The sequence below is a fragment of the Rattus rattus genome, chromosome 4 (genome assembly GCF_011064425.1).
Source record: "Rattus rattus isolate New Zealand chromosome 4, Rrattus_CSIRO_v1, whole genome shotgun sequence".
Taxonomy (NCBI): domain Eukaryota; kingdom Metazoa; phylum Chordata; class Mammalia; order Rodentia; family Muridae; genus Rattus; species Rattus rattus.
This window is the reverse complement of record NC_046157.1, coordinates 79,372,071-79,444,159: the sequence shown is the minus strand read 5'-3', so window position 1 is coordinate 79,444,159 and position 72,089 is coordinate 79,372,071. Positions and strand designations below refer to the sequence as shown.

The window sequence follows — 72,089 nt, the reverse complement described above, 5'->3', positions numbered from 1 at the left end:
CAGATTATTGAATTATGTGCTGTAGCCGCTGCTTTTTAAATGTTAAAAAATCAAGCTTTCAATTCATATACTGATAGCGAATGTGTGGCTTGTGGTTTACAATTGATTTCAATTACTTAATGCTTTACTAGAGGCAAGTTTTCTACATGAAATCGGTGAGTGATGATTTCAGTATAAATTGTCTGACAACTCACTGTCCTTTCAGTGCTCTGGCTCAGACAACTAAACAAAACCATAGACCCAGCTCTTTGAAAATGGTAATGGAGTTGATAACACACCCTCATGAAAAGAGGAAGACTCCATTTGCTTACTTTCAATTCCCAGCCTCGCCCTGCCAGCTCAGGGGTTTCTAGTAAGACTAAATCTGGACAATATTTACAGGATTTGACATTTCTAATTAATGCTTATGTTTAGGTAAATAAAGTTTGTGAGGTGCTGGAGAGATGGCTTAGTGGTTAAGAACACTAAGTACTGTTCCTTTATAGGCCATTTAAGAACTCAAACTGGATTGCCTGGACCCCTTAACGAGGGAGGACAATGATATTAGACAGTTTATATCTTAATAAATAAAAAGGGGGAGTTATATCCCTGTATGCTATGTATGCTATACAATTATTTAATAATACTCCTTTTATTTCAATTTTAAAATTTGTATGCCAAGGAACACTCTGAGTGTTTATGGCACCCTACAACTAGGCATACTTCTACATTGGCATGATCCTGTCCAGGTATTTTATATGGAGAAGAGGGAATCTTTGTGTTTTTTCTACAGGATGCTACAGGAGTATGCCAGCTGCCAGAGGTGGTTGCTGAGACTTGCTGATCCTGGTTACATGAAGATTCAGCTCTCGTGGTTCGGGTCCCTAGAGTCATTCCTCTGCCCTGAGAGAAAGATGGAAGATTCCCCCCTCATTTTTTGTCATCACAGAAATTCTGGCGTTGCTGCAGTCATTGTGTACCATCCCACCGCGGCCTGCACTCCAACCCTCTGTGCACTGCTGCTTGTTGGAGAAGACTGGACTCCAGCTGTTACCCCTGCCCCCCTCATTCCCCTGGCGACTCTTGCTGCCTTAGTCATTTTACAGTCTGTAGCTTCACAGGAATGCCATCTGCTGAAGCTGCTGTGGACTGGGGAACTCTGCCCTGGTTGTGCAGATCTCAGACATGGTTCCATTGCCTGCTGGTTGTTCCAGAGAAGAATGACCGATCCTAAACTGTCCTGGGAAAGACCTTGTTACTTTCGCTGCTATTGTAGCAGCCATTACTGCTGCAGCCATTGTGTCTGCAGTGTCTAGAGTTACCCTCCCCCAATCTATTGTTAGGCAAGCACAGTGGGTGAACTTTCTGGAGTAGTTGCTAACAACAATTGGGAATTCTAAATTTTATTATAGGAGCGGCTTGACTACAGCCCTTGGTGGTAGCAGCTGAGGAGAACCAGATGAGGTGCCCACTACTTATCGGGAGTGGCTCTGTTTGGTGCAGCCCTATGCTGTGGATTAGTGTTCATGCTATGGTTGGTTTGCAAACTCAGATCTCAACAGAAACGTGACAAGGTCGTTGTCACTCAAGCATTTGTGGCCATTGAACAAGGGGCTTCCCCTGGAATTTGGTTATCTATGCTCAGGAATTAGTCGGCATCTGAGTTCTCTGCTCTTGCACCCCATGAATTTGTGGATCCATTGCACTGGGATGAGAGAGACTCAATGATTCTTTGATCAGCCCTTCTACATCGCTGAGGTTTCCTCATTGCACGCGATAGGGTGATCATGATTTCCCCACTAACTCATTTTCTGGCTGGCCTCTTTTGTAGAGTTTGCCCTAGGTCGTTTAGCAGTTACACGGCACTGCGGTATCCAGAGACGGGCAACTTTCCTCATGCACAGACCAATCTAAGACATGGGGCCCGGTGGCGATAGGGTTACCCTACGACGGATAAGGCTGTGACATTAGAGGAACGACCTAAGACAGGAGCCACAGCAGATGGACGTAACTGCAGAGGCCTAGATCAGCCTCATTCTAGTAAAACAAAAAGGGGGAAATGTGGAAAGCCGTGATAGCATTCGCCATTACAAGATGGCGCCGGCTTCCGCTGTGCCCCATGTGGAAAGCCGCGATAGCATTCGCCATTACAAGATGGCGCTGGCTTCCGCTGCGCCAGCCCGGCTTCCTTTCAGGAAACTAGCTGTGCGCATGTGCAAGAGTGTGTTCGCACCAAGTCTTTGCCCACCCCGGGGCGTGCCAGTGAGATCATGGGTAAGCGACCAACCAGGCGTGGATGCGCCGTGCTAGGGTTTTATAAGCAGCGCCTTTCTGGGCCCCGGCTCTCTCCTCTTCAAGATGCAATAAATGCTTTGCTGCAGAAGGATCCTGGTGTCCGCGCATCGTTCTTGCTGGTGAGACGTTGGGCTCGTGACATATGATCTGTCCATTGATGAGAGTGGGGTGGTGAAATCTACTACTATTATTGTGTGAGGTGCAATGTGTGCTTTGAGCTTTAGTAAGGTTTCTTTTATGAATGTAGGTGTCATTACATTTGGAGCATAGATATTTAGGATTGAGAGTTCATCTTGGTGGATATTTCCTTTGATGAATATTTTTCCTTATCTTTTTTAATGACTTTTGGTTGAAAGTCAATTTTATTTGATATTAGAATGGCAACTCCAGCTTGTTTTTTTTGGGGGGCCATTTGCTTCAAAAGTTGTTTTCCAGCCATTTACTCTGAGGTAGTGTCTGTCTTTGTCTCTTGGGCATGTATCCTGTATTCAGCAAAATGCTGGGTCCTCTTTACATATCCAGTGTGTTAGTCTATGTCATTTTATTGGGGAATTGAGTCCATTGATGTTGAGAGATATTAAGGAATAGTGATCGTCACTTCCTGTTATTTTCATTGTTATCAGTGGAATTATGTTTTTTTGTCTCTCTTTAGCTTTCACTGCAAAGAAATTATATTCTTGCTTTCTGTATGGTGTAGTTTCTCTCCTTGTGTTGGAGTTTTCCATCTATTATCCTTTTAGGGCTGGATTTGTAGAAAGATATTGTGTAAATTTGGTTTTTGCATGGAATATCTTGGTTTCTCCATCTATGTTAATTGAGAGTTTTGCAGGACACAGTAACCTGGGCTGGCATTTGTGTTCTCTTAGGGTCTGTATGACATCTGTCCAGGATCTTCTGGCTTTCATAGTCTCTGGTGAGAAGTCTGGTGTAATTCTTATAGGTCTGCCTTTACATGTTACTCAATCTTCTTCCCTTACTGCTTTTAGTATTCTTTCTTTGTTTTGCGCATTTTGGTGTTTTAATTATTGTATGATGGGAGGAATTTCTCTTCTTGTCCAATCTATTTGGAGTTCTGTAGGTTTTCTGTATGTTTATGGGCATCTCTTTCTTTAGGTTAGGCAAGTTTTCTTCTATAATTTTGTTGAATATATTTATTGGCCCTTTAAGTTGGTAGTTTTCACTTTCTTCTATACCTATTATCCTTAGGCTTGATGTTCTCATTGTATCCTGGATTTCCTGTATGTTTTGGGCTAGGAGCTTTTTGCATTTTACATTATCTTTGACAGTTGTGTCAATGTTTTCTATGGTATCCTCTGCCCCTGAGATTCTCTCTTTTATCTCTTGTAATCTTTTAGTGATTCGTGTATCTATGGCTTTGTGTTTCTTCCTTAGGTTTTCTATATCCAGAGTTGTCTCCCTTTGTGCCTTCTTTATTACTTCTATTTCCATTTTCAATTCTTTCAATTGTTTGGTTGTGTTTTCCTGTAATTCTTTCAGGCAGTTTTGTGTTTCCTCTCTAAGGGCTTCTACTTGTTTACTTGTGTTTTCCTGCATTTCTTTGAGGGAGTTCTTTACGTCTTTCTTAAAGTCCTCCATCCTTGTCAAAATTGTGATTTTTAAATCTAAATTTTGCTTTTCTGGTGTGTTTGGATATCCAGTATTTGCTTTGTTGGGAGAACTGGGCTCTGATTATGCCAAGTAGTCTTGGTTTCTGTTGCTTAGGTTCCTGTGCTTGCCTCTAGCTATTGGGTTGTCTCTGTTGTTTGCTTGTCATGCCGTTTCTGGAAGTGACTTTACCCTATTGTAGGCCTCTGTGTCAGTACTCTTGTAGAACTGTTTTCCTGTTTTCTTTCAGGCTTTCTGAGAACAGGTGCTCTGGTTTAGGGTGTGTCGGAGCTCCTGGAGACTCTCTTTCAGCTCTAGGTATGGGCAGGAATCAAAGATCCTGCCCCTGATTGCTCCTAGGTCCTTTGACCCAGGGAGCACAGTTGGCACTAGGCGATTCCCTCTTGGGTCTGGACTGTGGGCAGACTGTCATCTCTTCTGACTTCTCAGGAGTGTCCACACTTCTGAGGGTTCAGGTCTCTCCCAAACAGGATTTGTTGTTGGGAGCTTTTTGACTGGTCCAGTACAGTCCTGGTGCAGAGCATAACCGCAGGTACCAGCGGTTGACTTTTCCAGTGTTCCTGTGTCCAGATGCACTATGCAGTTTCCCCTTGGACCAGGGATTTGGGCAGAGGTGTGCAGAAGTGGCAGTCTGTCCTGCGGTCTCAGGATATCTGCACTTCTGGATGTTCAGCTCTCTTCCCCATGGGACTTGGCTGCAAGGAACTGTAGGACGGTATCAGTTCGGTTCCCGGCAGAGCTAGAAACAGGAAGTGCCCTGACCCAGAGGACTTCTGCGTCTTTGTGTCCTGAATCCAACAGGCAGGTTACTTGTAGCAGAAAAGTGGGTCTTAACTCTGCTCTCAGCTGTGTAGGTGCACCTGGTGACTATCTTTCAGCTCCAGGCATGGGCAGGAATCAAAAGGGTCCTGCCCTGATTGCTCCTATGTCCTTGTGCCCAGGGGACACAGTTGGCACTAGGCGATTCCCTCTTGGTTCTGAAATGTGGGCAGAGGGTAGTGTCCTCAGATTTCTCAGGAGTGTCCACACTTCTGAGGGTTCAGATCTCTTCCCCACGGGATTTGGGTGAAGGGAGCTCTTTGGTTGCTCCGGTTCCCAGTTCTCCATTTCATCATCCATTTTATAGATAAACACCAGAAACGATTGTTATTCTTCTTTTGTTATGTTTTGTCATTATTTATTTGTTTTAAATTTTTATTTATTCATTTATTTTTTACACTCCAGATTTTATTCCCCTCCTGGATCCCTCCACCACAGTTCCACATCCCATACCACCCCTCTCCCCATGTGTCCATAAGGATGTCCCCACTCCACCCACCCCACTAAAGCTATAATCTTACTGAGAGTTAGGTGCATCTTCTCTGACTGAACCCAGATTCTTATTCTTTAGCAATGTCTCACACCAAAATTTATCCCTGGATTATTCTGTAGTTTGAAACAAAGAAAAATACTGACTCAGTGTTGTAAGGAAACTTTCAATGATCACAAATTAGTATTCCAATATAATTTCCACATAGATTTTATTATATTTATAAGAACAGTTGAATCTCTGATTAAAAATATTGAAACAGGTGGGCACTCCAGAGACTGCAGAGCAGAAAAGACCACCAACACTGCCTACCACTGCTCACATCCCTGGCCCAAAAGGAAACTGTTTACGGCCTCTGGGTTCCTGGAGATAAGGGCACAGGAGCAGCAAGTCCCCTGCATCTGAGACACCGCCAGAACCTGAAGGGACCGACCAGATAAACAGTTCTCTGCACCCAAATCCCGTGGGAGGGAGAGCTAAACCTTCAGAGAGGCAGACACGCCTGGGAAACCAGAAGAGACTACACTCTGCCCACATTACTGATTCCAGAGGAAAACACCAAATGCCATCTGGAACCCTGATGCACGGAAGCTCCTGGAAAGGGCAGCACAGATCTTCCTGTTTGCTGCCGCCACGGAGAGCTCATAAGCAACATCCCACGAGCAAACTTGAGCCTCGGGACCAGAGGTAAGACAAACCTTCCTGCTCCAAGCGACCTGCCTGGTGAACTGAAGACACAGGCCCACAGGAACAGCTGAAGACCTGTAGATAGGAAAAAAACTACATGCCAAAGCAGAACACTCTGTCCCCCATAACTGGCTGAAGGAAAACAGGAAAAACAGGTCTACAGCACTCCTGACACACAGGCTTATAGGACAGTCTAGCCACTGTCAAAATAGCAGAACAAAGTAACACTAGAGATAATCTGATGGCGAGAGGCAAGCACAGGAAACCAAGCAACAGAAACCAAGACGACATGGCATCACTGGAGCCCAATTCTCCCACCAAAGCAAACATGGAATATCCAAACACACCAGAAAAGCAAGATCTAGTTTCAAAATCATATTTGATCATGATGCTGGGGGACATCAAGAAAGACATGAAGAACTCCCTTAGAGAAACACAGGAAAACATAAATAAACAAGTAGAAGCCTATAGAGAGGAATCACAGAAATCCCTGAAAGAATTCCAGGAAAACACAAGCAAACAGTTGAAAGAATTAAAAATGGAAATAGAAGCAATCAAGAAAGAACACATGGAAATAACCCTGGATATAGAAAACCAAAAGAAGAGACAAGGAGCTGTAGATACAAGCTTCACCAACGGAATACAAGAGATAGAAGAGAGAATCTCAGGAGCAGAAGATTCCATAGAAATCATTGACTCAACTGTCAAAGATAATGTAAAACGGAAAAAGCTACTGGTTTAAAACATACAGGAAATCCAGGACTCAATGAGAAGATCAAACCTAAGGATAATAGATATAGAAGAGAGTGAAGACTCCCAGCTCAAAGGACCAGTAAATATCTTCAACAAAATCATAGAAGAAAACTTCCCTAAGCTAAAGAAAGAGATACCCGTAAGCATACAAGAAGCCTACAGAACTCCAAATAGATTGGACCAGAAAAGAAACTCCTTCCATCACATAATAGTCAAAACACCAAATGCACAAAATAAAAAAAGAATATTAAAAGCAGTAAGGGAAAAAGGTCAAGTAACATATAAAGGCAGACCTATCAGAATCACACCAGACTGTTCGCCAGAGACTATGAAAGCCAGAAGATCCTGGACAGATGTCATACAGACCCTAAGAGAAGACAAATGCCAGCCCAGGTTACTGTATCCTACAAAACTCTCAATTAACATAGATGGAGAAACCAAGATATTCCATGACAAAACCAAATTTACACAATATCTTTCTACAAATCCAGCGCTACAAAGGATAATAAATGGTAAAGCCCAACATAAGGAGTCAAGCTACAACCTAGAAGAAGCAAGAAACTAATTGTCTTGGCAACAAAAAAAAAAGAAAAGAAAAGCACACAAACATAACCTCACATCCAAATATGAATATAACAGGAAGCAATAATTACTATTCCTTAATATCTCTCAACATCAATGGTCTCAACTCCCCAATAAAAAGACATAGATTAACAAACTGGATACACAACGAGGACCCTGCATTCTGCTGCCTACAGGAAACACACCTCAGAGACAAAGACAGACACTACCTCAGAGTGAAAGGCTGGAAAACAACTTTCCAAGCAAATGGTCAGAAGAAGCAAGCTGGAGTAGCCATTCTAATATCATATAAAATCAATTTTCAACTAAAAGGCATCAAAAAAGATAAGGAAGGACACTTTATATTCATCAAAGGAAAAATCCACCAAGATGAACTCTCAATCCTAAATATCTATGCCCCAAATACAATGGCACCTACATACGTAAAAGAAACCTTACTAAAGCTCAAAACACACATTGCACCTCACACAATAATAGTGGGAGATTTCAACACCCCACTCTCATCAATGGACAGATCATGGAAACAGAAATTAAACAGAGATGTAGACAGACTAAGAGAAGTCATGAAACAAATGGACTTAACAGATATTTATAGAACATTCTATCCTAAAGCAAAAGGATATACCTTCTTCTCAGCTCCTCATGGTACTTTCTCCAAAATTGACCATATAATTGGTCAAAAAAATGGGCCTCAACAGGTACAGAAAGATAGAAATAATCCCATGCGTGCTATCAGACCACCACGGCCTAAAACTGGTCTTCAATAACAATAAGGGAAGAACGCCCATATATACCTGGAAGTTGAACAATGCTCTACTCAACGATAACCTGGTCAAGGAAGAAATAAGGAAAGAAATTAAAGACTTCTTAGAATTCAATGAAAATGAAGGTACAACATACCCAAACTTATGGGACACAATGAAAGCTGTGCTAAGAGGAAAACTCATAGCTATGAGTGCCTGCAGAAAGAATCAAAAAAGAGCATATGTCAGCAGCTTGACAGCACACCTAAAAGCTCTAGAACAAAAAGAAGCAAATACACCCAGGAGGAGTAGAAGGCAGGAAATAATCAAACTCAGAGCTGAAATCAACCAAGTAGAAACAAAAAGGACCATAGAAAGAATCAACTGAAACAAAAGTTGGTTCTTTGAGAAAATCAACAAGATAGATAAACCCTTAGCCAGACTAATGAGAGGACACAGAGAGTGTGTCCAAATTAACAAAATCAGAAATGAAAAGGGAGACATAACTACAGATTCAGAGGAAATTCAAAAAAATCATCAGATCTTCTATGAAAGCCTATATTCAACAAAACTTGAAAATCTGCAGGAAATGGACAATTTCCTACACAGATACCAGGTACTGAAGTTGAATCAGGAACAGATAAACCAGTTAAACAACCCCATAACTCCTAAGGAAATAGAAGCAGTCATTAAAGGTCTTCCAACCATAAAGAGCCCAGGTCCAGACGGGTTTAGTGCAGAATTCTATCAGATCTTCATAGAAGACCTCATACCAATACTATCCAAACTATTCCACAAAATTGAAACAGATGGAGCACTACCGAATTCCTTCTATGAAGCTACAATTACTCTTATACCTAAACCACACAAAGACCAACTAAGAAAGAGAACTTCAGACCAATTTCCCTTATGAATATCGACGCAAAAATACTCAATAAAATTCTGGCAAACCGAATCCAAGAGCACATCAAAACAATCATCCACCATGATCAAGTAGGCTTCATTCCAGGCATGCAGGGATGCTTTAATATACAGAAAATCATCAACGTGATCCATTATATAAACAAACTGAAAGAACAAAACCACATGATCATTTCATTAGATGCTGAGAAAGCATTTGACAAAATTCAACATCCCTTCATGATAAAAGTCCTGGAAAGAATAGGAATTCAAGGCCCATACCTAAACATAGTAAAAAGCCATATACAGCAAACCAGATGCTAACATTAAACTAAATGGAGAGAAACTTGAAGCAATCCCACTAAAATCAGGGACTAGACAAGGCTGCCCATTCTCTCTCTACTTATTCAATATAGTTCTTGAAGTTCTAGCCAGAGCAATCAGACAACAAAATGAGATCAAGGGGATACAGATCGGAAAAGAAGAAGTCAAAATATCACTATTTGCAGATGATATGATAGTATATTTAAGTGAACCCAAAAGTTCCACCAGAGAATTACTAAAGCTGGTAAACAAATTCAGCAAAGTGGCTGGGTATAAAATTAACTGAAATAAATCAGTAGCCTTCCTCTACACAAAAGAGAAACAAGCCAAGAAAGAAATTAGGGAAACGACACCCTTCATGATAGACCCAAATAATATAAAGTACCTCGGTGTTACTTTAACCAAGCAAGTAAAAGACTTGTACCATAAGAACTTCAAGACACTGAAGAAAGAAATTGAAGAAGACCTCAGAAGATGGAAAGATCTCCCATGCTCATGGATTGGCAGGATTAATATAGTAAAAATGGCCATTTTGCCAAAAGAGATCTACAGATTCAATGAAATCCCCATCAAAATACCAATCCATTTCTTCAAAGAGTTAGACAGAACAATTTGCAAATTCATCTGGAATAACAAAAAACCCAGAATAGCTAAAACTATCCTCAACAATAAAAGGACTTCAGGGGGAATCACTATCCCTGAACTCAAGCAGTATTGCTGAGCAATAGTGATAAAAACTGCATGGTATTGGTACAGAGACAGACAGATAGACCAATGGAACAGAACTGAAGACCCAGAAATGAACCCACACACCTATGGGCACTTGATTTTTGACAAAGGACCCAAAACCATCCAATGGAAAAAAGATAACATTTTCAACAAATGGTGCTGTTTCAAGTGGAGGTCAACATGTAGAAGAATGCCCACTGATCCATGCTTATCATCCTGTACAAAGCTTAAGTCCAAGGACCTCCACATCAAACCAGATACACTCAAACTAATAGAAGAAAAACTAGGGCAGCATCTCGAACACATGGGCACTGGAAAAAATTTCCTGAACAAAACACCAAGGGCTTATGCTCTAAGATCAAGAATCGACAAATGGGGGGTTGGGGATTTAGCTCAGTGGTAGAGCGCTTGCCTAGGAAGCGCAAGGCCCTGGGTTCGGTCCCCAGCTCTGAGAAAAAAAAAGAACAAAAAAAAAAAAAAAAAAAAGAATCGACAAATGGGATCTCACAAAACTGCAAAGCTTCTGTAAGGCAAAGGACACTGTGGTTAGGACAAAACAGCAACCAACAGATTGGAAAAGATCTTTACCAATCCTACAACAGATAGAGGCCTTATATCCAAAATATACAAAGAACTCAAGAAGTTAGACCACAGGGAAACAAATAACCCTATTAAAAAATGGGGTTCAGAGCTAAACAAAGAATTCACAGCTAAGGAATGCCAAATGGCTGAGAAACATCTAAAGAAATGTTCAACATCTTTAGTCATAAGGGAAATGTAAATCAAAACAACCCTGAGATTTCACCTCACACCAGTGAGAATGGCTAAGATCAAAAACTCAGGTGACAGCAAATGCTGGCCAGGATGTGGAGAAAGAGGAACACTCCTCCATTGTTGGTGGGATGTCATACTGGTACAACTACTCTGGAAATCAGTCTGGAGGTTCCTCAGATAATTGGACATTCCACTACCTTAGGACCCAGCTATATCTCTCCTGGGCATATACCCAAAAGGTGCTCCAACATACAACAAAGACTCATGCTCCACTATGTTCATAGCAGCCTTATTTCTAATAGCCAGAACCTGGGAATAACCCAGATGCCCTTCAACAGAGGAATGGATTAAAAAATGTGGTACATTTACACAATGGAGTATTACTCGGCTATCAAAAACAATGACTTCGCAAAATTCATAGGCAAATAAATGAACTAGAAAATATCATCCTGTGTGAGGTAACCCATTCACAGAAAAATACACTTGGTATCACTCATAGATAAGTGGATATTAGCTGAAAAGATTGAATTACACAAGTTGCAATCCACAGACCACAGGAAGCTCAAGAAGAAGGATGACCAAAATGGGGATGCTCCCACTCATTCTTAAAAAAGAAAAAGATAATATCCATAGGAGGGGATATGGAAGCAAAGTTTAGAGCAGCGACTGAAGGTACAGCCATTCAGAACCTGCCGCAGCCACCAAAACTAGATAAGATTAATGAAGCTAAAAAATGCATGTTGAAAGTGACTGGATACAGACCTTTCCTGAGAGACACAGCCAGTGCATGTCCAATACAGCGGTCAGTGCTAGCATCAAACCATTGAACTGAGAACAGGACCACCTTGGGTGGAATTAGAGGAAGGATTGAAAGAGTTGAAGGAGCTTACAACCCCATAAGAACAATAATGCTAACCAACCAGAACTTCCAGGGACTAAACCACTACCAATAGACTATACATGGACTGACCCAGGGCTCCCACTACATATATAGCAGAGAATAGCCTTGTTGGAGAAGCAGTGGAAGGGGAAGCCCTTGGTTCTGCAAAGGTTGGACCCCCGGTACAGAGGAATATAGGGGGAATGGATGGAAGGAATACCGGTATGGAGGAAGAAGAGGGTATGGGGATTGTTATGGACAGGAAACCGGGAGAGGGAATAACATTTGATGTAAGTAAAGGAATATATCTAATAAAAAAAGATAAAATCAATAAATCAGAACATTTCTGAGAAAAATACAATAAGTCTAATAATAGTATCTCTAAGAGATTAGATAGCAGACAGAATATCAGGCTGGAAGACAAGGTAGAGGAGCTGGATGGCTCAGTCAAAGAAAATGATGAGTGAGAATAATTTTGTTATATTCAGATTTTTCATATTATGAATTCTAACTAGAATAAATTGCTTCATGCAAGTATCACTTGAATGTAAAAGTGAAATTTTAGCTGTGCTCTCTACACTTACATAAAATATTTCACATTTTGACACTGTAACTATCCTAGAGAACTTTCTTTGTAAGCTTGATAATCATATCTGTCACTGTGCAAATGGAGTTACACTAAAAATCTATCTTTTTCCTTCCCTAGGAGATGTTCACTACTGCCGACCAAATAATCTGAAATTACACTGTCAGAAATATTGACTTGGGGAAGTCATTTCAGGAACTCAGAATTTTGAAAGGAAATCAATGTTTCATAAAGTCAGTGGTCAGTCCACTAACTGGCAAGGGCAATTATCATTCCTAACTGAATGTTGACATGAGGTGTCAGTTGTCCCGTCACATAGCCAGGCTCACCTTTACTCTCATACTAGCAAGGACACTTCTATGTTCGTTCCGGCACTGCCTCTGTGTTCTTTCCTGTACTATTATCCTGAATCCATGTGCAATACCTCCAGATCATTTATACTGGTGTTTTAAAATAAGTGTTTTTAATTTTAATTTTATTAGGAGTGGTATCTTTGCTTATATGTTGGTCTGTGCATTCTATGTATGCAGATCCTACACACATGCAGATTTTATAGCAGATTCAATAAAAGGCAAAAAAAGATCCTCTGAATCCTGAGTTCTGGGAGGATGTAAAGTCCCAAGGCATGTATAGGAAATTGAATCCGGAAATTCAAGAACAGTGAGTCCCCTTAAGAGCTAAGCCACATGTCCTGACCTTTAATTGTTCCTTAACCAATTACTGTGGACACTTAAATCAATGATCAGTGAGACAGAATTCATGGAGCACCAAGGACACTTTCTTACAGTGTCAGGGTGAGTGCCCGATCAGGAGAGACAATCACACAGAAGTGGAGTGACAACATTTGGAAGCAGGAGACACTGGACTTGAAAGACAGTTGTTAACTGACTGCTTACTGCAGTGCCTTAAGTGGCAAATCAATATCACCACATCTGTTATTCTCAGGGAAATTTTCCAGAATCATCATTGAAAGAGAGCCTGGCAAAACCAATTCCTTGTCCTCTTCCTACTCTCACTTGAGTGCCTCCTCATCCCTTGCTCAATCCCTTGAACAACATATCTAAGTCATTTGTTACAGTCTCCTGTCTTCATCATCTAGGGCTCTTGAAATGAGAAAATTGGCCTGAAAATGGCTGACTCCATGACTGGCTGCAAATTAGCAGTTCAGGATACCAGGCCTGGGGTTCTACTTTCCAGAAATGGGCAAGTTGGTCCAAACTGCAGGATTATGTAAGACAGACACCTCCTCAGCTTGTTAGCCAAACTTATCACCAGTTTGCAAAAGAACAGATAGCCAAGCTTCCTACCAAGATGTCAAGAGCTACCACTCCTTGATACAAAGCAAGAATACTTAATCTGAATCATGGTATCTCACCCACCCTCCCTCAAGATAGCTCACCTACACCTCTCTAATGTTCCTCTTTTTGGCTTTAAAACAGAATCAGTGAATTCAGTTGGGGACTTTTCATCTTTTTGTAATTGGGCCTCTACATGCAGGAATTTGTTCAATAAACGCTCCTTGCTTTTGTATATTGTTTGAATCTGGGGTTCCATTCTTCAGCAACTCATGGACCCTAAGACTTTTAGTTCTAATTTACAAGTGAGCAGATCTGGTGACCAGTAGCAGACTTGCATGTGGGAAGAAGATTCTTCACAGAACACCTGGAACACTTCAAGGGATAAAAATGAATGATGCTCTCACAATTGTCAAAAGGATAAATATGAAGGAAAGAGAAAATATCATGCCAAATATCTCTGAAGATTTCACTTTTCTCTAGGGGATGTGAAATTCATTCAAATGGAGTTCAAACAAACATGCAGAGTTGTTTTCCCAGGACCCCTAAGGAGGAGCAAGGAAGACTGCAAGAAAATTATTTTGACCCACATAATCCATACTTCTCCAGCATGAGGTCTCTAAACAATAAAATCCCTGACTGCATTCCCACACCTGCAAGAAGTCTACAGTTACAGAAACTACCAACAACAAACTACCAAACAAAAACCAACAGACCCAGTGCTTTTCTTGAACAATGGAGACATTTTTCTGGTGTAAGTCAGCAATCATAATTATTCCAAAGGTGATTTCCTATTTTGTTTTAATCTATACTGAGATTTCTATCTATGAAATAGTGTGGCCTGCTATCTTCCTCTCACAGGATGCATACTGGGTTGGCCTATACATTGTTAAGTCTCAGAGAAACTCAAGAAGAATGGCAGAGGTGCCTATTAACATAAAAACTTGACATCTTTGGCTAGGTGCTTCCCTGGCTCCTGCTTCCTCTCTTGGCCCCTTGGCTCTCCTCCCTTTTCTTCCTTTCTCCACACTCACACCTCCTCAAATAGCACAGTTCAGTCCTACTCTTTCCAGATGTCTCTGGCTGTATTTTCACTCATAGCCTAAAGTCCCAAATTACACTATAAGCAATCACCGCCAGCCCAAGAACCAGGTGACTTCCTGGAATGCTGACAGGTCTAGTGCTAGGGAAAATAGCAATGCTTCATGAGGAAATATAGTGGTCTATAGGTTTGTCTTTATAAACTCCTGTAGCATGGGACCAGAGTCCATCTCTTGGTCAGTATTTACCATTTAATAACCCTCACTCAAATGGTGTAATTGACTTTTCTCCAGGAAACCTGAGCATTATCATGACCTGCAATAAGCCTTTTCCTCAGCCACACCTTAGCACAGTCATCTTTTCATTTTCACTCATCCCTAACGTGTAACCTTAATAATTAAGCATATGAAGACACATGTCTGAATGCTGTGTTTACATCAAAGAGAACATGAATCGAAGATGGAATTCTAATCAAGAGTAAAACTTTGCTCTGTAAAAGCTAATGTTTACAGCCACAACTATGGTGCTTTATAATGTTTATCTTGTGATTCAGCCAAATGTTCACTGGTTCCTCATACAACTAGTATCTACAAAGCTATCTGGGGATGCCTATGTCTCAGGCCATTGGCCACTCTCTTGAATAGGCAAATGGTGGGACAGGGGAGTTAAGAGAGCATGGATGCATTAAGTTTCAGGATCTTTGTCACTCCTGTAGCGAAGAGAACCTCATGTACAAACTACACATCCTGCAGATGTGCTACATCGTCATTTTAGGAAAATATGTTGGTAACCATAAATGGAAAAAAAGCACATTAAATCATAGGATCTTGCTACAATACTAGATATCCAAAACAGAACTGTGAGAGTAGCATCCTTAAGACCAGCTGAGGAATACACTCCCCTGCTCCACTCCAACCCATTTCCCAGCTCTGTGACTCTTCTGACTTGGGAGGTTCTAGGGTCAAAAGGCTGGGGTTCTGATCACTGAGCAGGTTATCCAAGCCTCAGCCAGAAACCACCTCTTAAAATAGTTTTCAAAGTCCTAGAGAACCAGGCCTTGATTGTTGGGGTTTAAATCTTGACCCGTGTCCAGACAGAAAGCACCAAGTTAACATGGTTCCACGTGGAGACGTTTAATGAGAGAAGAAGAGTAGAAGAGAAGAGGAAAGGCCAGCCATGAGCATGTGGAGGGAAGGGCAGAGGAGAATGGGAAATAAGGGACAAAGGGGAAGAGCAGGGAAGAGAAGAGAGCAAAGAGCAAGAGAGAGGAGCTGGGGACAAGCAGCCCTGTTTATAGTCAGGCATACCTGCCTGTTGCCAGGCAACTGTGGGGTGGAGCAGACCTGGCTGTTGCCAGGTAGCTGTGAGAGTGAATCTTAGACAGAATTCCAACATTCCCCTGTTTTAGTTTAGTTTAAAAAAGAAAATTAGAAAGGCAATGGTGGAGCAGGAATAGGGTCATTATGATCTCTGACTACTTCCCGTTTGCTTTGGGGTGGTGTGTCTCTAGGGAACCAAGAAAAATGGGTATGGAGATGTTTGTCCAGTCTTAAGAGCTGGCTGTTTCCTTGTTGTCCAGGGTCTGTGGAACCATCTGAGAATATGTCAGAAGGAACAGGCCCAATAGAAGTGTCTGTGTCTGTAAGAAGAGATTGGAACATCTCTTCTCTGAAGCTATCCCAGGTGTAGTAAGTGGCTGGACTTGACAAGATGCTGAAACACACTCTCTCTCTCTCTCTCTCTCTCTCTATATATATATATATATATATATATATATATATATAATAGGTTGAGAATAAGATTAAGTGTATTTGGGAGAAAAGAAAAAAACATTTTTTTTCTTAGGTGTACATTTGAAACCCAGAGGAATCCCACCCTTTGGAACAGGTAGTGGGTGGGAACTTTATGCAGTTGCACTTATTGGGGTGGTATCTATTCGGTCCATGAGAGGTAGGTTTGAGTGGGTTTCCTGTAGCTTATAAATTTACAAAAGAGATAACATGAGTTAACAACATGAACATCCTTTAAGATAAGTTTGTTTTTTTGTTTTTTTGGGTTTTTTTTGTGGACCAGAAGGAAGAATTTGTCCTACAGAACATGTCCTGGATGTCTTAAAACACTTTGCCACAACAAAAAGACAGATAGAGAAGGCAGTTTCCAGATCCTATTTGGAAAGACTATTTAGCAACCGAGGGGTTTTGGACCTCCCAGACTCGGAGAGTCTACCTGAGAAGTTGGTAAAGGCAGTAACATGTCCATGTTAGTAGGTTAGCTTGCTAGAAGGAGCAGAAGGGCTGCTGGTGAGCTTGGGTTTAGGCAAGTGGGTGGACCAAAATAGAGGCTCCCACCTTAGCTAGAAGATCCCTTCCCAATAAGGGGACAGGGCATGTTGAAACTACCAAAAATAAATGGGTGAGAGGTACAGCCCTAAATATGTAACTAAACTGGTTTTGGTGAGAAAGGTAAGGTTGCCCCCCTACGTCAACAATGGGAAAACTTGAGAGAGAAGTGGGTCCCCAAAACTCTGTTAGGACTGAGTAATTGGCCCCAGAGTCCAAGAGGAGGGAGATGGGCTGCACACATACCATGATAGTTACCCAGGGATCCCTGCTGGTGATGGCAGTAGTCATGTCCAGGGAATTCAGTCCCCATTAATGGTCCATAGTTAAGCCTAGGAGATCAGCTTGAGGGTAATCTGGATGTGATGTTCCCCTTTCTGCCTGTGCACAACATGAGATCAATTTACAGCCCAGTGTCCCTCTTAATGACTCCTAGGACATGGCCCCCTGGCTTGTGGAAGTTAGGGCAAACCCTCACCCAAATGACCTTGGTGACTACATTTGTAGCAGGAGCTGGTGGTCCCTTAGATTTAGAAGACCAGGAGTCCAGGGCAGTGGCTGAGGCTGGTCAAACAGCCTTTGACAGCATATGGTATTTTTGTCTGCGAGCCTTCTCATCTCTCTCATGGTATACATTAAAGGCCAGCACCAAATCTTCTGCCTGTGGAGTTAGGGGCCCACTCTCTAGCTTTTTAAGTTTGTCCTTTAGGTCAGGGTAGCTGGGAAAAGAAATAGGTCATCAGAAGTTGTTGACCTTCTGGGTTTTCAGGGTCCAGATTAGTCTATTATAATAAGGTCTTTATAAGGCATTCTAAAAATTGGGATGGGTTTTCCTGTTTTCCTTGCATGACCTCTTGTAGTTTTTTTCAAAATTCACTGGTTTTAAGACTGCCCTGTGGAGACCGGCCAGGAAACAGGCTATGAATCTATCTCTGGGTAAAAATGCCACCTGTGGAATTATAATTCCATTGGGGATCTTGGTCAGGTACTGCCTCAGATCCAATAGGGTATGTTCAATCTGTTTGATGGATCTTGTCTGCATGTATTTTCCCCTTCCTCCCTACCCAGCAGGCCAAAGGCTTCCTTCCTGGAACCGCCTGGCAACTTAACTTCACCCACATGCCCAGTGTCAAATGTGCCAAGTACCTCCTGGTCTTGGTAGACACCTTCTCAGGGTGGGTAGAGGAATTTCCCACAACTAACAAAAGCGCTCAGACAGTCTCTGATCTCCTCCTCCAAGAGCTCATCCCCCGATTTGGTTTCCCAGCCTCCTTCCAATCAGACAAAGGACCTGAGTTTACCTCCCAAATCTCTCAAATTCTAAGGCCCTAGAAATCCCCTGGCACTTTCATATTCCATACCACCCTCAATCATCAAGAAAGGTAGAAAGAACTACCCATTCTTTAAAAATCAATCTTGTCAAGCTGTCAAAGGAACTTCAACTACATTGGGTAAAGCTCTTATCTCTGGCTCTTTTCAGACTACGAGCTCTCCCTAAGTGACCTCTCTAAGTCTCACCTTTTGAACTCATGTATGGACACCGGGTGCTTCACCTAAATGCTCTCCCCTCCCAGACCATCTACTCACCCCATTGCTTTGCCACCTTCGTTCTCTCCTATAGAACTTTGCTGACCACCATCTACTTCTGCCATACACTGCTCCTTGTCCACTGCCTATCAACGTTGGAGAACAATTCTGCTATCCCTCCAGACCACCAGGCCTCATCTCTCCCGTAAATGGTAGGGCCCTTTTAAGATGATTTTCATGATACCTACAGCTGCTAAATTGGAGGGACTACCTCATTGGGTCCACCTTTTCCACCTCAAATCTTTTACCCCTCCTCCTAAATATTCTTCATACACATCGACCCTAACAGAACTGTACTCTGTTAAGCTCCAGAAGATATCGAGACCACCCACCTTGTCCCCAACTCCAGAAAATGAGACACCAGCACTCCATTAGCTTCATTCAACACCACAGGACTAGACATGGGCTTCTCATCCTCCCCTTGCTGCTTGTTTCTATACAGGGTAGCCCATACATCTGGAAATTTGAGGTTCAAGAAACACCCACAGATAACAAACAGTCTTTCCAAATAGGGTGTGGAGACTGCTTCATGGCCAGGGGCCAGGAATGGATCCAAATTGCTATCATCCCTGTATCGGTTGTCCCATCTAAGTATTATGATCTCTTTACTTGCTTTCTCTTTGACCAGACAAAAGATGATTGTAAAGAATGGCCAGATAAATATGGGGGCTGCCCATATTGGTCTTGTCAGATACATATGCTAGGATCACGGACCAATCACTTCTTCTACCAATCACACAAGATGCTCTTTTTCTACATAGGAGACTTATGGAATCCCAGGTGGGAGACAGGAGTTGTTAGTAAGCTTTACCAGAAAAAAATCAAGCAGGGACTCCAGTAAGTACTGTCCACATTCAGAGAAAATATGTCTCAATTGCCCAACCTCTAAATATCAGAAAACTAGGGGAGGTAATCAAACACTCTTCCAAGGTCCTTACCTCTTTGACATCCTCCCTCATAAATGGCATCAACTTGTCATTCAACCTTTTGCCCCAGACCTTGACCACAGCATACCAACTCCTTAACCCAACCTAGTAGCTTCAAAGATTGCTGGCTATGTGTACCCCTGGGAACTAACTCACAGCTGCCATTTATGGCTTCTCCAGTGATATAACCCAAAAACCTTATCTCACCTTTTGTCAGCTGCACTGACTCTGATGTCGCCATGACTCCAGACCTTTTCTCTATTTCTCTTTTTGGTGTGGAAACTGTTTTAAAACCTCTGGGACACATTATGTAGGAATACTAGTTTCCCTAGACTGCAATAGAACCACAACCTTTGATACCCCATCTTTGCCACAATGCCCTGCAGTCCAGAACACATCAATCTTCTGTGGCACCCAGGTATATCATCGTTTGCCTGACAGGTAGTCAGGAGTTTGTATGTTGGTACTCCTTTTCCCTGAACTAAAAGTAATCCAGGGAAATGAGACCCTGCCAATCCCAGCTGTAGATATGATAAGTGCCCAACATAAGAGGGCAGTTCAGGTCGTGCCACTCTTGGTTGCTGCAGGGATAGCCATAGGTGCTGGCACTGGGATTGCAAGGGTAACTACTTCCATGACCCAATATAATAAGTTCACTTACAAGCTTGACAACGGTTTTCAAAAATGTCTGAAACAATGATTACCATCCAGAAACAGATCAATCGTTTGGCAGCTGTGGTGCTTCAGAACCCACAGGGGCTGGATGTCCTGAAGGCTAAGGAAGGTGGTCTTTGCCTGTTCCTCCAAGAAGAATGCTATTTCTGTGTCAACCAACCAATCTGGGATAGTGGAAAATAAAACCCAGAAGCTTCAATCAGACATGCAAAATTTCAAGGAATGTGAGGCTTCCAGTTCCTGGACTTTCAAAAACCCTATATGAAAGTGGATAATCTCTTTCATAACGCCTTTCTAGTCATCTTTCTGGCATTACTATCCTCTCCCTGCCTCATAAATGTTGTCTCTACATTCCTTCAACGACAGATAAAGAAAATTTCTATTAAGCAGTTCCTGTTACAGGATTATCAGGCAATGTCCACTGAGGAGTCTGCTGTGAATGTTTACTAAGAGGGCCTTGATGGTGAAAGTCAAGTATACCCTGAACTTGATGACTCCCCAAGACAGCAGGAAGTAGCCTAAAAGATTTTGTGCCCCTACCCTCCTTTCACCATCACCTTCCTCCTCCCTTTTTTTCCTTCTTTTTATGATAAGAAAAAGGGAGGTACGTTGGTATCAGAAATTGCTCTCACATGCAGTAGCAATACCACCTGGTCACTGTTGCCACAGCAACAGCATACATTCCCAGCATACCTTTGGCTTAGTTCCCACCTTCACCTGAGAGCAGTTACGTCATATTCCAAATAAAAGGCAGGCATTTCCTGCCCTCTTTCTCTTTCTCTTCTTTCTCTCATCCCTCCCCCTTGTCTTGCTCTCCCATTGAAACCTCTCCATGTGGAACCATGTTGGCTTGGTGTGCTTTGTCCAGATGAGAGCTGAGATTTAAACCCCAACACAGGTAACTTGCCGGCAGTTGAGGACCACTTGGCTCCTCAGGTACAGAAGCAAATGATGGATTTTCCTGTCACTCTGGCCTGTATCTTTGGAGTAGCTGTCCTAGACTCACCCACTACACACTTCACCCCTGTGCCTGAAATATGTTAGTTCTACACTTTTTCAAGCCAGGTGCTTTCTCCTCCTACTTTGGAGAGTCTACCCATGCATTTTCTTTTTTCTACTTCTCTCTCCTGGTCCTGTGAGAATCCTTCCCCAGCAGAGACCATTCCCTCCCACTCATCCTCAGGCTTCCTGCCACACAGATCCAGCTGCTATGCTGCCCTGTACCCTGTGTGCACAGCCTCCCCACATGCCTTCTGACAGCCTAGACCTCAACTGGATATAGTAGCACGCTGATATTTGACCCTCATAGTGAATTCTGAACCCGTCAGATAAAGGATAGACAGCCCAACATTTTAACTCAGAATACAAGCGTCCTGGGCTAAAAAGGCACAAAAGACAACCAACTACACTCTGATTTCTTTTGATCTCATTACCAACACCAAGAGTGAAAAATAAGAAAAATTGCACTGGACTCAAATCACAATCATAACTGCATCCCCTAAAAATAGCAATTTAAATAGTATCCCATTCAAAACCCAGAGTCATGAAGGGCCTTATTACAGGTGAAATGATTGATGTGCAATAAAACATGAAGGAGCAGGTGAATGAAATGGGCACAGGGTAGGATAAGAAAACTGAAATGGAATAGTTAGAAACCGCATAAAAACCAAACTGGGATGGAGCAAGAAATGAAAAAATACAATAAATCTAATAACTCAGAGACAGAATATCAAGCTTGAAGACAAGATAAAAGAGCAGGATGACTCAGTCAAAGAAAATGTTTAATTTCAATAAAATGCTCCATACAGTTAGTCTTTTGATTATTATGTGGCAGGAGGATTTACTTTCTGTTTCAAGGTATTTGCTATCCTGTAAGCCTCTTGTATGTTTATAGGCATCACTTTCCTTAGGTCGGAAAAATTGTCTTCTATGATTTTATTGAAAATATTTTCTGGGTCTTGAAGATGAGAGATTTTTTTCTAATCCTACTCTTCATAAGTTTGGTCTTTTCATACTGTTCCAGATATTTTTGGGTATTTCTTGCTAGGAACTTTATAGATTTAACATTTTCTTTGACTAATGTATCAATTTCTCCAATTGCATCTTCTATGACTGATATTCTCTTTTCCATCTCTTTTATTATGTTGGTGATTCTTGTGTCCGTAGTTCCTGTTCTCTTCCCTAGGTTTTCCATCTCCAGGATTTTGTATTTTCTGTTTTCTTTATTGCTTCTATTTTCATATTCAGGTCTTAGACAGTTTTATTCATTTCCTCCACCTGTTCAATTGTATTTTCCTGCATTTCCTTAAGGGATTTATTAATTTCTTTAACGGCTTCTATCATTTTCATAAGATTGGACTTAAGGTATTCCTTTTGCTCTGTGACTTTATTAGAGTATCTAGGGCTTTCTGTAATCGGACAGCTGAGCTCTGATGGTGTCATATTACCCTGGCTCTTGTGTTCTTGGCACTCTCCTTTAGCCATACAGTGGTCCCTAGTGTTGACTGGATATTCTTGATGCCAAGAGAGTTCCTATAATAGACAGGTAGACCCTTAGGGCCTGGCAGCAGAGCCCAGGATGAGCCTCTGCTCATCTCTGGTTGATGTACCCAGATGGAAATAAATGTTCTTCTGGTCCCACAGGTTCCTTGGTAATGGGTACGGAGTCCTGACCCTGATAATGGAGATCAGGGGACAGAATGCAAGCTCACAACTGCTGGCTGTGCCCCAGGAAGATCAGGAAGGCAGGGATACAGACAGGTGTTCCTGGGGCCTGACATGCAGGGAGACAATATCTACATTAACATATCAAAAGAGAAAAGGGCAATATAACATCAGACACTAAGCAATCATTAGATCTTACTTCAAAAATTTCTACTCCAGCAAATTGGAATATCTAATGAAATGGGTGGTTTCTTGTTAGATACAATTTACCAAAGTTAAATCAAGGTCATGTAAATAATCTAAGTAGTCTTATAACCTCTGAAGAAGTAGAACCAGTCGATTCAAGTCTTCAAACCAAAAAAAAAAAAAAAAAAAAAAAAAAGCCCAGGGCCAGAATGCTTTAGTGTAGAATTCTACCAAACTTTAAAAGAAAAGCTAATACCAATATTCTTCAAAATATTTTTTAAAATTCTATGAGGCCACAATCACCTTGATAACTAAACCACACAAAGACTCAGAAATGAAGAGATTTTTCAGACCAATTTATCTTATGAACTTTGATACAAAAATACTCAATATAATACTTGCAAACCAAATCCAAGAACATATCAAAAGTATCATCCACCATGACAAAGTAGGCTAGTCAGGAATACAAAGATGGTTCAACCTAAGAAAATCCATCAATGTATTCTACCATGTAAACAAACTGAAAGAAAAAGACCACAAGATCATCAGTAGATACTGAAAAGGCTTTGGAAAAATCTTACACCTCCCTCACGATAAAGGTCTTAGAGAGGTCAGTGATACAAGGCCCATACCTAAACACAGTAGGGGCAATATACTGCAAACCAATAGGCAACATCAAATTCATTGGAGAGAAACTTAAAGCAGTTCTACTAAAATCATGGATGAGACAAAGCTGCCCATTCTATCCTTATATATTCAAGAAAGTAATAGAAGTTTTAACTGGTGCAGTACGACAACTAAAGTAGATCAAGAGAATACAGATTAGGAAGAAGTCAAAGTACCACGATAGGCAGATGATATAATCGTATACATAAGCGACCTCCACTATTCTACCACAGAACTTCTTCCACTAAATAACACCTTCAGCAATGTGGTAGTATACAAAATCAACTCCAGAAAAAATCAGTAGCATTTCTTTAGACAAATTTTAATCAGGTTGAGTAAGAAATTAGGGAAACAACAATCTTCACAATAGTTACAAATAATAAAAATACTTCTTGGATAAAACACCAAGAGCTCAGGTACTAAGAGGAAATATTAATAAATGGGACCTCATGAATCTTCAAAATCTTCTGTAAGGCAAAGGGCACTCTCAATAGGACACCGCCAACACAAAAAGGAAAAAGTCTGCACCAGCCCTCCATTTAACAGATGGTTAATATTCAAACTATACAAAGAACTCAAGAAACGAAACAGCAAGAAATCCAATAACCAAATTTAAAAAATGGGTATAGAGCCGAACAGAGAAATTCTCAGCAAAGGAATGTAATGGCTGAGAACCACTTAAAGAAATGATCAACAGCCTTTGTTGTCAGAGAAATGCAAATCAAATGACCCTGAGACTCCATCTTACAGGAATCGAAACAGCTAAGATAAAAAACTCAAGTGACAGCCTATGCTGGCGAGGATGTGGAGCAAAGCTAACTCTCCTCCATTGAAGGTAGAAGGGCAAAGTTGTACAACCACTTTGGAAATCAATTTGGTGGTTTCTCAGATAACTTGGAATAGTTCTTAGTAAGACATAGCTGCTCTGGGTATATATCCAAAGGATGCTCTGCCGTATCATAAGGATATTTGCACAACTACACTCACAATAGCTGTAGTTGTAATAGATACTGAAAGCAAGTCAGATTTCCCTCAACTGGAGAATAGATAAAGAAAATGTATTTCATTTATATAATGAAATATGTTTGAGCTGTTAAAAACAAGGACATCATGAAATTTGTAGGCAAATGGATGGAACTAGAAAATGTCATCCTGAATGAGGTTTCCCAGACCCAGAAAGATAAACAGGTATGTACTCATTTATAAGTGGATATTAGCCATAAAGCACAGAATAGCCATGCTACAATCCACAGAACTAAAGAAACTAAGTTACCAGGAGGGCCCAAGGGAAGATGCTTGCATCTCACTCAGCAGAGGAAAGAAAATAGATGTGAAAAATAGATGGAAAGAAGGAACTGGTGGGAGAGGTGTTGGGGAGGGGACTGGTAATAGAGTAGGAAGGGGGCTTAGATCAAAATGTAAAGTGAATAAATAAAGAAATTAATGAAGTAAAATAAAATGCCCCATGCAATAGTAACAGTTAAAGGAAAAATGCAATTCATTCTGCAAAGTATACACTTATATGAAATATTGAAATTTTTTGACATAGTAATTCACTCTGGAGTGAAGGTAAATAAAGTCATTTTCTTCAGTATAAAAATTAAGTGATACTATAAAACTCTTTATCCTTTCCTCACAGACCTCTACTATTACAAGTCAAATATGTAGAATTACACTATTAGCAATATTGACTTAAGGAAATCAATTTAGAGACATGATTTTGAAAGGATTTGGCTGTCTCATGATATCAGTCATCTGTCAGTCCATTGTTTCCAACTTAGTGCTGAATTCATCCTGCCCTGTTGTGCTTTCACTCCTAGATGGAGATATTGTGGTTTTCCTAAGTCAGAAACAAAATCGTCTTCTGAGAAGAATGCCAAAGGAACTCAAATTTGAAGAACAGAAAATTCCTGTTGAAAACTCAGTGGTTTGTGGAGAAGCTTGTGGCTGTCTAAGATGGGGAGATAAGCAGTGTTTTTTGTTTTTTTGGTTTTTTGGTTTTTTTTTTTTTGTGCCACATTAAAGAATTTGGTTACATCATGCTCACAAACATATGGAAAGTGCACACCTCTATATTGAATTAAAACTGGGTCAAGACAGATATGTAAAAATAAACTAAAATGGGAGATATGTCACACTAGCAACTGATTAGTACATATGAAAACTGTCACATAGGTAAAGGTAATCACATCCAAAAGGAGGGACATAATAACAGACGTTGAGAAAATTCAGAGACACATAAAGCATACTTTAAAAACCTCTTCTTCAACAAATAGGGAAAATCAAAAGGAAATGGATGATTTTATCAGGAGGTACCGTATTCCCAAACGAAATCAACATTGGATAAACAAATAGAAATACCAAACAAACCAGAAATTCGTATGGCCACATGGTTTTAGTACAGAATTCTACAACTTTCAAAAAATACTTAAAATTAATATTCCTGAAATTGATCCACAAAACAGCAACAGAAATAACATCACACAATTCATTCTATGAGGATCCAGTTACCAACATTCCAAACCACAAAAAGCTGCTATAGAGAATTACAGAACCTTATGAATATACATGCAAAAATACTCATAAAATACTTCCAAGAACACATGAAAAAAGATCACCAAACATGATCAAGCAGGCTTTGTCTCATAGATGAAGGGATACGTCAAAATACAAAAAACAATAAACATAATCCACCGTACTGAAAAATAGACATGATCATCTCAATACATGCAGAAATGTCCTCTGACAAAATGGAACACACCCCTTGTCCACAAACGTCCTGTAGAGATAAAAGATTCGAGGGATATAACTGAAGGCAGCTTACAGAAAGCCTAGAAGCAAGATCAAATTAAATGGAAAGGAACTCAAACAATTCCAGTAAAATCACGAACAAGCCGAGGATATCCACACTCTGCACATGTCTTCCACATAGTACTTGAAGTCTTAGCTAGATCAATGTAACAGCTGAAGGAGATCAAGGAGATATAAATTGGATAGCAAGGGAAGAAATAAAAATACCCCGTTTGCAATTGATATGATAGTATATATAAGTGCCCCAAGAATTTCCATCAGGGAACTTCTATTACTCATAAACACTTTCCCTAAAGTAGCTGAATACAAAACGAATGCACAAAAATCAATAATCTTCTAGTACACAAATGACAACCTGAACAAAGGAAAAAATCAGGAAATAGACTCAAAAACCTTTCACAATAGACTCAAAAATTATAAACCTCAGTTCTGACTTGTGCTTATATTGTAATGCTAAATAGTGACCCAAAGGCCTGGTTGCCCCCCTAGAGATCAGAGAGTCTGCAAGTACAAAGGTGATACTCTGTAACCTTGCCTCCCAAGTTATCCCTCATTGGTGAATAAAGATGCCCACAGCCCATAGATGGGCAGAAGAGAGATAGGGTTGGGGAGGAGGGTGCCAGAGAAGAACCATGGGGAAAAAGAAGGTGGAAGCAGAGGAAGCCACCATGGGCTGAGAGCCTTAGAATAATGGCCATGTTAGCCGGCTAGTTGGAGCAAAAACAGCCCAGATATAGCATGGCAAAATATAATGGGATTAATAGTTGGGAAATAGACATAATAATAGCATGGGAGATAGATATCTTCCTAAGTCCAGTACTGATAAAGGCTTATTATAAAGATTGTGTGTGTGTGTGTGTGTGTGTGTGTGTGTGTGTGTGTGTGTGTGAGTGTGTGTTTCCTTGGAAGTGAATAATGAAACGCCAGGTAGAAACAACAGTTGGGATTAAATATTTTCCACAACACATTGCACGCAAGTGAAACACCTGTATGATAAAAATTTCAGTCTTTAAAGAAAGAAATTGAAGAAGATAGTAGAATGTGGAAAGATCTCCCATGCACATGGATCACCGCAATTAACATAGAATAATATGGCCTGCCCACAGAAATCTTTATATTCAAATGCATTTTCTATCGAAATATCAGCTTGTAGGTTAAAGACCAGTGTGACAAAGTGAAGTGCAGGCACATGTACCCTTTCCCTGGAAAATTCATGCATTACTAGGGCTGTTTTCTTTACCATCCTGATCTTGTCCATAAATCCTCTGTGCATGGAATTTTAAGTACAACAATGTCACAACAGCATTTTATTTTTCCTGGCTATTGAAATTCTATTGTGCTATCCTATATTTTCACTTACATGACCTGGGACTTATGCTGATGTTTTCATTTATGTTATGGTTGTTAAACTATTTTCAGGAAAATATTCATGCAAAGTATCTGCATTATCTATTTTCTTTCCTATTGTGACCATGATAAATCTTTTGGAGTTTAACTTCATCCATGCTTTCCAACTACCCTGTTCTACTGTTTGTTGTTTCTACAGTGACCTTTGTCACTGGATCTCCCCAGAGAGTTTGCACAGCAGCCTCTCATCATTCTCTGCCCCTTTCGATTTTATCCATCTTTTCATTTCAGTAGTCCTTTTTGTACTTCATGTATATTTTGAGACAAGGTTTGGAAGGAACCCAGACTTTTGACTCATTTTTAGTATTGTGTGTTGGGGATGCAGCAAAAGAAATTGGAATCCCGGCTGTTGGTTGTATTTTTGCTGTGAGTTTGTAGCCCAGGAGGCTTGTATTCCAAGCTAACAAGTGTGGCTGCCTACCTATTATCTGAGGGTTTCAGAACTCACTATCAGACGTCAGGTGCAGAATCCTACCAGAACCAGTTTGGGTCTAGGCTGTCAGTGAGCACATAGGGAGGTTGTGCAGAGCAGGTCCAGGGCAGCCTACCAGCTGGAACTCTGAGGCAGGAAGCCGAGGACTGAGAAGGAGGGAACGAAATCCCCGGGGTCAGGGTTACAGTCGGGTCGGAACATTGAAGACAACAGAAAAAAAAAAAAAAGAGGGAGGAGTCTACAGTAGTAATTAAGGAGGAGAAAGCACTTGTGGGTAAAGTGTTTAGGGGAACTACGTGACTGTAATCAAGGTTCAGTGGGCGGGTCTAGGAGAGCAACTCCTAAGCTCCAGGCCCGAGTGACAGGAGCATCCACCAATCGTCTTGCTACCTTCCGGTTTCCACCTCCTACTTCTCTCTGGATCCCGGAAAAGTCTTCTCAGACGCAGTTCTATGCTTGTGGGCAGCGGAAGTACGGCAGTCAGCTGCACAGCGGCGGGAACCGCAGCTTAGAGGTCCTGGAACCTCCCAGGTCAGAGGAGCTGCGGGGCTGGGAAACGGAAGGGAGCGGAGCTGGGGTGTATTTTCCGCAGCTGACATTAAGGACGCTGCTCTCACAATTCTGTTGTGGTTATCTTACCGTTGTCGGAAAGTTTGAGATTTTGTGAACTGGGATTTGTCGTGATTTTTTTTTTCATTTATTCTACATTTACCAGAATATTTAGTCATAAAATAACTCGTAAAAGGGCAGTTGCATTATCTCGTATTTCCTAATTTGGCAATTACATAGATAGTGGAAAATAAATTAATTCTTGCTTTCTCACTGTCTTGTTTCAATTGCTTATTCAGGAGAATACCTTTGGCGCTGGCTAATAGGCATCCCCAGAGAGCTTTGTATGTAATGTTACATGAGGAACCACTGCAGATTTATTAAACCAAAAATATATTTTATTGAGCGCTACTGTTTATGGTTGTAAATACTAATATTTACTAAGGAGACTTATTAGTGGCCACGAATTTTGCATTTGAGTTGTATGCAGTTTAGGGTGTAAGTAAAACATTCAGAAATATGTCTATATAGGCTGAGTTCTTATGTTACTCCTTAGGTCCAAGCAGGCTCAGTATTGCAGTGTGAGTGTATCAGACCACACTAATTGTATAATTAGAAACCCACTATAGATTAAAATAAAGCTTTAGGAAGCATGTTTTGAATAATTATGATCACTTCATTGTACCAGAAAATTGTCACTTTGGTTTAAGGAAAGCACTCTGCTGTTGTGGTTTGCTTTGGAGTTCTCTCTGAATTTGTGGAATAAAGGCAAGAGCGCTAGATTTGGGCAGAGGGAGGAGTCAGGAGCGAGAGGGGGATTAGATTCAGAGAATAGGTTGAGAGAGGACAGTTGGCGACAGTTGAGCCAGTGGAACCTAAGCAGGGGGGGGGAAGGATGGAACAGTTGAGAGAGTGAGGGAGGAGAAATGAAGATAGGTGGAAAAGGGGACAGTTTAGAGAGACGATGGGGAACTGAGAAGAGTTAGAGGAGACAGGAGATGGAGAGAGGGGAGAAGCTAGGAGTCGTTGTAGGAGAAGGAGAAACTAAAGCATGGAAGAGTTGATATAGTTGGGAGAGTGAGTAAAGAAAAGATGGAAAGAGGGGAGAAGCGAGGAGTCGTTGTGGGAGAAGGAGAAGCTGGAGACCTGGCAAATAAAAGGTGCAAGGGATAGATGGTACTGGGCTTTGTATGTTTAAGTGGGCAATTATATCTTACCAATTGGATCTAAGATTATTGTGTTGTGTGTCCTTTTATGTGAGAGTTTGAGTGTAAGAAAGTGTGTGGCTGGGCTGTGTTTCCGCCAAGATATCTAGCAGATATCTGGGGCACTGAGGTGTAGGACCTAGCAGGGTAAAAAACCAAACATTACCGTTTTATTTATATAAATTACAACAACACTCTGCCCTTATAGATATGGCTAGATTGTTATTTGTATTTTTAGAGTTTGTTATCATTCATTGCTGCAATTGTGAACTTCTTGTAGGAGGAGTGGGAATGCCTAGACCCCACTGACAGGGCTTTCTGCACAGATCTCCTTTTGGACAAGTCGAGCAGTTTGATTTCTATGGGTAACAATAGTTTTCTTGCAGTCTCCGCAGCTCCTCCTCAGGATTCTAGGGAAAATGCCTCTGCATGTGTCTCAGCTGTGTATGAACGAGACTCACATCTCACAGAGTACTGTCAAATCCTTACAGGAAAAGAGACATTTTTATTTGTAATATTTTTTTCTCTCCTTCATGTTTATCCTTTTGGAGGCATCATTTATTGGAGGCATCATGAAAAGTTCTGGGTGCTTTCTGAAGACTCTTTCCCATATGCAGGGGTTACACTCCTCAGCCAGTTCTGCTCACCTATGAATCTGAGAGCCCTGGATGGTGAAGACAGGAAAGTGTAGCAACTTATTCAGGTATGTTAGAGGGATTGAAGAAGGGATGGGGAGGGGCTCAAGTCAGAGTAGAAAGAGAACATGAGATTTGTTTTGCCAGATTCTATTTCCTTCCAAATATTTCTAGCTAATTGCAGTGAGAATAGCGTCAGAATATTCCCATTGTAGGTACTAGAAGACTGTCTATGTAAGGATTAATACACAGAGACAAATGTACTTGAATTAGTCTTGAATGTGCAGGATGCTGTCCCTTCCCAATCACATCCCTGATTATATCTTCTTACCAATATTAAATATTATCGTTGTTAACATATTAATATATTGTTTAGTCAGAACAATCGATGCCTCTTAGTTTTTTCTACTCATAAAGTTTTGGAGCATTTTGTAGTTCCTTTAAGTTATCTTTTATGCTTAATTTCTCTGTATTCTAAAATAATGCAAACAGGATTTTGATAAGATTTGTTTAATATCTTTGCATAGTATTAAACTCTGTCTATATTACCTTCCCACTGATACCTGCTGCTGTGCATCTTCCTGTCAACTGTGCAAGATTTGTAGTGCTATAATTTTAATATTTTGAAATCACCCTTGGGTTTGATCCTTAACTTATTTTAAATTTTTTTTTTTTTTTGGTTTTGATTTCTAAAGAAATTTTAAAATGTCTGTATATTTTGGTATCTCCAATCTTCAAAACATTCTTTTCTATTTCTTCACATGTTTGAATGAGAACATGTTAGCAGTAACTCAGTATTCATGTCTTTTATGTGTTCTTGTGCCTTCTACTGATGTCAGCATCCAGGTTCTTAGAGAAGACATTTTTTTCAATTTTTTAAAAGTTTCATCATTATTATATCTTAATCTTTTTTCACAGTCCATTCACCACCGCCCTACTTCTCCAAGAGGACATCCCCACCCTTCATCCCCACCTCACCAGACTTCCCTGCCCCCTGAGGCCTCAAATCTCTCAAGGATTGGGTGTAAAGACATTTTTTTTTTTTTACTGTAATCTTTACTAGGTTTGAAGAATTTTTTCTTTGTTCTTACTGTTGTTTTTTGAGACACTTTGTCTAGGTAGTCTTGGCAGTCTGGACCTCTGTAGATAAGGCTACCCCTGAACAGAGAGATCCACTGACCCTGCCTCTCCAGTGCTGGGGTACAGGCTTGCACCACCTGGCCTTGCTGACTTGTTCTGACGTGGCCACACTCGAGAATTCTGCATGACGTTTGAGAAGACTGTTTGTCTTCTACTAGTGTGTCGATGGCTTTTTTGAGGCCTCCTCCTCTTTAGTGGTTTTCAGAGCTGTTGTGGTTGTCTTTCTAAATGGTGGATATTGAAACGTATCTGTATCACCATCTCTCTGCTTCCTACAGTCATGCCATGATTGTTTTATGCATTTGGAAACTTTTGTGAAATGCATTCAGGTTGATCATATTGTTTTCTGGAAATATACCATTTGATCATTTGTTAATATTCTTTGTTTTATAAGTTGATAGAGTTTGCTTTTCCTCTTACCTACCATACTTGTTTCCAACGCTCTTCACAGCAAATGCTGAAACAATTTCTTTGGGTCTCAGCGATTAGTATTGTTCTCTATTTTTTAAATAATGTTGGTGGCTTTGTTATGGGCCATAGTGACAGCCTCAAAGCCATTGGTGACTCTGGAGACATGAATCATGATGTCTGGCTATTTTGTTTGTTTTGTTTTTTTAATCGCGGAGTAATTCTCTGTGTACATGTACCACATGTTCTTTATTTATATGTCGGTTGAGGGTCATATATGTTGTTTTCAATTTCTGGCTATTATGGAAAAAGATGCAATGAACATGTTTGATCAAGGGTCCTTGGGTAGGTTGGAGCGTCTTTGTCCTAGAGGAGTATGAGTGGCTCTTGTAGTAGTTTTATTCCAGTCAATTTGAGGAACTGCCACACTGATTCCTTGATAGCTGTACAAGATTGCACTCCCTCCAGCAATGGAGGAATGTTTCTATTACTCCACATCTCTTCAGAATGAGCTGTCACTTGTGTTATTGATTTTATCTATTCTGACAAGTATAAAATAGGATCTCAAAGTAGTTTCAATTTGTATTTTTCTTAAGGCTAAGGATGTTGAACATTTTTTATGTGTTTCTTGGCCATTTGAGTTTTCTCCATTTAGAATCCTCTGTTTAAACTTGTAACCAATTTAATTTAGACTGTTTGTTTTCACATCTAGTTTCTTGAGTCTTGCTATATTTTGAATATTAGTTCTCTATGGGAAGTACAATTGGTAAAATCTTTTCACACTCTATGGTCTTCTGCTTTGTCCAAGTGATGGTGTTCTTTGCTTTATAAAAGCTTTTCAGTTTCCTGAAGTCCCATTTATTAATTGTTGATCTCAGTTCCTATGCTATTTATGTTTGGTTTTGTTTATTTGGTTTGTTGTTTTTGTTTTTTAAAGAATGTCCTCTCTATAACAATATGTTTACTTTTTTCCCCCAGTTTATCTTCTGTCAGATTCAGTGTGTTTGATTTTACATTGCTGTATTTGACCCTCTCGCACTTGAACTTTGTGCTGGTTTATAAGTGAATGGCTCTGCATAGCTGCACAATCCCCATATTACTTTTAGGCTCCATTTTATGTTTAAGTTGCCTTTAGATTGAACTTAATCACGGAAAACCCTCAGCTTGTTTCAGGAACTGAGACAACCATAGCATCCCCAACTCCACCCCTAGTGATAGCCAAGGTCCTGGAGAAAAGTCCCAAAAGGTCCAGATATCTCAAAAGAGATTGCATAAGCTAGCCACCCTTACTCTGCTGTAGGGGTGACAATAAGGTCAGGCTTTAACACCATCTGCTGCTTGGAGAGTTGGAGGGTCCAAGCTCTAGCTCAAATAAAGATGCTTTGGTGTTGTACATGAGTTGGATTCCTGGTGGTCCCTGGTGGTCTGTGACGACCTTGAAATTTGGGTATTACAATAGGTATGTATCTGTTGTGAAAAATATTAAAAAAAAAAAAAAAAGTAACCTTTTACCTTGGGCTAGCACTGGCACTATATGGCCACATGGCACTGTGGGGTACTTTTATCTCAGTGTCTCCACGCTGTCCCCAAGTACTATCTGACCCAGGCGGTCTGTGAGCCCTTCCTGTGTGCCACCTTGCCACACTGGTCTCCCGAGTTAGTTCCAGCACAGGAGGCCCATATGGAACCAATCTAAAATCAGGGCTCTAGAAGTCCAGCAGCAGCTGGCCTATGGCGACTCCCTGCCATGGATTCTGCCCACACTCCCACTAACTGCTCCCTGGTAGTTAAGTTATAACTCCCAACTGTCCAGTGAAATCTAGACTCAATAAACTGTAATTTAACAATGAGATTTATGTGTTAAATTCTCAATTCACAATACATTCACACAGTACACTCACAACCAATTGATAAGGATATAAACTGCCCACCTAGATAAGAGAAATTTAACTATAAAAATCCCTTTCTTAAGAAATATACAAAACTACCTAGGGCCATTTAAGAACACTCGAATCTGGGTCGTCCTCTTTCATCCCCATCATGATTTTCCCACTTTCCCTTCTCTGCTTACAAAAACTTTGACCCTGCCTTAATTTTTTACTGTCCAATCATGGCCTTGATCTAACTTGGGCCAGCCCTCACCTGCATATAGACATCAACCTACATGGGTCCATTTATCAAAAATGAGATGGCCGTATATATTTATGTCTAGATCTTCAATTCATATTCGTTGATCAATGTGGCTATTTCTGCCAATGTTTTTGAGGTTTTTTATCCTGTAGTTTTGTAGAAAATTTGAAATTGGGAATGTTGCAAGAACTCCAAAATGTCTTTTATTGTTCAGGATTGTTTTAGCTATTGTGCATTTTTTGCTTATGTATAAGAAAGTATAATTGCCCATTTAAAATCTGGGAAGAATTGTGTTGGAATATGGATGAGGAATGACTTGAATCTGAAGACTCCTTTTGTTAGGATGGCCTTTTTTTTTAGTATCTTAGTTCTTGATCCATGAGCATTGGAGATCTTTCCATCTCTTAATATTGTCTTCAATTTCTTCAAAGAATTGAAGTTTTTATTATGTAAGTCTTTTACTTGCTTGCAGAAACATTTGCCATGGTATTTTCTCTTCATGTTTGTTTATCCTTTTGGCAGATGTGACCTTCTTTCATTTTTGTTCCATGAAAAGTTCCAGGTACTTTCTGAAGTATCTCCTTCCCATATGCAGGTCTCCCACTGCCCAACCAGATCTGCTCACCTGTGAATCAGAACTACGAGCCCCGGATGGTTAAATCACAGTAGACTATACCCAAGGAGTCAGGAATTCATGGAGGGGTAGGGCTGAAGTGACAGCAGAAAGTGGATATGAAATTTGATTTTTCAGTTTTTCTTTCATTAATGATTCTAGAAAATTTCACTGAGAATAGTATTATGTGTGGTGATACAGTTTCCAATTATAGGATGAACAGTAAGCAAGCAGGTATTCTCAGTGTCTGGTTAGTTTTGAGTCTCTGAAATGATTGTTGCCCATTAAAGTGTGTTTGACCCAGACTGAAATCAGTACCGGGCTATGGTTGTGAATGGAAATATTTGAACATATATCAAAGGTCAGTAGTGGATTCCCTTGTAAGGTCCATGATATTTTTGACTTTTGATCTGGTTTCTGTATAGGCCACACTTTTTTTTCCTGTGTAGCTGGCTTCATTTTGCTCCAGAAAACTTTCTGTTATGCACAAAATAATCTATGATACCACTATTCCATCATCGGGTAGCCCTTGATTGGGATTGTAGCACACAGGATCCAAATCCTGTATATGACCACTGATACCTCTGCCCCCTGCCCAGGTCTGCATAGCAGTTTTTTGAGGCTTTGAATGCTATGAACAGTGAGTCCTAAGTGTTGTAGACTGGGTGAGAGGTCTAATCTGAGTTGTCGTTGTTGTTGTTGTTGTGTTTTCTCAGGAATTTTCCCTTGCTTTTAGAGTATTCAATATTGTCCTCTTTAGTGTTTTTTCTGTCTTTGAATTGTGTACTAATTGATGCACTGTGTTGAGTTAGGACTAGTTAGAGTGGATTATTTTTCACTGTTTGCTTCAGCTTTGTGTTTCTTTGTCTTTATTATTCTGAAGTATGTTCCTTCTGTCCTCACATTCTTATCTTTATTATTCTGAGATATATTCCTTCTGTCCTCCCATTTTTATCTTTATTATTCTGAGATATATTCCTTCTGTCCTCACATTTTTATCTTTATTATTCTGAGGTATGTTCCTTCTGTCCTCGCATTCTTGAGAGCTTTCGTACTGTGCAAATACCATAGTTTAGCACAAGGCTCTCATGTATCTATTGTCATAGTCCCTTTTCTTCTTCTCTCACTGAGTCTCTGTATTTGATATCTGACATTGATTTGTTTGTAAGTATTAAGTATTGAAACAGTCTTGCAGTCTTGGTGTTAATTCAGCTTTCCTTCTATTTCAGTGTAGTTTAGAACAATCTCTATGTCTGTAAATCATGGCAACTGGTCTGTGATTTTTGTCTCCACATGTTTATTTGGGGTCACCTGTGTTGCCTGTTTAGATAACACCAGCTTTGTCTGATGACTTTCTAACGGTTCTCTCTGTGTTTATGGCATTATTCTCCTTTTGCCTTTAGTATAAGCTTTGTCTAAGGGAAGGAGAATTCCATGCTAATCTGTCCAGTCCTCTGACAGTTGGAGGAAACTCTTCCTGGTTCAGTCTGAGCATTGCTTGATGCAGTTTCTCATTTTACAGTGTAGGAGGTGGATTCATTCACTTATTTCTAGGAACTTTTCAATTGTGATTCACTTGTATATGACCCTCTTCTGTGCTGCATATCATATGGTAACACTGATGTCATTGTCATACATGCAATATCCCCTTTTTAGCTCTAGTTCTAATACAGAGAGTCACTCTTGCAGTTTCTAGTAGGTGAACATTGCTTTGTCAGTACTTTAATCTCTGCCAAGACACACATCTATTACATTGTATTATTTTTGAGTCAATTTCATTAAATTCGATATAACTCTTGAAATATCTTTTTAAATTCTATTTGTATTTTTACTTTTCAAAAAATATTAATTTATTTTATGTATATGACTGCTGTCTCTGCATTATACCTGCATACGTGCCTGCCAGGAAAGGGTATCAGATCACATTGTATATGGTTATGGTCCACCATATAGTTGCTGGGAATTGAACTCAAGGACCATTGGAAGAGTAGACAGTGCTTTTACCCACTAAACCATCTCTTTAGCCCCAACTGCAGTTTAAGTGACATCACAGATCTGAACTGGAGGGAAACTAAAAATGTAGAGATGGTGGCCAATCCTTTATCTGCTGCACAGAAAATTCATGGTGGAGAAAGACCTTCTGAATGTATGCAGTGTAGTAATTCTATACATTGTTTATTAAAGGACAGCAATGCTTAACTGCTGAGAACTCTTTGTAGCACTTCAAGAAAACTTTTCTCTTTGAAATAATGCCATAACCACAAACCTATCTCTAATATCTTAGATCTCTTTTACCTCAGAAAGCATTTTGTCCACAGCATATAATAAATAGGTAGTTGTCAATTTCAAGGTCTCTTAATATTTAGGAATTGTGATGTGGTATGCTCACAGGAAGAATGGAACATCTAGACTGTCTTCAGAAGACATTGTACATGGATGTGATGTTGGAGAATTATAGCAATCTATTTTTTGTAGGTAAGGATGCTCTTCTTATACAATTCCTGATACATCCTCTCTATTTACCTGTCGTGTGTGTGTGTGTGTGTGTGTGTGTGTGTGTGTGTGTGTAAAACTCTGTGTACTGTCTTAAAACTCCCAGAAATGAGGGAAATATTGGTTATCAATATAATCCACCACAATGCTTCCTTCCTATTGTTTTGATGTTCTCTGGAAGTGGGACCAGCGTTATATTCTGCATGTTCTCTGAAGCTGTCTTATTTTCTTCCTAAGGAAAAGATAACCAGACTAGATGCAACAGTGATGTTAGTACACTAGATAGAGTGGTGGGAGCAGTGGCAGTAGCTCAGGTGATGTAGCAGTGCAAGCCATGTGACCAATCAGTAGCACCCCTCCATGGTCTGTGTGTCATCTCCTGCCTCCAAGATCCTCGCAGAGCATTTTCAGTATTCATACACTACAGCACAGTTGGAGAATCATCTGTAGACTCCTCTTTGTATACTGGCACTGTAATGTGTTAAAAATCCAGATGAGTTCTGAAGACTGTTTTTCTTATATTTCAGTCTAACTGATAAGCCAAACCTGATCCCCTGTGAAGAACAAAAGAATCCTATAAGGTGGAGAGAAAGAATGTAGCAAAAGATCATGTATATTTTGGAGGAATTGAGGTAGGATCAGTGAAGTGTTCAAGTGACAGTGGAAATAGGATGGGGAGGGGCACTGAAGAGATGTCACCATAGTGAACAGCACATGCTCATCTTAAACAACCATGAGTATAGTCCTCAGCATCCCCATAATATCAGCCATTATTCTGTACATTCTTTTCCAAGAGATCTAATGCCTTCTTTGGACCTCAGCAGCCACCATGCACAAACACAGAGCTCATACATACATAATGCAAAGCACTACTACCTGTGAGCTAAAACAAAAACATGATAAACATTTTTCAAAGCAGTGAAACCAAATGGGACACAGAGTTGGTTTTACCCCATTCTGTTTAAATAGAAATGGTTTTGGAATATTCTACTGTGAATCATCTCATGATTAACTTGTTACACACTTTACTGACTTCCTGTATAATAATTAATACCAACAGAAAATCCAATTTATTTGACTGAATATATATGATGATATCATTATTCCACTAATATCACTTTTTTGGTGTACATATCAATAATATCTAAATTTTGTTACTTCTTTTAAGCATTATTGTCTCAAGGTTTCTTTCTTGATATTTTACCTTTGAAGGCTTCAGTACTTCCTTTATATTCTTTTCCTTTTGTGGTAAGTTTCCCTATTTCCTGATACAATGACATCAGGACGTTGATAAGGATTATCTAGTATCTCTGCAGAATACGAAACTGTCCATCTTACCTTACCATCGTTTTCTCCAGTTTTTTCCTAATGGTTTCAACTGAAATAATTTTAATTGATTTTGCAGTCTTTCCAATATTTTGAAGGTCTTGAATGCTTTGTGCTTTGTCAAAATCCTACATGTAGGCAGGTTTACCTTGGTCATAAACAAGTTGCTTTGTCTCTTTACAAAACACAAACCTTCTTGCAAGTGAACAAGTTGTTCACTGGACTTGCATGGTGACTGAAGGAAGTTGGATCCCCACTAATTCTGTGTCCCTCAGTTTTTTCTGTTGCTTTCTCTCAAAGATAAATTACCAAAGAACCTTGAGTGTGGACACTGACTATCAGAGATGATATTCTTCATGCACATTGAGAACTTTGTTTATGAGATTCTAGACAGAAGATTGGTTTCAGAATGATTCACAAAATCAGGACCAACTATGATGAGTGCTGCTCACACACCAGCTGATCCTGCCCCTCCTTTTTTTCCTCCCTCCAAGGACCTTCCCTTCCTCCCTCTACCCATGTTTTTATTTTGTGCCCCTTTCTATTTAGGATTGAAGCATCCACACTTCAGTCTTCCTTCTTCATGAGCTTCATATGATCTGTGAGTTGTATCATGGGTATTCTGAGATTTTTTTCCTAATATCATTGAGTGCATACCATATGTGTTCTTTGTGTCTGGGTTACCTCACTCAGGATGATATTTTCTAGTCCATCCATTTGCCTGCAAATTTTATGAAGGGTCAGAGGTTCCCTGAGGAGAGGGCATTGATAAATATGCAGCTCCAGTTGTAGTAGAAACTCCTGTATATTGGAGTTGCCAGGATCATGGGATAAGGACAATGACAGGTATGGAATCCAACTGGCTGAGATTCTGAGACAAGTTGTGTGTAGATAGTAAGAGAATCAAGCTACACAATGGTATGGGTTTTATGACATAAAACACTAAGGTGTTTGTATATTTGATTCTGGATTTCATTTGCTTTTACTGTAACTGTGCCAAAGCATCTTAGAATAAGAGTATAACATACTTCGTTTGAGTGGCAGCTACAGTTAAAAGATGGTTTTTAAGGAAACATCTGAGTTTTAAGTGATTTTTTTTCTAGAAAAACAAAAAGGGCTATGGGGGGCATTTAAAGTTGAATTTTAGGATCAACAAGAAAGGAAAAGGTTATGATTGATAGACCATAATACTGGTTGATGTTTGTCAACACAACAAAACTTAAGAGTCTTTTTGGAAGAGTTAACCTCCAAGAAAGTATTGCCTTCATCTTGTTAGTCTATGAGATGTCTATATGCTATTTTCATGATTAATGATTGATGTAGGAGGAACCAGCTTACTGGATATCGATACCTCTGAGAAAGCTGTCCATGGTTGTATAAGAAAGCAAGGTGTCCTTGGACAGTAACTCAGTGATCTCTGCTATGGTCCCTGCCACCAGGTTCCTCCTTTGGTTTCCCTCAGTGATGCACTGTACCTTGGAGGATGAAATAAACCCTGTTCCTTCCCAAGTTGTGTTGTTGTTTGTTTGTTTGTTTGTTTGTTTGTTTGTTTTGCCTGCCAAGGACAAGCTTCACTTGGAGAGGGGTTCTGAGAGAAGATTTGACTCAGTGTCAATTGTGGGTCTAACCTGACAATCTGTGTTCTCCATGATACAGATTTTCAGTCTGTTTTCTATGTTATGCTTTCTCTCTGGAGATTTCTCTTTTTATATTCTGCTTGCTTGCTATTCTAAAAAATTTCTCTGTCTATGTCCTGCTTGTGTGTGTGTGTATCCTCCAAGCAGTTCTTTTGATCCAAAAAAAATTCTCTGGATAACTCATCTCCTGCAGAAACATGCCCCGTCTTTTATTTTACATATCGATCTATTCATTTACACAGTTGCCTTTTGATTGTCCTGTGAAGCAACATTCCATGACCCCAACCCCCAGCCCTTTGATTCTGAACAGAACAAACCTACAGTCTTTCTTAACATTGCAAAAGAATTCAAAGTTCTGTCTGCTGTTGCTAAGCACAGATGATTAGCTATTTGGTAGGCCCCTGCCCTGAAATTACCATTGCCCCCACACCTGAGCCTAATCTTGCTCTGTTCTAGGCTGATTCTGAACTCAGTAAGCTTCCTGCCTTTGTATCTTTTTGACAAGCTGCTTCATTAATGCAGCTGCCTTTGTTTTGTTTTGTTTTTAGATTCATGAAGCCCCTCAAAATTTATATTACATCCTTATAATTTTGCATAGTTTCCTGACTGAAAGAAATGCAGGGATGGAAATGGAGAAGAGCCTGAGGAAAGAAGGTCCAGCGTCAGGCCCAAAGTGGGATCCAGCTCAAGGGAAGGACCCAAGACCTGACATTACTGAGGCTATGGGGCGTTCACAAAAAGGAATCTATCATGACTGCCCTTCAAAAGACCCAACAAGCAGCTAAAAAAAGTCAGATGCTGCTCTGTAAACTCAACCAATGAACATTAGTTGCTAACCCCTCTGGTTTAGTTAGGGAAATGCTGGAGGAAGCTGAGGAGGAGGGGGAACAGTCTCAATTAACCTGGACCCCGGAGATCTCTCAGAAACTAGATCACCAACCTGGCAACACATACCAGCTAAGATGAGGCCTCCAACACATATACAGCAGAGGACTCCTGGTCTGGGTTCAGTCAGAGAAGATACACCTAACCGTCAAAAGGCTGGAGGCCCCAGGAAGTTTAGAGGTCTGGTGGGGTGACATCATTATGGAGACAAGGATTAGGAGGGAGTGGAGTGGGGTGCAGGGAGGATGTTTGGGATGTGGAAATATCAGAGGGTGAACAGGGAGAGGAATTAAATCTGGAGTGTAAAAATAAATTAAAAAATATTGCAAATGCTATCCCCTTTTTTGGTTTCCCCTCCAGAAACCCCCTATCCTATCCCCACTTCCTCTGCTTCTCTGAGGGTGCTCCCCCACCCACCCACTCCTGCTTCCCCTCCCTAGCATTACCCTATAATGGGGCATCAAACCTTTACAGGATTAAGGGCCTCTCCTCCCATTGATGCCCAACAAGGCCATCGTCTACTACACATGCGGCTAGAGCCATTAGTCCCTCCACATATATTCTTTGGTTGGTGGTTTAGTACTTGGGATCTCTGAGGGGTGGAGGGTCTGGTTTGTTGGTATTGTTGTTCTTCCTATGGGGTTGCAAATCTCTTCAGCTCCTTCAATCTTTTCTCTTAACTCCTCCATTGGGGACCCCATTCTCAGTTCAATGGATGGCTGCAAGCTATTTGTCAGGCTCTGCCAGAGCCTCTCAGGGGATAGCTATATCAGGCTTCTGTCAGCACGCACTTCTTGGCATCTGCAGAAGTGTCTGGGTTTGGTGACTCTATATTGGATGAATCCACAGGTGAGGTAGTCTCTGCTTGGCCTTTCCTTCAATCTCCGTATTTCCTCCTGTGAGTATTTCATTCTTCTAAGGACTGAAGGATCCACAATTTGGTCTTCCTTCTTAAGCTTCAAATGGTTTGTGAATTCTTTCTTGGGTATTCCTAGCTTTTGGGCTAATATCCACTTATCAGTGAGTGCATAACATGTATGTTTTTCTGTTAGATTATCTCATTCTGGATGGTATTTTCTAGTTCCATCCATTTGCCTATGAATTTCATAAAGTCATTGTTTTTAATAGCTGACATTGTGTTAATGTACCCCATTTTCTGTATCCATTCCTCTGTTGAAGGACATCTGGGTTTTTTATAGCTTCTGGCTATTATATATAAGGCTGCTATGAACATAATAGATCACATGTCCTTGTTGGAACATCTTTTGGATATATGCCCAGGAGTGGTATAGTTGGGTCCTCAGGTAGTTCTATGTCCTCTTTTCTGAGGAACCTCCAGTCTGATTTCCAGAGTGGTTGTACTAGCTTGCAATCTCACCAACAATGGAGGAGGGTTCCTATTTCTCCACATCCTGGCCAGCATCTGCTGTCGCCTGAGTTTTGTTTTTTTTTTTTTTTTTTTTTTTTTTATCTTAGCCATTCTGACTGGTGTGAATTATAATCTCAGGGTTGTTTGGATTTACATTTCCCTGATGACTAAGGCTGTTGAACATTTCTTTAGGTGCTTCTTAGCAATTAGATATTCATCAGTTGAGAATTCTTTGTTTAGTTCTGTAGCCCATTTTTTTAATAGGGTTATTTGGTTCTCTGGAGTCTGACTTCTTGAGTTCTTTGTGTATTTTGATATTAGCCCTGTATCAGATGTAGGGTTGGCTCACAATCTGCAAGTGTAATGCGGGTCAGGGGAGAGGTGGCAGCAGAATTGAGGTCTCTCTGGGACTGCAGACTGCTCTGGGAAGTTTGGCTTGGCCCAAAGGGCTCAGCAAGCATAGAAGATAAGTGGGGCAGATGTTTCTTGATAAAATTGTTACCACATTCATCGAATTTCCAGTGTTTCTCATTTGTATGAGTATTTTGATGTAATCTAAGAGCTGAATTAATGGTAAAGGATTTCTCACATTCATAGCATTTTTAAGGCTTGTCTCCTATGTGGATTATCTAATGTCTCCTAAGTTGTTGTTTCCGGATAAATCCTTTGAAACATTTCTTACATTTGAATTTTTTCTCTTATTATGAATTTCTGATGTTTTCTAATATCTGAGCAGCAAATTAAGGATTTACCATAATCCTTAAACTTAAATTTGTAAGTTTTTTCTCCAGCATGGATTCTGTATTGTCTTTCAAAGTTTGATGGACTATAAGAGCACTTACCAATTTGACACAGTCTTCGTTTTTTTCCCCCCACAATGCATATAGTTATGTATAGTAGGTCTCTATGGGATGTAGGGTTGGTAAAGGTTTTTTTTTTTCCCAATCTGTTGGTTGCCATTTTGTCCTATTGGCAGTGTCCTTTGCCTTACAGAACCTTTTCAATTTTATGAGATCCCATTTGCCTGTAGTTGATCTTAGAACTGAGCCATTGGTGTTCTGCTCAAGAAAATTTCCTCTGTGCCGACATGTTCAAGGCTCTTCCCCAATTCCTCCTCTAATAGATTCAGTGTATCTGGTTTGATGTGGAGTTCCTTGATCTACTTGGACTTGAGCTTTATACTCTTTGATAAGAATAGGTCAGTTTGCATTCTTCTACCTGCTGACCAGACCCTTGAACCAGCACCATTTGTTGAAAATGCTGTTTGTTTTCCAATGGATTGTTTTGGATCCTTTGTCAAAGATCAAGTGATCATAGGTGTGTGGGTTTGTTTCTACGTCTTCAGTTCTATATCATTCATCTACCTGCCTGTCTCTATACCAATACAATGGTTTTTTTTTTTTGTTTTTTTTGTTGTTGTTGTTGTTTTTTTTTTTTTTTTTTTTTTTTTTTTTTTTTTTGCTATTGCTCTGTAGTACAGCTTGAGGTCAGGGATGGTGATTCCCCAGAAATTCTCATTTTGTTGAGCATAGTTTTCACTACCCTGGGTTTTTTGTTGTTCCAAATGAACTTGAGAGTTGTTCTTTCTATCTCTGTGAAGAATTGAGTTGTAATTTTGATGGGATTGCATTGAATCTGTAGATCGCTTTCAACAAGATGGCCATGTTTACTATGGTAATCCTCCAGATCAATGAGCATGGGAGATCTTTCCATGTTCTAAAGTCTTTAATTTCTTTCTTGAGACACTTGAAGTTCTTGTCATACAGATCTTTCATTTGCTTGGTTATAGTTACACCAAGATATTTTATATTATGTGTGACTATTTTGAAGTGTTTCCTTTCCCTAATTTCTCTCTAAGCCCATTTATCCTTTGAGTAGAGAAAGGTAACTGATTTGTGAGACTTAATTTTACAACCAGCTATGTTGCTGAAGTTGTTTATCTGCTGTAGGAGTTTTCTAGTGGATCTTTTTGAATCACTTATGTATACTATCATATCATCCACAAATAGTGATACCCTGACTTCCTCCTACCCAATTTGTATTCCTTTGATCGCCTTTTGTTGTCTAATTACTCTGGTTAGAACTGCCAATACTATATTGAATAGATAAGGGGTGAGTGACAGCCTTGCCTTATCCCTGATTTTCATGGGATTGCTTCAAGTTTCTCTCCATTTAGTTTGATGTTGCCTATTTTTTTTTTTTTTTTGCTCTGTATTGCTTTTATTATGTTTAGGTATGGATTTTGACTTTCTGTTCTATATTGTAAAAGTCTTTTTCAGCATTTAATGATATGATCATGTGGGTTTTTTTCCCTTTGTGCTTGTTTATATAGTAGATTATGTTGATGGAATGGAATTCCATATATTGAACCATCCCTGCATTGCTGAGATGAAGCCTACTTGTTCATAGCAAATGATCATTTTGATTTCTTCTTGGATTCGGTTTGCAAGAATTTTATTGAGTATTTTTTTATCAATATTCATAAGGGAAATTAGTCTGAAGTTCTCTTTCTTTGTTGGCTCTTTGTGGTTTAGGTATCAGCATAACTGTAGCTTCATAGAATGACTTGTGTAGTGTTCCTTCTGTTTATATTTTGTGGAATACTTTGTGAAGTATTGGTATTATGTCTTTTTTGAAGTTCTGATAGAATTCTGCACTAAACCCATGTAGTCCTGGGCTTTTTTGGTTGGGAGACTTTTAATGGCTGCTTCTATTTCCTAAGGGATTATGCTACTGTTTTAGATGTTTCATCTTGACTTAACTTTGGTATCTGATATCTGTCTAGAAAATTGTCCATTTCATCCAGGTTTTCTAGTTTTGTTGAGTATAGACTTTTGCAGTTTGTTTGTTTTTTTTTTTTTTTTTTTTTTTTTTTTTTTTTTTTTTTTTTTGGAGCTGGGGACCGAGAGTATAGACTTTTGTAGTAGGATCGGATAATTTTTTTAATTTCCTCAGTTTCTCTTGTTATGTCTCCAATTTCATTTCTGATCTTGTTAATTTGGATACACTCTCTGTGCCCTCCAGTTAGTCTGGTTAAGGGTTTATCTATCTTGTTGATTTATCTCAAAGGACCAGCTCCTAGTTTTGTTGATTCTTTGTATATTTCTGTATCTGCTTGGTTGATTTCAGCCCTGAGTTTGATTATTTCCTGCCATCTACTCCTCTTGGGTGTATTTGCTTCTTTTTGTTCTGACCTTTCAGATATTTTAAATTGCTAGTGTATGATCTCTCCAATTTCTTTATGGAGGTACTCAGAGCTCTAAGGTTTCCTCTTAGCACTGCTTTCATTGTGTCCCATAAGTTTTGGTATGTTGTACCTTCATTTTCATTAAATTCTAAAAAGTCTTTAATTTCTTTATTTCTTCACTGACCAAGTTATCATTGAATAGAGAGTTGTTCAGCTTCCGGGAATATATGGGCTTTCTGTTGTTTTTGTTTTTATTGAAGACCAGCCTTAGTCCATGGTCATCCAATAGAATAATGGGGCTAATTCAATCTTCTTCTATCTGTTGACGATTGTTTGCTGTGTCTAATTATATGATCAATTTTAAAGAAGGTACCATGAGGTGCTCATAAAAACATACATTCTTTTGTTTTAGGGTAAAATGTTCTGTAGATATCTGTTACTTCCATTTGGTTCATAATTTCTGTTAGTTTCACTGTGTCTTCTGTTTGGTTTCTGTTTCCATGATCTGTTCATTGGTAAGAGTGGAGTGTTGAAGTCTCCTACTAGTATTGTGTTAGGTTCAATGTGTGCTTTCTGTGTTAGTAAAGTTTTACAAATATGGGTGCCTTTACATTTGGAGCATAGATGTTCAGAATTGAGAGTTCATTGTAGTGGATTTTTCCTATGATGTGTATGTATTATCCTTCCCCATCTTTTTTGATAATTTTAGGTTGAAAGTCTATTTTATTGAACATAAGAATTGCTACTCCACCTTCTTTTTTTGGACCATTTGCTTGGATAATTTATTCCAGCCTTTTACTTTGAGATAGTGTCTGTCTTTGTCACTGAGGTATGTTTCTTGTATGCAACAAATGCTGGGTCCTGTTTATATATTAGGCTGTTAGCCTATCTTGGTTTATTGGAGAATTGAATTGGGTCCATTGATTTTGAGAGATATTAGGGACCAGTGATTGTCCCTTCCTGTTATTCTTGTTGTTAGAGGTGGAATCATGTTTGTTTTTCTTCTTTTGGGTTTGTTATGAAAAGATTAATTTCTTGCTTTTTCTTGGATGTAGTTTTTCTCTTTGTGTTGTACTTTTCCCTCTATTATCTTCTGTAGGGCTGGATTAGTGGAAAGATATTGTTTAAATTTGGTTTTGTCTTGGAATTCCTTGGTTTCTCCATCTATGGTAATTGAGGATTTTGCTGCGCATAGTAGCCTGAGCTGACATTTTTGTTCTCTTAAGGTTTGTATGACATCTGCCAAAGATCATCTGGCTTTTAGAGTCTCTGTTGTGAAATCTGGTGTAATTCTGATAGGTCTGCCTTTATATGTTACTTGACCTTTTTCCCTTATAGCTTTCAATATTCTTTCATTGTTCTGTGCATTTGGTGTTTTAAGAGGAATTTCTTTTCTGGTCCCATCTGATTGTTGTTTTGTAGGTTTCTTAAATGTTTATGGGTATCTCTTTCTTTAGGTTAGGAAAGTTTGCTATCTATATTTTTGAGGGAGATTTTGCTGGTCCTTTGAGTTGGGAATCTTTACTCTCTTGTATACTTGTAATACTTAGGTTTTGTCCTTTCATCGTGTCCTGGATTTCTTGATTGTTTTGAGTTGGGAGATTTTTTCTTTTTGTATTTTTCTTGATTGTTGTGTAGTTTCTTCTTTGGTATCTTCTATACTGGAGATTCTCTCTTCTATCTCTTGTATTCTGTTGGTGATGCTTATATCTGTGACTCCTACTCTCTTTCCTAGGCTTTCATCTCTTGAGTTGTCTCCCTTTGTGTTTTCCTTAATGTTTCTATTTACATATTTAGATTCCAGAAGGTTTTGTTCAATTCTTTCACCTATTTGATTGTATTTTTCTATATTTAAGGAATTTATGTGTTTCTTTTTTAAGGGCTTCTAATTGTTTACCTGTGTTCCCCTGAATTTCTTTAAGGGAGTTATTTATATCTTTCTTAAAGTTCTCTATTATCATCATGAGATGTGATATTAAATTAGAATCTTGCTTTACAGGTGTTTTGGGGTATCCAGGGCTTGCTGTGGTGGGTGACTGAGTTCTCATGTTGCTACTAGTGTTGGTTTCTGTTGCTTATATTCTTGCATTTGCCTCTTGCCATCTGGTTATCTCTGGTGATAACTGGCCTTGCTGTCACTGACTGAACCCTTGCCCTCTTGTGAGCCTATGATCTTGTGTATGTCAGGACTCCTGGCAGTCAAACTCTTTCTGTGTGTGGGTAGGTATGGGAAGCTGGAGCACATAGCCTCTGCCTCAGGACACAGGTCACACCAGAAAGAATATGGGTCTATGGCTGGGTAGGCTTCATGTACCCCCTGGGTCCCTCTGATCCAAGTTAGGCCAGGTATTGGGGTGGGGGTTGGGACCTCACCTTGATCAGAATGTGTCAGAACTCATGGGTAGCAAGCTGTCTATAGGTGTAGCCTGAGTGGGTGGGGATGATCCAGAGCATGGGCTGTGCTCCCAGGCACAGGTGCAGACTGTTAGGCTTCCTGTGTTTCCTTAAGGTATTTTTTTTATTACTTCTTTAAAGGCCTCTATTATTTTTATAAAATCATTTTCTTGTGTTTGGTTATTCTAGGATATCCAGGGCTTGCTGTAAATATGCTTTTGCTGTTTTATAGTCCTGGCTTTTGTTGATTGTGTTCATTAGAGGGCCGTTAGTCATCTAGCTGGTTTTGGTCAAAGAAGTCTCATCTTGTATATGGTAAATTTTGATGGTCCTGGTGTGGCAAGCTTCTGATGGGTAGCCTTGGTCTCTATGTTTCAGGAAATGCAGGTTTGTATGGTTCAGGAGCCACAGGTCAGATGTAGGTGGGTGGAGAAGTGGCAGGAAAATTGAGAATCCCCATGTGCTAGCAGGCTGCTCAGGACAGCTTGGCATGGCCAAGATAGTCCAGAGAGCAGGGAAGATGGGTAGGGAAAGGGAACCTTACCTGTGTGGTTTAGGAGACTCAGGTCTGATGAAGATGGGGGTTGGGGGAAGATGAGAAGTAGTGGAAGATTGAGTGTTTTCCTGGGATGGTAGGGTACTCTGGGCAGTTTGGCTAGGCCAGGAAGTCTCATCAAGCAGGGAAGATGGAAGGGGGAAGGAAAGCTTACCTCTATGGATAAGATCCTTGCATCCCATGTTGAAATGAAGATGTTCATATCACAAGAGAAGGGCCCCTTTGGGTGGCCTGGGAAAGGCATCTTGAACAATGCATGGGAGGGAGTCACAACTGGCGTGGAGGCAACCCTGGAACTTTGCCAGGACAGAGGGCCTGCAACGATGGGTAAGTAAAGGATCCAGGTATGTTAGAGGGATTGAGCAAGGGGTGATAGTGAGTCTCCAGGGACAATAGGAAGGGGCCATGAATTTGACTTTGTCAGCTTTTATTTCATTAATGATTCTGGAAAATTTAATTGAGAATACTCTTATATATGGTAACATGGATTTCCTATATTAGGCTGTATAGTAACAAGTCAGTTATTCTTGGTATTTGATTAGTTTTTAGTCTCTGAATTAAGTGTTCCTCATTGAAACCAAGTTTCTTTAACCCCAACTTGCCCCAGCCTGTGGGAGTTCAGAGGAGACCTGGGAGGGGGCGAAAGGATGGGGGACAGGAGGCACAAAGAAGGAGAGCAAGTGTTTGTTCTGATCAAGCTCTCAGACTTTAATTAAAAAACAGCAGCTTATAAAGACAAGCAGGCAGGAAGGTCACCCAGGACCCAGGACCAATTTCACTACCATCAGCACCCTCCCTATAGCCCTAAACCGTAAGTTGCAGGTATAGACTGATAAGAACAGAGGGCTGGAAACAGAAGCTCTAAAAGTGATAAGAACGGACAACTGGCTAGGTGTCCCAGCAGGTGTAAGTGGGCTTCACATTGCTGAAACATTCCCGAGATAGAGGTTGTATAAGTGGGCTTGGCTCTCGGCACCAACTGAAACAGCAATAGGCTCCCTATGAATGTGATTCAAACCTGTTGAACATGTAGCAAATGTCAGTAGCAGATTCTCTTCTAAGTCCTTTTACCTTCCTAATCATTGGCTTTTGGCAAGTTTCCCTGTGTAACCTCTCTTCTTGACCCTCCCCAGTACAGCTGGTCACAGACTGAACCAGATAGCCTTCTCTTAACTCACAAATAGTCTTGCCACTATGACACCAGTGGGTATGCCTTGCCTGGCCAATTGAGATTGTAACACATGGGATCCAAATCTGTGTAAAGACTTTGATAACTGCTTCTCCCTCAAGTCTACATAGCAGTTTATGAAACCATGAATGCTACAACCAGTGAGTTCCAAGATATCTGTAGACTATGAGAGCTTTGATCTGAGTTGGGTTTTTTGGTTTGTTTGTTTTTGTTTTGTTTTGTTTTGTTTGGTTGGTTGGTTGGTTGGTTTTGTTTTTTTCTAAAGAAGGTCCACTTGCCTTCTGACTCTCCTATATTGACCCCTGTGAATTTTTCTCTGTCCTTGATATGTGGAGTCACTGATGGAGCACTGTGTTGGTGTAGTCCTGATTAGAGGAGAAGTGTTCCAGTTTTGCTTTTTTTATTTTTAATTTTTATTTTTTTGGTACTGTTTGCTTTAGCTGTACTTCTCTTTGTTTTTATCATTCTGATGAATATATTCTCATACTCTTGAAAGCTTTTATACTCAGCAAATGTCATATTTTGCCACAGGGCTTTTATGTATATAATGACATGATCATTTTTCTTCTCTCACTGCATCTATATCTTTGGGGTCTTACATTGATTAATGTGTAAGTGCTGCAACAGTCTTGTGTTCTGGTGTGAACTCAGCTTTCCTTCAATTTCCATAGAATTTAGACACAATCTCTTAAATCAGGATCAGATAAACTATCTAAACAGTTCATTAACCCCTAAAGAAATAGAAGCAGTCATTAAATGTCTCTGAACCAGAAAAGCCCAGGACCAGATGGTTTTAGTACAGAATTCTATCAGACCTTCAAGAAGTAATACCAATACTCTAAAACCTATTCCACAAAATAGAAACAGAACGAACACTACCTTATTTTTTTCTATCAAGCCATAGTTACACTGATACCTAAATCACACAAAGACCCAACAAAGAAAGAGAACTTCAGACCATTTTCCTTTATGAATATCAATGCAAAAATACTCAGTAAAATTCTTGAAAACTGAATCCAAGAACACATCAAAATGATCACTGACCATAATCAAGTAGGCTTCATCCCAACAATGCAGGGATGGTTCAATTTATGGAAATCAATCAATGTAATCCACTATATAAACAAACTCAAAGAAAAATACCACATGATCATCTAATCAGATGCTGAGAAAGCATTTGACAAAATTCAACATCCCTTCATGTTAAAAGTCTTGGAAAGATTAGGAATTCAAGGCCTCTTCCTAAACATAATAAAAGCAATATACAATAAACCACTAGCCAACATCAAACTAAATGGAGAGAAACTTGAAGCTGCAAAACTTTTCAATGTGTCACTGTCACCTCACTTTAGTGTGGCTGTCTTTCCTGAGCTGGCACTCACCCTGACACTGTAAGAAAATTTCCTTGGTGCTCCATGAATCTGTCTCACTGTTCTTTGATTTAAGTCTCTATAGGAGGTAATAACTAAGAGCAGGTGATGTGGGTCGGCAGTTAAGGATGCTTGTTCTTCCGAGTTACAGGTTCTGTTCACTGTGCTTGCCAGGGGACTTTATATCTATACAAAACTCAGATTCTAGCCCTCTTCTGCCTGCTATAGGCTGTGCGTGCATGAAGTGCACAGACCTACAAGGAGGCAAAAATACTCTGCCCAGTCAAATTGAAAAAAATAAACCTTATTTTCAAAAGGAAACTGGAAACAATATGTAGTTACTGAGAACTTGCCAGGATAACCACCGTACAGGAAGGAACATAAGAGTTGTCACTCCTGTTGTGGAACTCCATATGCAGCCTGGATATGGACAAATAGTTGACAGATACCTGAAGTCAACATTGGAAGAGTTAGGAATGATCCCTGTGTATGATAAATAAGGTTGTTTGTGTTCATGGACTCCAGAGTAGCAAATATCTCATGTTCATTGTAATGTGGCAAAGATTTATCATATGGATGATGTAGGTAAGTGCATAGCAGTAAGTTTTAAGAGATTCCACCCTAATTGCAGAGTAACTTATAGTATAGGAAAATGCATGTGAGTTTGTACAACAAGTTGTATTAAGGACTCTGTTTTAATTGTGTCCTAACTCAAACCCAACAAAGTCTTCCATGATATTCATATGCAAAGTGCATTGAAACCAAACACATTTAGTAAAATTCTCACTGTCACACTCATACCAGTGCCTGTGGGTCCTAGGCAGCCCCATGGGTACTGAATAGAAGAGGAGGAAGTGGGCATTTGTCTCATAAGTTTGTGAAACCTCACCGCAGTGCCACATGGGGCCCCTGGGGAAGACCCTTTCTTGGTCATCTGTCCCATCCCTTGTTACATTTTCATCCTGTTAGTCCCACTCATGTTTCATGTATGATTTAATGTAGGTTTAGGATTGGAAGACAGGCTATCAGATATTCATAATTCCAAATATGCTGTTATACGACACTATGGATTTCCATAACTCACTCCCATTCCTCCAGCTTTTACCACCTTCCCCCTTCCCCAACTTCACTCATTGTACTCAGTACACTCTGAAATGACAATTTCCTGTTGGAAACTATGTTTGACTGATTTATTAGGCTTTCAAGCAGCACCAGGCTATGGTATAAATAGAATCACTTCAAAGCAATGATAGAGTCTATCTTGGACCTGTGATCTTTCTAATCACTGCCTTTTGTCTGACTTCCAGTGCCAGCTATGTATTTCCTCTGTGGCTGACCTCAGAATAAAACAAAAAGGCTTCTGTTACTTACAGTGTTGTCTTGGAACTATTGTGCTGATGGGCATAACTTGCTGAACATGTTGGCTTTGCACCACTGGTGGTTAGCATCTGGGGACAGCCACTGATGACTTTTTTACCAGTCGCTTACCAAGTCCTTTTAGCAGTTTAAATTCTATACCAGTGTATCCATTACATTTCTTTGTCCATGTAAATCCTTGCAACTGATATAGATAGATAGATAGATAGATAGATAGATAGATAGATAGATAGATAGATAGATAGACAGACAGACAGACAGACAGACAGACAGACAATGAGTGGTCTACTGAGTTCTCAGCATATTCTCTAGCAATAACCAAGCAATAACATAACCAAGTGATATTTTCTGGCATTTTTATAAAGCTTATTAAGAGTATTATTAGATTGGAGCTTTCTTGTGGAATGTTTATAGTTTTTAAATTGAAGAATCATGTTTCACAAATTATATAATTTGTAAAAATATACATCCTTGTTTTCTTATTTTAGTCTTTGAAAATGTTCTAAGTCTTACTTGATCTTTGTTAACACTGACACACTGTTATGAGTTAGTGTGAAGGCATTGCACATCTCTTTCTTCTGAGTACAGTAGAATGATGGAGGTTGTGTTCAAATTACATAATGACGGGTTAGGATGTTCGATACTGTCTTGACTATTCTGAGGTATGTTCCTTCTGTTCTTACATTCGTCAGTGCTTTCATAGTGAACCAAAGTGACATTATGCCTCAGATCATTCATGAATGTTGACAGGTTTGTGTGTCTTCCCGCACTGATTTTACATATTTTACAATTTGAATTGTTTGTTTTGTGGGTCTTGAAACAGTCTTACATCATTGGCATGAAATCAACTTGTTCTCCTTCTGAACAGAGAAATTTCTTTGTCAATATAAATCCTTGCAACTAATCTATAATTTCTTTTTCTTTCTTTTCATTTTTTTCATTCATCTGAGTTTTTTTAGGTCAGGGTAAAGTCGGGTTTGTGTGATGACTAACATCGCATTTTCTCAGTAGTCTGCAATATCTACTCTGTACGATAATTATAGGGTTTTTTTTTTTAAGAGAATTGGAGTATTCATTACTAAGTGTGTCCTGTCCTCAGACATTGTTAGTGTGGTGATACTTTGTCAGCACTTGGCTCATTGCCTGACCTAGTTTTATGGCATAAAAGATTGGTATTCACTTGTTTCTATAAAAATCATCCTTTTCCTCTTCAATTCTCATTAATTTTGTTTGACTCCTGTATCAATCTACAGGTGGGTCTGCCATATGTACATACATTAATTCATGATTTCCTTGTACTGTATTAAAAGGTTCCAGCATTAGAAAGGCCTAGAACCACTGGCTTAGAACATTTAGCACATGGATATTCCGTTTAAAGACAGATGTGCCCTGAATTGTAATATTCTACTTATAATTGCATTCACATGAATTTTAGTGGTCAATATTCTCACACAAAGGTGTGCATGCAACTTAGAAAAGAATTCTGCATTGAAAGGAAGAGTAATTGGAAAGATACATTTTACCTCAGGAACAATATAAAGACTTCTTAGACGATGACGTAAATGTCTGTAACTCAACCTGATGATGATTTATCAGTTTGAGAAAAAAAAATGATTTTAGCAGTTTGAATCTGTGTCTGTACATCAAGACAGCAGGATACATATGGAAAATAGAGGTACTGTATCTGCAAGGTAGAATGAAATGAAATGTGACCTAAGGGTCGGATATTGTATTCTACTTTGATGACTAGTGAACCTCCATTTAATGCTAGGTATCAATCTTAGTCCCCACTAGCCATTTGTCCCTGACTCTAGGCCTCGAAACACTTCCAGTAGTAACTGAAATAGTGTTTTTTATAGCAGGTGTGTATGTGCTCTGTGTTTGTGCCTGTTGTCTGCTTAGGTTAGAAAAAGGCCTCAGATTGTAGTCATGTTCCTTGCCACATTAAATGTATCATTGCATGCTCTACTTTCTATAGGAATGTTGAAAATTTTTCGGGTATAATTTTTATTTTTGTGTCTTTATAAATGGTTTAACATTGCTCATAACTGTTATATTTATTTTAGCTTTTAATTTTTCAGAGAAGAGTAACAAGAAGAATGAATGCTTCTCTTGAAAATGCTCCTCAGGTCAGTGTCCTGTCCACATTTCTTTGAAATTCCTATTATTATTTAAACCATTTGAGACTTTAGCTGTCTACTTCTGTTAAAGTTATTGAAAATGTTTGATTTCTATAATACATCTCTGTTCTTCACCAATGATCAAAATTAAGCCTTTAGATATTTCACTTAAAATGGGACGGGCAACGCCTAGACCTATTGTATTTTCACTAGATTTTATAGTATGAGTACACATAAATTTCCAAGGATTGAAGAGCTGCAGTTCTGATAGGGGATGTATTATAGATGATGCTCAAATAATATTTTGGTGGTTTATTTCTTCATTGCATGGACTTCTATCCTTTAATATTAATGGGAAGGGAAAATCTCCTGTGCCACATAAATTGCATTTCAGGAATAGTCAGGTTTCCAGAAACAACGTAATGAATGTAGATCTGCAAATACATTCATGATGACATCACCTAGCAATATATGGAAACATAGAGTATATGGAAAAATAGAATTAGAAGACAATCACTGTCCTGAATCCTAATAATAATAATCAGCTCCCTAGAGCACAGACGATGGAAAGAATATGTGACTTTCTTTGACCATACCATTGATGGGTTTGTGAGGAGATGCAGATTGCAGTATTCTTTTTTTGGCATTTTATATCACAGAGAGATAATGGCTGTGTTGACACATGAAATCTGTTTGTCTCTAAGACTCTGCCTAGTGCTCAATGGGGTCAGTTCTCAATATACAGATGATTATTCTCTTTTTCTCTTTTCTTTCAATTTTTAGAAGTTGTGTAAGCACTACTGTGTACAACTTTCTATTGCAGCTTACGGAATTTATTAATAAGATTTTTCTGAAGAGTATTGCCTTGTTACTTCCTAAAAGCCATTAAATTTCAAGCATGAATTAATATCCCTCTAAATTTGTTCTCTTATTTCTTTTATAGGAAGAATGTTCCATCTACCCTATGTTTTTCCTATTTTACAAGCAATGTATTATATAGGGAAAAGCTCTGAAGAGTTGTGGCACTGTTTCTTTACAATAATATATAACTTAACTGTTTAAGTACATAAGCATTCATCTGCATGTGTTTATGTATAGTGAGTCACATATCCATGAGTCCATGTGTTCAGCATCTATTTCTTGAGACTGAAATCAGGCATGGTAGTTAGCAACAATGGATATAGAAAGAAAAGAAATGAAAGTTAAAATGAGAAGATTGAGGTTTTCACTTATTTCAATCTCGTGAGCAATAATGCATTTGAAAGAGTTAGTATACAAAGCAAGATTTTGATTTAAAATCACAACTCATGATGATGTTAGAGGACTTTAAGAAGGACATAAATAACTCCCTTAAAGAAAAACAGGACAACACAGAAAAACTGGTAGAACCCCTTAAAGGGAAAACACAAAAATCCCTTAAAAAATTACAAGAAAACACAATCAAACAGGTGAAGTAATTGAACAAAACCATCCAGTATCTAAAAATGGAAATGAAAACAATAAAGAGATCACAATCATGGAGAGAGAAAACCTAGGAAAAAGATCAGGAGTCATAGAGGCAAGCATCACCAACAGAATACAAGAGATTTAAGAGAGAATCTCAGGGGCAAAAGATGCCATAGAATGAATATATTGACACAAATGCAAAAAGCTCCTAACCCAAAACATCCAGGAAATCCAGGACACAATTAGAAGATCAAACCTAAGGATAACAGGTATAGAAAAGAGAGAAGATTTTCAACTTAACGGCCAGTAAATATCTTCAGCAAGATTATACAAGAAAACTTCCCTAATCTAAATAAAGAGATGCCCATAAACATACAAGTAGCCTACAGAACTCCAAAGAGATTGAACCAGAAAAGGAATTTTTCCAATCACATAATAATCAAAACAGCAAATGCACAAAGTAAAGAAAGTATATTAAAGCTGTAAGGTAAAAATGTCAAGTAACATAAAGGCAAACCCATCAGAATTATGTCATATTCTCAACATAGACTCTAAAAGCTAGAAGATCCTGGGCAGATGTCATACAAATCATAAGAGAACACAAATACCAGCCAAGGCTACTATATCCAACAAAACCTGCAATTAATATAGATGAAGAAACAAGGTATTCCATGACAAGACCAAATTTACACAATATCATTCCACAAATCCAGCCCTATAAAGGATAATAAATGGAAAACTCCAACATGGTGAGGGAAACTACACAATGGTCTAATTTCAACTAACACAAAAAGATACCAACATAAACATAACTTCACCTCGAAGAATAAAAATAGGAAGCAACAATCATTTGTCCCTAATATCACTCAACATCAATGGACTCAATCCCCCAATAAAAAGACATAGACTAACAGATTGGATACATAAAGAGGACCCAGCATTTTGGTGCACACCTCAGTGACAAAAACTGAAACTACCTCAGAGTAAAAGGCTGGAAAACCATTTTCTAAGCAAATGGTCCCAAGAAACAAGCTGGAGTGCCATTTTACTATCAAATAAAATCGACTTTAAATCTAAAGTTATCAAAAAAGATAAGGAAGAATGCTTCCTATTCATCAAAGGAAAAATCCATCAAGATGAATTCTCAATCCTAAATAATCTATGTTCCAAATTCAATGGAACATACATTCATAAAAGAAACCTTACCAAATCTCAAAGTACACATTGTACCTCACACAATAATAGTAGGAGACTTCAACACCCCAATCTCAGCAATGAACAGATCATGGAAACAGAAACTAAACAGAGACACAGAGAAACTAACAGAAGTTATGAACTAAATGGATACAACATATATCTACAGAACATTTTACCCTAAAAGAATATAGGTTCTTCTCAGCACCTCTTGGTACCTTCTCCAAAACTGACCATATAATCAGTCACAAAACAGGCCTCAACAGATAAAAGAAGATTTAAATAAACCATGCATCCTATCAGATCAACACAGACTAAGGCTGGTCTTCAATAACAATAAAAACAACAGGAAATACACATGCATATGGAAGATGAACAGTGTTCTACTCAATGATAACTTGGTCAAGGAAGAAATAAAGAAATTAAAGACATTTTAGAATTTATTGAAAATAAAAGCACAACCTACCCAAACTTATGGGACACAATGAAAACAGTGCTAAGAGGAAAACTCAGAGCTATGAGTGTCTCCAAAAAGAAACTGGAAAGAGCATATATTAGCACCTTGACAGCACACCTAAAAGCTCTAGAACAAAAATAAACAAATACACCCAAGAGGAAACTCTGGGCTGAAATCAACCAAGTAGAAATAAAAAGAACTATACAAAGAATCAACAAAACCAGGAGCTGGTTCTTTCACAAAATCCACAAGATAGATAAACCCTTAGCTAGACTAACCAGAGGCCACAGAGAGTGTATCCAAATTAACAAAATCAGAAATGTAAAGGGAGACATAACAACAGAAACTGAGAAAATTAAAAAAAAATTATTAGATCCTACTGCAAAAGTATATACTCAACAAAATTGGAAAACCTGGATGAAATGGACAATTTTCTAGACTGATACCAGGTACCAAAGTTAAATCAGGATCAGTTAAACCATCTTAAACAGTCCTATAGGCCCTAAAGAAATAGAAGCAGTTACTAAAAGTTTCCTCACCAAAAAAATCCCAGGATCAGATGGGTTTAGTGCAGAATTCTATCAGACCTTCATAGAAGACCTAATACCAATACTTTCCAAACTATTCCACAAAATTAGAAACAGAAGGAGCACTACTCAATTCCGTCTGTGTAGCCACAATCATTCTTATACCTAAACCACACCAAGACCCCCCCCAAAAAAAAGAGAGGGAGAACTTCAGATCATTTTCCCTTATGAATATCAATGCAAAAATACTCAATGATAATTCTTGCAAACAGAATCCAAGAACACATGAAAACCATCATCCATCATGATCAAGTAGGCTTCATCCCAGGGATGCAGGGATGATTCAATATATGGAAATCCATCAACATAATCCACTACATAAACAAACTCAATGAAAGAAAACCATGTGATCATTTCAATAGATGCTGAGAAAGCATTTTACAAAATTCAACACCCCTTCATGTTAAAAGTCTTGGAAAGATCAGGAATTCAAGGCCCATACCTAAACATACTAAAAGCAATATACAGCAAACCAATAGCCAACATCAAACTAAATGGAGAGAAACTTGAAACAGTCCCACTAAAATCAAGGACTAGACAGGGCTGTGCAACTCTTCCTATTGAATATGGTCCTCAAAGTCCTAGCCAGAGCAATCAGACAACAAAAGGAGCTCAGAGTGATACAAATTGAAAAGGAAGAAGTCAAAAACTTACAATTTACAGATGATATGATAGTATACTTAATTGTCCACCAAAATTCCACCAGAGAACCCATAAACCTGATAAACAACTTCAGAAAAGTGGGTAGATATAAAATTAACTCCAACAAATCAATAGCCTTCCTCTACTCAAAGGATAAACAGGCTGAGAGGAAAATTAGGGAAAAGACACCCTTCAAAATAGTCACACATAATATAAAATACCTTGGTGTGACTCTTACCAAGCAAGGAAGAAACCTGTATGAAAAGAACTTCAAGTCTCTGAAGAAAGAAATTGAAGATCTCAGAAGATGGAAGGATCTCCCATGCTCATGGATTGGCAGGATTAATATTGTAAAGATGACCCTCTTGCCAAAAGTAATCTACATATTCAATGAAATCACCATCAAAATTCTAATTCAATTCTTCATAGAGTTAGACAGAGCAATTTGCAAATTCAGTTGGAAAAACAAAAAAACCCAGGATAGCAAAAATTATCCTCAACAATAAAAAGACTTCTGAGGAAACCACCATCCCTGACTTCAAGCTGTATTATGGAATAATAGTGATAAAAACTGTATGGTGTTGGCACAGATAGGCATGTTGATCAATGGAATAGAATTGAAGACCCAGAAATGAACCCACACACCTATGGTCACTTGATTTTTGACAAAGGAGACAAAACCATACACTGGAGATACAATAGCATTGCAACAAATGGTACTGGTTCAACTGGAGGTCAGCATGTAGAAGAATGCAAATTGATCCATTCTTTTTTTTTTTTTTTTTTTGAGTATTTCTTATTTACATTTCAATGTTATTCCCTTTCCCGGTTTCCAGGCAAACATCCGCCTAATCCTTCCTCCTCCCCTTCTTTATGGGTGTTCCCTCCCCATCCTCCCCCATTGCCGCCCTCCCCCAACAATCACGCTCACTGGGGTTCAGTCTTAGCAGGACCAAGGGCTTCCCCTTCCACTGGTGATCTTACTAGGATATTCATTGCTACCTATGAGGTCAGAGTCCAGGGTCAGTCCATGTATAGTCTTTAGGTAGTGGCTTAGTCCCTCAAGCTCTGGTTGCTTGGCATTGTTGTTCATAGGGTCTCGAGCCCTATTGATCCATTCTTATTGTTCTGTACAAAGCCCAAGGGCAAGTAGATCAAGGAACTCTACCTTAAAGCAGATACACTCAAAGAATTAGAAGAAAAAGTGGGGAAGAGCCTCGAACACATGGGCACTGGTAAAAATTTCCTGAATAGATCACCAGTGTCTTATGCTCTAAGATCAAGAATGGACAAGTGGGACTTCATAAAACTGCAAAGCTTCTGTAAGGCAAAGGACACTGTCATTAGGACAAAAGGACAACCAACAGATTGGGAAAAGATCTTTACCAATCCTACATCCGATAGAGTGCTAATACCCAATATATACAAAGAACTCAAAAAGTCAGATTCCAAAGAGCCAAATAACTGTATTAAAAATAGGGTACAATAGACCCCACATGTATATATTATATTCCTTTAAGTTTGGGGTTTTTTTGTGATTCCATTATGTAATTCAGTTTTAGAGAAGAGAAAAATACAATAAAGACTATGACTACTTTATGTAACATACTTTATTAAAATTAAATTTTAGTTTTATTTTATATATCGGTACATTTGCCTGAATGTATGCGTATGTGCTGTACATTCCTTCAGCCTGTTGAGTTCAGAAGAGAGCATTAGATTTTAAAGGATTAGAAATAAAAATCTATTTTGTAGTTCATGTGGGTGCCAGGAAATAGTTAAGGATTATAGAATTCAAACTGCACCCAAATTTTCAAATGAAGTAATGGTATCTTTCTTTGTTGCCAAGGTTTTAGAAAACATCAGAAAATTCATGAATGTGAGAGACCTTAGGAATGTACTCAATGCAATGTCATTCTATGCATTGTCTAATCAGAGCAACAATGCTTAAAATCTGACATTTCTATAGCACTTCTAGATGTTTTTTGTCCTCAAATATTTCCCATGACTAATATTTATCACAACATGCCTCTTATTCTTCAGGTCAGTTTCACCTACGAAAACACTTTTGTCCAGCAGCATATGATAAACAGGTGATTTTTCATTACAGGGTCAGTTAACATTCAAGGATGTCACTGTGGACTTCTCACAGGAGGAATGGGAATGTCTTGACTGTGCTCAGAGGGCATTGTACATGGATGTGATGTTGGAGAATTACAACAATTTGTTTTATGTGGGTAAGAATACTGTTCTTATAGAATTCCTGATGCAATCTTTGCATTTTGCTACTGTATGCTTATATAAACACTAAGACATATCTAGAGACTCCCTGAATAAGGGAAATTCTGGTTACTGACACAAGTTTTTTATTGTGTTTCCTTTACATTTCTCTCCATTCTTTGGAAGAGGATCCAGTGTTATATTCTGTAATCTCTCAAGATATCTTATCTACTTTTAATCAAAACTTCAAAATGAAAAAACAATGGAATATTCAGAGTATGAAAATATATTGCCACACCTGTAACAATTGGAATATTCAAATTTTACTGTTGCATTAATTCTTCAGTTGTTTATAAGTTTTCAAACTGGTGAATGTTCTAAACACAGAAAGAGCTATTTGTTGTGAGAATTTTGTTGTTGCTTATTTAGTTAGTTTTTTTACCTGTTATTTCTATGTTTAGTGTTGGTACAGAATGGCCTTTATATCAGGACTTCCATGCCAATTTGAATAACATAATGAATTCATAGCTGACTAAAGCAATTCTGTATTATTCTGTCAGAAAATATAAACAAGAGATTAAAGAAACTTTTTCTTAGATGCTCCTTCAGAGAGATCTGTTCTCAGAGTCTTTTACTGCTCCATCGCCTATTCTTTTTACTTTCTGCCAAGCCGTGTTTATAAAAGAAATAGAAGGCTATTGTTTCCTATCATTTGATGAGATTTGAGTTTGTTCCAAGAATCTGTGTAATGATTGTGAAATAAGAAAGACCACGTTTGTGAGCTCTATCCTTCAGAATCACTAATTTATATTAGAACATTTCAGGGAACATGGGATATTGTCTTACTCATCCACTAATCCCTGTCATCTCTAATTGCACTTCTTTTTTCAGGGAATCATTGCATGTGTCATAAGTATGAAAACATCTTGGATCAAGGCATACAGCATATTGTCCCCCAGCATGTGAATATCCAAGTTAAGTCTGATAAATGTTATGAGCTTGGCAACACCATTCATGAATCCACCCAAAGTATACCTTATAAAACTAACCTCAGGGATACCTCTGATAAATCATTAAACCTAAGCAGACATGAACCTGGAAACAACAGAGAACCTTGCAAATGTAAAAACTGTGTAAACTGTTTAAGTTCATGCTCTACCGTCAGTTTGACTCAAGAAATCCACAGAGGAAAGAAGGAATCCAATGGTACAGAGCTTGATAAACAAAAACTCATGCTGAAACAAACCAAATGGGGAAAGAAACTTTACAAATGTAGTACATGTGCCAAGTGCTTCGCCAAGAAATGCTGGTTTAGAAAACATCAGACAATTCATACTGGAGAGAAAATTTACAAATGTAGAGAATGTGACAAACACTTTACCCAAAAACGCAATCTTATTATTCATCAGAGGTGTCATGGAGGAAAGAAACCTTACAAATGTAGTGAATGTGAGAAATGCTTCATTCAAGTTGGCGATCTTAGAAGACACCAGAGAATTCATACAGGAGAGAAACCTTACAAATGTAGTGAATGTGACAAATGCTTTAGCTACAAAAGCAGCCTTAGAAGTCATCAGATAATTCATACAGGAGAAAAACCTTACAAATGTAGTGAATGTGACAAATGCTTTACCCACAAAGGAAGTCTTAGTATTCATCAGAGAATTCATACTGGAGAGAAACCTTACAAATGTCATGAATGTGACAAATGCTTTACCCAAAAAGGCAGTCTTATTACTCATCAGAGAATTCACACTGGAGAGAAACCTTACAAATGTAGTGAATGTGACAAAGGCTTTACCCTAAAATGCAGTCTAATCATTCATCAAATAATTCATACAGGAAAGAAAGCTTACAAATGTAGTGAATGTGACAAATGCTTTACTCTTAAATGTGATCTTAGTATTCATCAAAGAATTCATACAGGAGAGAAACTTTACAGATGTAATGAATGTGACAAATGCTTTACAAAGAAATACCGTCTTAGAAGTCATCAGACAATTCATACAGGAGAGAAACCTTACAAATGTAGTGAATGTGACAAATCTTTTACCCTGAAATGCCATCTTAGAATTCATCAGCGAATTCATACAGGAGAGAAACCTTACAAATGTAGTGAATGTGACAAATACTTTACTCAAAAAGGCGGTCTTAGTACTCATCAGAAAATTCATGCAGGAGAAAAACCCTACAGATGTAGTAAATGTGACAAATGTTATACTCGCAAAAGTCATCTTAGTGTTCATCAGCGAATTCACATAGGAGAGAAACCTTACAAATGCAGTGAATGTGACAAATGCTTTACAGACAAGTATTGTCTGAAAACTCATCAGAGAATACATTCAGGAAATAAACCTTACAAATGTAGTGAATGTGATAAATCATTTGCCCTGAAAGCCAGGCTCAAGAGTCATCAGATAATTCATACAGGAGAGAAACCATACAAATGTAGTAAATGTGGCAAATACTTTACCCAAAAAGGTAGTCTTAGTATTCATCAGAGAATTCATACAGGAGAGAAACCTTACAAATGTAGTGAATGTGACAAATGCTTCACCCGCAAAAGCAGTCTTAATGTTCACCAGAGAATTCATACAGGAGAGAAACCTTACAAATGTTGTGAATGTGACAAATGCTTTTCACACAAAGGTGATTTTAGAAAACATCAGAGAATTCATATAGGGAAAAAACCTAACTAATGCTAATGTAACATATGCTTTACCCAAGAATTTGGTCTTATTCATCAAAGAATTCATACAGGAGAGAAGCCTTTCAAATGTAGTGAATGTAACAATGCTTTACCCACAAAAGCAGTCTTAGAATTCATCAGAGAATCCATGTAAGAGAAAAATCTTCAAAATATAGTCAGTGTGACAAATTATTTGGCTAGAAACAATCTTAGCACTCATCAGAGGATCCACTCAGTAGAGAAACTTCACAAATAAATTTAATAAGAAAAATTCATTCCCAAGGAGGATCATCTTGGAATTCATCAGAGACTACATATAGGAGAGAGACCTTACAAATGTAGTAATGTGCAAATCTTTTACTGTTGGTTCAACACTTAGAATATATCAAAGAATGCATATGGGAGAAAAACCTTATTAATGTAATGTATGAGAAAAGGTCTTTACCCAAATCTTAGATCTGACAATATACCTGGACATTTATCATTAGAAAAACAATGTGCACTGGATAAAAATGTATAATGTGCTTTATGCAAGCAGTATTGTTTACAACACTTCAGATTTCACACTAGAGAATTAAATAAATGAGGAGGTCATGAAAACTTTTAAATATTTCTCAAATCTTAGAAACTACCCAGGGTTTATGGTGAAAAATTGACAATGTGACAATGAAAGAAATTTTCATTAAAATTTTTATTTGCTCACTTTCAAATTATGTCATAATAAAAACACAATGAAGAAGCACAGAGTATGGAATTGTGTAAAGGTTCTTGGAGACTAAAATGATCTATTTCAGAGAGAAGCTACAAAATACATGCCTCAAAGTAGCTAAGGAAACTGACAAATTCAGTATACTTAACTCCAATAAAGATGCTCAGACAAATTATACTTCTTAAAAGAGGATTTGAGAAAGTGAGGCACTAAGGTAGGATGCTCTTTATCCTATATAGATATGTGGTTTGCTCACAATGTCCAATATTCACAATCTGTATTATATAGTAGTTTTAAGTTTCAGGATAGCAATTGCCTTTGAGTCCCTTTGACTTTATTTACCAACTCCTTCCCCTTAGCCCTATATGTAACTCCAATAAAGCTAATTGCTTCAACAAGTTGAACTTGGTTGCTTTCAGTTTCCACTTGGGATGGGTAGATGAATATGTATCACCCCAGAAATTATCTCTGGCAAAAATGTTCTGAATCCATTAATATTTTCTGCAAACTTGTAACATAAAATGAATATTAGAGCAATGTTTTCAACCCATCTGTAGCAGCACTTTGAGCGTGGGATGAACTTCTCACAGGGGCTACTTAGAACCATAAGAAAACACATTTTCTGTGGCCTCAGGACTCAGACACCATTTTTTGTCTTTATGTGAGTCTTCCTGCATAAGAGTTTCAGGAGAAAAGCACATTGCAAGTCTCTGAATATTGTGTATATGAATGTCATATCCCACAGAGAAAAGAGATCCACAGACAGGAAGGAAACATTGCATGACCTTTTGTCATGTTGATGCTTCCTGGAAGTGTAAGTCTTCCTTCAGGTTTTGTTCCATTAGACATTCATAAATTCAGTGGGGTATAGTACTGTCATCCCAATCATTCAACCCCTTTTGCACTGTCATGTTGTGACTGACTGTGATTAGGACTGGTGGGTCTCAAGTTATGCTAACTAAAACTACTCCCAAAGTATTTTCTGTAATCTGAAAGTACTTGAGAGCTGAGGAATCATTTGTTCCTCTTTATTTTTGTTTTCTCTTTATCTGCTTAGAACAACCCTGTTAGAAGTCCAGGTACTTTCTGAAGAATCTATTTCTCATGTTCAGGGCTCACTGATAAGCCCAACTTGTTTAACTGAGAAGCAAAACAAAGAGCCCCAGAAATTGCAGTGAAAAGAGCAATGTACCAGGCAGGTATTGTTCAGGTATTGGGATGATCGGGATGGTGATAGGTCAGGTGACTAGAAATGGAATGGGCACATTCCACTGGGGTGGGGTGGATATTGAGGTGGCATACAACTTAATAGATTTGCTTGTTTTGAAGAGGACATGAGTTCAGTTCCCACATATTGTAGACAACAACCATCCAGAATGTTAATGCTAGAAATCTGAAGCTGTTTTGTGAAAGCAGCTCTAAATAAACAGAGAGAATACATATATACATTTTGCAAGCACATATACGCATCAGCTAAAAAGAAATTCAAAGAAAATGTATGAAACAAGGATGGTACAAATTGGTTTTACCATATTCTGTCTCTCCATAATTGATAGCAGTAATCATTAATGTATAATCTTCAGTTTCCTAATGTTCATGTTATTGGCTCTCTATATAAATATTTGTAGGGGAAATTACAGTATACCCAACTTTGCATGCCAGTGATGATGTTATCATTCCATTCATATCTCTTTTGTGTCCTCAGCAATAGTCAATGGTGTTCAAGGTCATGTAGTGTATTGCCAAATTAGGGAAATTCATTCTTCTAGGTTTGTTTATCTCTTAACTTTGAATGTTTTTGAGAGTTTCTTCAGATACTACTCCTTTTTTATATAAAGTCCCACAGCCAAACAGTGGACTGAAGATTAGGAACTCTTATGGAATAGTTGGGGTAAAGGACTGAGACCCTGAAGTGGATAGGAACTCCACATGAATACCAACAGTGTCATCTAACATGGACCCTTCCAGCTCTCAGTTACTAAACCACCAACCAAAGAACATAACCCAGGCTGGAACTAGGCCTCACATCATATACGTAGCAGATGTGCAGCTTAATCTCCATATAGGTACTGAACAACTTGAATGGGGCTATCCAAACTGCTGTTGCCTGCACATGGGATTTATTTTTCTAACCATGCTGCCTTGTCTGACCTCAATGGGTGAAGAAGCACCAAGCTTCAGAGAGTCTTGATGGCCAGGTAGGAGGATACATAGGGTAGGTCCCATCTGATCAGAGGAGAAGAGAAGGAGTCATTGGGAAGAACTGTAGGAGAGGGTGACGGCAGGGGTGGGGGCAATAAGAGATGTAAAATCAATAAGTTAATAACGGTAGTAACAGTAATAATATTAATGATAGAAATCAGAGAGATCTCTTACTACCAACTTAATCACACAGTTGAAAGCTCTAGATCAAAATTAAGAAAAAGGCTCTAGAGCAGTAGACAGCAGGAAATAGTCAAACTGAGGGCTATTTGAAACAAAGAGAACAGTACAAAGAATCAACAAAACCAAGAGTGGTTTCTTTGAGAAAAATTAACAAGATAGACAAACCCTTAGCCAACTTAACTAAAAGCACAGAGACAGTATATAATTTAACAAACTGTCAAATGGATAGGGAAACATGACAAAAGAAACTGAGGAAACCCAAAAAATTATTAGGTCTTTCTTCAAAAACTTGTATTCCCCATAATGTGAAAATCTAAATGAAATGGAGGATATCCTAGATAGATAACCATGTACCAAAGTTAAATCAAAATAAGGTAAACTATCTAAACCTTACTGAAACCCGTGAGAAACTAGCACCCACCATTAAAGTCTACCAACAAACAAACAAAAGAAACAAACAAACAAACAAAAAAGACAAGCCCAGGGTCAGGTGGTTTTAGTGCAGAATTCTACCACACTTTCAAAGGTGAGGTAATACTCCTGAAAATATGGCACAAAATAGAACCTGATTGAACACTATCTAATTCATTCCAAAGCCACAATCACCCTAATAGCTAAACCACACAAATATTCAACAGTGAAAGAGTTTCAGATCAATTTGGCTAATGAACATTGATGCAAAAAATACTCAATAAAATGTTCGCAAGCAGTTCGTGTGGTGGCTGCTAGGCAGTGCAGCTCCGTGACAGATCCAACGTCGCACTTGTCTCCCACCCTGCGCCGCCATGATGCCCAAAAGGAAGGTTAGCGCAGATGAAGCAGCGAAGGAGGAGCCCAAGGCTCCGCGAGGCTGTCGGCCAAGCCCGCCCCTGCCAAGGTGGACGCGAAACCGAAAAAGGCCGCTGGAAAGGTTAAAGCATCAGACAAAAAAGCACAGATAAAAGGGAAGAGGGGAGCGAAGGGCAAACAGGCTGAAGTAGCTGACCAGCAAACTACAGATCTGCCTGCAGAAAAACGAGAGACGGAAAACCAGAGTCCAGCCTCTGAGGAAGAGAAAGAAGCGAAGTCCGACTAAGCATCCATCACGTCTGTCAGTGGTCCCTGCCTCCCTTCTTGTACAATCCAGAGGAATATTTTTATCAACTATTTTGTAAATGCAAGTTTTTTAGTAGTTCTAGAAACATTTTTAAAAGGTGAGGGAATCCCACCTCGTCCCATTTTTTAAGTGCAAATGGTTTTTTTAAGAGGTTAAATCATTTGCTGGTTGTTTATTTTTTGGTACAACCGGAAAGTAGCAGGATACTGAATCAGGAGAGGCTGTGACTGTCTCGGGGGTCACCATAATATTCCGTAGAGGGGGCTAGTTTTATATCCTACAGTACAAAGCATACTAAATGGCAATTTGGAGTCTCAGTTGTGCATTTGTGTTTGGAATATTTCCAGTTATATCTGGCCCTGTGTTTATAGTAGAACCATTTTGTAAGAAAGCCAGTCTTTGGTCCTCACCCTGTGATGTCTGTGGTCATGGCAGTCCATTATCCTAACAGTTGTGATAATGTGCTGTGAAAGATAGAAATTTTGAGTATGTATTGTGTGTGGCATAAAATTGTGAATTGGTGGAACTGAGGATTATGAGCATTTGGTTGTTGTGAGAGGTCTTAAGGAAACTTGCCAAGTTTGAGGCTGGAGCATCACTGGAATAAGTTCAAAGAAAAACAATATGTAGCTCTTCATTTGTATACGTGAACACAATGTGACTCTTCAGAGTTTGGGTATGTGAACACTATTATGGCTCTTCAGAATTAGGGTACATGAACACTATACAGCTCTTCAGAGTTTGGGTACGTGTGTTAAGAATTGGAATGTCGGGGTTGGGGATTTAGCTCAGTGGTAGAACACTCGCCTAGCAAGCGCAAGTCCCTGGGTTCAGTCCCCAGCTCCGAAAAAAAGAAAAAAAAAAAAAAAAAAAAAAAAAAAATGGAATGTCTGTGTACTCTACTCCTCGACCAATAAAATCTCAGTTGTGAAAGAGTAAAAAAAAAAAAAATGCTATAAACTGAATCCAAGAACACATGAAAAACATCATTTATCATGATTAAAGTAGGCTTCATCCAAGGGATACATGAATGGCTCAATATATTTTATCAATGTAGTCCAGTATATAAAAAACTTTTAAAAATCACATAATCATCTCATTAGATGTTGAAAAAAACCTTAGACAAAATCCAACTCCCCCTCATTTTGAAAATATTAGAGAGATCAGGGATACAAGTCCTCACCCGTTCAGGATAGAAGAGGATGGAGGATGGGGATTAGGGGAAGGATTATGGGAGGAGGTTATTGAGAAGGGGTGGTGAGTGGGATGTAAAATGACTGTAAAAAAATAAATTAAAAAATGAAAGAAAAAAATGTCAAGGAGATCTAATTAGATGCTTAAAATGCCTTTGACTAAATTCAACACCCCTTCATTTTAAAAGTCTTGGAGAGATCAGGGATTCAAGGCATACATGGAAATATAATAAAAGCAATATACTGCATGCCAGTAGCCAACATTAAACTAAATGGAGAAAAACTTAAAGCAATTACACTAAAATTAGGGACAAGACTGCCCACTCTACCTGTCTATTCAATATAGTACTTGTAGTTCTAGATAAATCAATAAGAAAATAAAAGGGGATGGGTGAGTTGGAAAGGACAGAGTCCAAGTATCATTATTCACAGATAATATGATAGTATACATATCCGTCCCCAGACTTCTATGAGAGAAGTCCTCCAGCTGATATACAACTTCAGAAAATGGTTGGATATAAAATTAAAGAAAAGAGTAGCCCTCCTTTATACAAATGATAAACAGGCTGAGAAAGAAATTAGGATAAAATCCCTTACAATAGTTACAAATAATATAAAATATTATTTTCTGTCCAGGAAATTTCCCCCTCTGCCCATGTGTCTGAGGCACTTCCCCACTTTCTCTTCCATTAGTTTCAGTGTATCTGGTTTTATGTGGAGGTCGTAGATCCAACTGGACTTGAGCTTTGTACACGGTGCTAAAAATTGGTCAATTTGCATTCTTCTACATGTTGACTGCCAGTAGAACCAGCATCATTTGTTGAAAATGCTGTCTTTTTTTCAATGGATGGTTTTAGCTCCTATGATCAAAGATCAAATGACCATAAGTGTGTGCGTTCATTTCTGGGTCTTCCCTATCCCTGACCTCAAGCTGCAGTACAGAGCAATAGTGATAAAAACTGTATGGTTCAGAGACAGGAAGGTAGATCAGTGGAATAGGACTTCCTCCTATTATATGATACCCGTAGGTTTGAAATTCAATATGAGTTCTCACCTATGCATCCCCTAAATATGTAACAAATAAAGATTTTCCCACAATTAAAAAAAAACAAGCAAACAAACAGAAGTCATCATGTAAATCCAAATGTGGTAACACATGCCTTCAATCCCACCACTTGGAAGTTAGAAGTAGGTGAATCTCTGTGACTTTGTGCTCTGTATAGTGAGTATCAGAACAGATAGAGACCCTGTCTTAAAAACACCAACCAATCAATAAATAAATCAATCAACAAATATCACCAAAAGAATGCAAGATATAATGACACATTTCAGAATGCTGTGTTTATGTTATTGAGGACATTTTTATGATAGAAAATTAATGAGTGCAAAGTTGCTTAGTAAAAGTTACAAACAAGTACTGTGTATTGAGTCATGTGTTCTTTCTGAATCATTTATATCTGCACTAATTCCTCATAGGACTACTTTCCTAATAACTCTCAGGGAATGCCCAATCCTAAAGACACCCTCTTGAATATGTTGGTGATGTAATATAGGGGGAAATGCCCACACTTATTTACTAGTTCAAATTTACTTGATACAGTAAGTGAGAAATTAAACCAGGCTTGTTTTCATGGGGTTATGACAATTTTATTGAGAATAATCCTACATCTTATACCCTTATCAGAAGTGGAATGTAGTGGCAAATGCCAGGATGAGTACAGTTGTAGGTACCTGGATGCAGTGGTATTTAGAAAGTTAGAGGGTACAAAGGGTAAGGTCTACACAAATGGCCTCCTCTAGGCTCCACACTGCTGTGACTTCTAAGGGAGCATACAGGCAAAGCCAAATGGTCTGAAGGCTTTCCCGCCTGAGGAAGTTCACCAGTTTCTCAGGAACTTCAAGACACACAGAGTCCCAGGAGCCAAGGACTCTAACCTGAAAAAACATGACTCAGAAGGCAGGGCAGCCAGGCCAACTCCACAGTTCCATGCACAGGAGAGGTAGTATGCATGCATGAACTTAAAATATAGATTTTGTAATTGCCTCAATAGCATGAGAACCATCATTGCAAACAAGCCATAATATTAATCCCCTATCAGATGATTCATCTTGGTGGCCATACAACGAATGAAAAAATTTCTGATTATTTACAGTACATATATTCTAAAGGTCATCACATCTAGGTGTATACCTAATTGGTAAATACAGCAGTATATGAGTTGTGTCTTCAAATGAGCAGAACAATTAATCACCCCAATGTTATATTTCAGTAAGCCTTCACATCACATGAGCTCACTGTATTGCTAATTGGTGACTATTCAAAGACCGCTCCCACAGTCATAGGGATGTTTCTCATCACTGATAGATCCCATCACTGTCCTCTCATTTTGGTTTTGAACATGGAAAGGTCTCATGGAAGCCATGGTCTAGGTAACCTGACTCCTGTAATTCATCTTTCATCATGTTCAAAACCAAAGCCATCAATAGCTGCTTGATTGTTATACATATGAACCCTAGAGCTCAGGACAGGTAGAAAAGATAAACAGAACCCTAAAAGAGACCTTAACTAAATTGACCTTAGAGACTGGCAATGACTGAGTAACTCTCCTTAACTTTGCTCTCTACCAGGTATAAAACTCCCCTTACCAGATGGGACTCACCCCTTTTTATATCATGCCCAGGAAACCACTC

The 72,089-nt window shown here is 39.0% G+C and overlaps 1 protein-coding gene and 1 pseudogene across 1 annotated transcript; both read left to right on the top strand.

The window, feature by feature from the left end:
- Positions 1-28,624: 28,624 nt before the first annotated feature.
- Positions 28,625-65,128, top strand: LOC116899059 (zinc finger protein 260-like). The gene is made up of 5 exons (XM_032900530.1): positions 28,625-28,728; positions 30,532-30,654; positions 54,742-54,789; positions 61,217-61,343; positions 62,218-65,128. Exons 3-5 carry the CDS (start codon positions 54,760-54,762, stop codon positions 64,023-64,025), a joined length of 1,965 nt encoding a protein of 654 aa, XP_032756421.1. The 5' UTR covers positions 28,625-28,728; positions 30,532-30,654; positions 54,742-54,759; the 3' UTR covers positions 64,026-65,128.
- Positions 65,129-67,252: 2,124 nt separating this feature from the next.
- LOC116898023 lies at positions 67,253-68,515 on the top strand (annotated as a pseudogene).
- The last annotated feature ends 3,574 nt before the right edge of the window (positions 68,516-72,089 follow it).

Bases quoted from the DNA above. Each gene is read 5' to 3' on its own strand.
- LOC116899059 (XM_032900530.1), top strand. From the start codon at position 54,760: ATGAATGCTTCTCTTGAAAATGCTCCTCAG. The intron at 54,790-61,216 runs GTCAGTGTCCTG...TTTTCATTACAG, and splicing joins CTCTTGAAAATGCTCCTCAG to GGTCAGTTAACATTCAAGGA. The intron at 61,344-62,217 runs GTAAGAATACTG...TTCTTTTTTCAG, and splicing joins CAACAATTTGTTTTATGTGG to GGAATCATTGCATGTGTCAT.